The sequence below is a fragment of the Balaenoptera acutorostrata genome, chromosome 21 (assembly GCF_949987535.1).
Source record: "Balaenoptera acutorostrata chromosome 21, mBalAcu1.1, whole genome shotgun sequence".
NCBI lineage: Eukaryota > Metazoa > Chordata > Mammalia > Artiodactyla > Balaenopteridae > Balaenoptera > Balaenoptera acutorostrata.
Window position 1 is genome coordinate 8,709,364 of NC_080084.1, and position 72,089 is coordinate 8,781,452.

The 72,089-nt window shown below is 38.7% G+C and overlaps 2 long non-coding RNA genes across 4 annotated transcripts; one reads left to right on the top strand and one right to left on the bottom strand.

Moving 5' to 3' along the window:
* Positions 1–13,950: 13,950 nt before the first annotated feature.
* LOC103000650 (uncharacterized) lies at positions 13,951–23,218 on the bottom strand. Of its 2 annotated transcripts, XR_450651.2 has the most exons (5): positions 23,054–23,218; positions 20,833–20,949; positions 18,743–18,806; positions 17,820–17,991; positions 13,951–16,348 (listed from the first exon to the last, which is right to left on the bottom strand). It is a non-coding gene; the product is annotated as an uncharacterized LOC103000650 (long non-coding RNA). The 2 variants fall into 2 exon arrangements; XR_450652.2 differs by lacking the exon at positions 17,820–17,991.
* LOC103000452 (uncharacterized) lies at positions 20,962–31,450 on the top strand. Of its 2 annotated transcripts, none has more exons than XR_450650.1 (3): positions 20,962–21,139; positions 22,096–22,233; positions 31,214–31,450. It is a non-coding gene; the product is annotated as an uncharacterized LOC103000452 (long non-coding RNA). The 2 variants fall into 2 exon arrangements; XR_003622931.2 differs by lacking the exon at positions 31,214–31,450 and adding an exon at positions 29,209–29,516.
* The last annotated feature ends 40,639 nt before the right edge of the window (positions 31,451–72,089 follow it).

Consider the following 72,089-nt stretch of genomic DNA (forward strand, 5'->3'; position numbering starts at 1 on the left):
ACCTGGGAATCTTGTTAAAATGCAGGAGGCCTGAGATTCTGATTTACCTAAAGCTTCCGGATGACACCAGTGCTGCTGGTCTGTGGACCCCACTCAGAGTAGCAAGATTTCCGTGGCCTCCCTGAAAACATTTTCCCCCACTTATTCAAATCCTCTGTGTTTTTACAGGCTAAGTCAAATGTCTGCCCTATGCAGGTAGCTCCTAAAATCTAGGGCTGTGCGTCAGTGTTTTTTTTTTTTTTTTCTTTTCTACACTCCCTGGCAGGTATTTCTTGCCAAGTCTTTCCCCCCCCAATTTACCCGCAGTTGTTAGCTCCTTAAGGGAAGGACTTGGTCTAATTTATCCAGACTTGATCTAATGCACCCAAACTCCACGATGGTATATGTTACAGAATTGGGCCTTCATAAATATTTGTTCAGTTGAATTTGAATTGAACTTAAATTTTATGTTGTGTATGAAGTAAATGTGTGTGTATGTTTGTGTGTATACCCTACTCAATGTAGGTAGACCAGATTGGAATACATACAGGAACCAGGTCATTTTAGTACTGTGTCACCATGAGTAAAACGTGGATTATAGTTATCAGGGTGGGAGCAGTCACCCAGCATATAAGCTTAATGAAGGCAAGACACTTTTTTAAAAATTGAAGTATAGTTAATTTACAATTTGTATTAGTTTAAAGTGTACAGCAAAGCGATTCAGTTATACACACATACACACATATGTATATGCTTTTGCAGATTCTTTTCCATTATAGGTTATTACAAGATATTGAGTAGAGTTCCCTGTGCTATACAATAGGTCCTTGTTGTTTATCTATTTTATATATAGTAGTGTGTATATGTTCATCCCACACTCTTAATCTATCTTCCCCTCCTTCACGCTATCCCCTTTGATAACCATAACTTGATTTTCTATGTCTACGAGTCTATTCCTGTCTTGTAAATAAGTTCATTTGTATCATTTTTTTAGATTCCACATATAAGTGATATATAATATTTGTCTTTCTCTGTCTGACTTACTTCACTTAGTATGGTTATCTCTAGATCCATCCATGTTGCTGCAAATGACATTATTTCCTTCTTTTTTATGGCTGAGTTATATTCCATTGTGCATATATACCACATCTCCTTTATCATTTCATCTGTTGTTGGATATTTATGCTGATTCCATGTCTTGGCTATTGTAAATAATGCTGCAATGAACCCTGGGTTGCATGTATCTTTTCGAATTATAGTTTTCTCCGGATATATGCCTAGGAGTGGGATTGCAGGATCAAATGGAGACTCTATTGTTAGTTTTTTAAGGACCCTCCGTACTGTTCTCCATAGTGGCTGCACCAATTTACATTCCCCTCAACAGTGCAAGAGGGTTCCCTTTTCTCCACACCCTCTCCAGCATTTATTGTTTGTAGCCTTTTTAATGATGGCCATTCTGACCAGTGTGAGGTGATGCTTCATTGTAGTTTTGGCTCACATTTCTCTAGTAATTAGTGATGTTGAACACCTTTTCATATATGAAAGATGGTCATCTGTATGTCTTCTAAGACACTTTTTTTCTTGTAGGTCACTGGGTCCTCAGAGTCTAGGCCTGGGCCTAGCACGTAGTAAATAATCAATAAATATCTGTTGAATGCTCAATGAATGAAAAGGCAAGGTATTAGTTTAAGGGGTATTTTGATAGTCAGAATGTGAAATTAACTTGGGTGTGAGGTTATGAAGGGTCATGGAGTGAGTTATACATTTGCATTGTCATACACAGAACAGAGATGCATATTGTCCTCTCTTCCATACATTCCTTAGATTATGTACTGCTGTTTGAGGGAATGGTTAAGAAGAGGCTCTGAAAATATGGAACAAATTGGGAAGAAAAATTCCCTATTTAAAAAATTAATTTCTAAAATGAAAACATTGCCTTTACTGTTTTTCTTCAAATCATTGTAATGCTTTTCTTTTTACATCTTTCAGTTTTAGCATTCCTAAACAATAAAGTGGTCAAGTGATGTCTTAAAAAAAAAAAAGAAAAGACAAGATATTAAATTTCAATTTCATGAATAATCACAATGTCAATCCCTAGGAAATGAAATAAGTAAAGCTCCGTTAAGATCTTCATGTTTCTGAAATAGAGTAAAAACAAACAAATAAACAATATTCAGGGCATTTCCACTCAAGAAAAGAAGGGCCAAAAATAATCTGAAAATCTTCCTCTATAGTGAATACACATTAAGTAATACATTTTTTTCACTAAGTGTGTCTTCATACATAGCAGCAAAACAAAATCTAAGACATTTTTCCATGTGAATTATCTTTTCCCTAAAATACAAAATTGTTTTAGATCAACAAAAGGCTTTGTTTTTTTACTATTAAATATCAAGGGACCCACTTAATTGCAAACATAAATGCTTTTTCCTTGTCTCTCCTTCAGTTTTGCTGATGAGGAAGATTTTGCAGCCTTACTTGGTACCAAAATAGCTCTGTTTTGCTGACCATTATCATCTTCACAGGGCAGAGCAATGGTAATGAACTTAGGACACAGGAAGTTTACCATCTCGCAGTATAAAAATAGAACTTCTTATTACAAAGATACCTCTCCCACAAAGGAAAGCAACTAGAATTTTTTTCTTTTTTTTAAATTGAAGGATAGTTGATTTCCAATATTATATTAGTTTCAGGTGTACAGCATAGTGATTCAGTATTTTTACAGATTATATTAAAGGTTTTCATTAAAGATTATTATAAGATAAATGCTATAATTTCCTGTGCTATACAATATATCCTTGCAACTAGAATTTTTATTTTCTTTAACTTGTTCACATTATTATGCTGTATTTATATGTTAAGGTATTCACATAATTGATACTTGGGAAATATTGCTTCCATGCATATTTTAATTCAAATAATTATTTTTTTAAGAATTCAAAATTTTCCATTGACTATTAAGTATTTTGTCACTATGGCTTAGCTGAAGCCAATGTTACAAACAATAAACATTTTAGGACTCCATGCTTTCTACTAAAAAATTAGGTGGTAACTATTATTTTTATATGGTAATCTTTTTTTATTGTCATATTTTGCTTTCACACTTTCTAACATTTTAATTTTATTGGAGTATAGTTGATTTACAATGTTGTGTTAGCTTCAGGTGTACAACAAAGTGATGCAGTTATACATATACATATATTCATTCTTTCTTAGATTCTTTTCTCATATAAGTTATCACAGAATATTGGGTAGAGTTCCCTGTGCTATACAGTGGGTCCTTGTTGGTTATCTGTCTTATATATAGTAGTGTGCGTGTGTTCATCCCAAGCTCCTGATTTATCCCTCCATCACAATCCCACTCCTGGGCATATATCTGGAGAAAACTATAATCTGAAAGGATACATGCACCCCAATGTTCATAGTAGCACTATTTACAATAGCCAAGACATGGAAGCAACCTAAATGTCCATCAACAGAGGAATGGTTGAAGAAGATATGGTACATATATATAATGGAATATTACTCAGCCATAAAAAAGAATGAAATAATGCTTTCACTTTTTAAACGGTAATTTAAGAGTAGGGGTATGAGTCTGGAATAACATTTGCTGAGTACCTAGCGTAAGAGTGGCCCATTCCATCCTCATAGCTGGCCGTACAGGTATCTACTGCCATTCCTGTTTCACAAATGAGAAGACTCAGGACCAGAGTGGGTAAGTCACCTGCCCAAGGTCTCATATAGTGACCCCGGTGGGAAAATCTGACTTATCTTCCTGACTCCAAAGCCCTCCTACGTTCCTCTGCACCAAGATGCCTTTAGAAATCTACCCTCTATTTTATTAAAATGCTATATCTTTGTATAAAAAGTGTAACATGCTGGGATATCTGTATCTTAGATAATATAACTTGACTCATTCTTTCAATAAACATTTACTGGGTTTCTGCTGTGTAATTGGCAATATGCTAAGTGCTAAAAATAGAGATGAAATACTGTGGTGTCAGGAGAGACAGACCATTCAAAGACAAATGCAATTTGAAATTGCCAACGTTCAGCTGCTTTTGAGTTATAAAAATGTCCATTTCAAATGACTTATACTAAAACCCATTATCCAATAAAGAGACTAGCACACTTTATTCTAATTATTCTAACTTAATATTTTAGAAAGGAAAACATTTCCACGTTATTTCTCAACATTTTGATTATATAGGATGAGTAAATAAGCTGTGTTTTTTTGTTTTAGTTTAGTTTTGTTTTTGGTTAAATGGAAACCTGGATTCCCCTGAGAACACTTAGAGTAGAAGAGGATCTGAAGGAGCCTTCTCTCTGTGTTTCCATCCTGATTCTGTCGCTCACTGGTCCTGTGACTTTGGACAAGTCATTTAACTTCTCAGCTTCATTTTCCTTATTCAAATAATTGAGAAAACTTCCCCTATTTCAGAGGTTCTTTCTTCAATTAATGAGCTGATGAATACTTGCCCAATAATTTGTATTCCTCCTTCTCCGAACCCCTTCATCCTAATTTAAATGTGAAGACACTGGAACAGAAGCAATCAACCTTTCAGCTTCCGAATACTTTAATTGTCATCTTTTATTATGATTCAACTCCTTCTGAATGAATTTGTCCTGTAATTTTGCCATGGCTTTATGGGGAAAAAAAGAGGCCGTTTATCCTTGTGCAAAATATTTTTCAGAGGACTTCTCTGTGGCCAGTGTTTTAGTCAGTCTGGAGATGACTCACCAATTCCAAATCCCAGGGCTTCCCTGAGAAACGCACTTGGATCACGGAGGTTCTCTCGGCAGTGCAGGACTGTCATCCCAGAGCCAAACCACCCTGAGAAAGACACAGGTCCTTCCCAAGCCAGTCTGGTTCTGCACTCAAGGCGTCTCCAAAGCTGACAGGAAATGATTCAAGACCAAGGTTGGCCAGAACGAGCGTGGTGGTTTCCTCTGTGCATGAGATGACAAAGAACTTGCATCACGGACCTTTCCTGAATAGACTACCAATTCAATGGGTTCCAAATATCGTGAGATAAGGCACATTTTTTGCGTGGTATACTTTTGTCATCTCTACCTGAGGACAAGTAGTACCTCGGAGTATAAATACACCACTTTCCTACTCCTCCCCCGCTACGTTTAAATGAGATTAATCAAATTCACTTTAACTGACATGTGTGTAGTTCCTACACAGTAATAATATGTATGCAGCTGTGTTAGGCGTGGGAAGAAAGTGACACAACATAGATTCCTGTCACCTTGAAGTTGAGTTTGCAAGAACAAATATGAGTCACAAAGGTAAATAAATGTATTGTTTCAGAATATCATAGTGGGCCTAAAGTACAGGGTGTCCTGTGGGAGATTGTCAGAGAACACCTGGTTTATACAGTAAGTCCCCTACATACGAACTTTCAAGTTGTGGACTTTCAAAGATGCGATCATGCGTTCCACCAATATCAGGCGTGAGTGAAATTGCAGCTTGCCCTCCATCTCCTATTGCTGACGATCCTTCAGCTCTACCATCTCCCACCTGCTCTCCCTCCTCCTGTCAATAACTCTTCTTGCCTGTTCACTTGATGCCAGCCCTTGTATGCCAGCTGTTGTACTGTACTACTGTACTTTTCAAGGTACTGGACTGTAAGATTAAAAATGTTTTCTTTATTTTTTGTGTTTGTTTTTTATGTATTATTTGTGTGAAAAGTATTATAAACCTATTATAGTACAGCACTATATAGCCGATTGTGTTAGTTGGGTACCTAGGCTAAATTCGTTGGACTTAGGAACGAATTGGACTTACGAATGCACCCTCGGAACAGAACTTGATCATATGTAGGGGACTTACTGTGTTGGTCCTTACTGAGAAAGGGACTTTCAAAGTGAGTTCTGAAGGATGCCTCAGCCAAGTGAGGAATGGGAGGAAAAGGCAGAAGGGCCGGATGGGCAAATGTTTTGAGACAAGACAGGTAGCTTGGTGGCTTGGAGGAAGAGAAGGCAGCCTGGTGTCTGGGGTGGAGCTCATGCTATTTGGACTTGATTCTTAGAGCAATGCAAAGTCAGTGAAGTGTTACAAAGAAAAGGATGGTGAAGTAGATCCATGGTTTTAGGAAATCAGCCTCGTTGCTGTGTGGAAAGTAGATAGGATAAGGGGCAAGAAAGGATGTCGAGCGTAAGGGAAATATGGTGGCCATGAGCGTTAAGGGGAGCCTTAATTAATAACACGGAGAAGATAAAAATCGTGGAAGTGGCCAGACATGCAGAAGGGGGAAAGAATCTGTCAGAGCGAGGTGCTGTGCATAGTCTTTGGGATACAGCAAAAAGGTCAGCAGGGCGTGAAGGCAGGGGGCCAGCCTCCTGTGTAATGACTTGGAGAAGTTGTAGGATAGGGCTGGAGGGAGGTGACTTGCTTACTGGTTGTTTGTGAGCCTCAGACTGTCTTTCAAGAAGATCTAGAACAAATCCTCTCATTCTCTTCCTTACTTCACTGCCTCCCCGATCCAGTAGAAGTAAGTCGGCTCACACAGCAGTGCTGACCCCAACCCTAAAAATCGCTGTCCGATTCCCTGTGGTCCTGACCCCAATCAGTTACCATGTACAACATGACCAAGCAGTAACAGTCTGATGCTCTGTGGCATCCAGGGGACCCCCCTTGGCAGTGGGGTCTTTGGGGGAGCAGCCATGTGTGAATAATAGGGACCCCCAGTGTTTCCACAGATGAATGAACATGGCCCCTCCGTCGCTGATGGAGATTGCTCTGTGACGGAGGAGTGCTTTGCCCTTTGCGTGTGATTAGTAAGACAGAGATGACTATTCTTTCAAAGTCCCCCAGTGACCAAATTTGGCCTCCAAGAACTGAGTAGAAACATTTCACATGAGTCACGCTTGTTTGCCTCATGTTCTGTCATTAGTTGTTATGGAAACCACATAGCACAACCTAAGGGTTCAGAATTCCTGCAGTTAGCCTCCAACTTACCCCTAGTTTATACAGCAAACAAGTTTGCTTACTTGGTTAATCTTTAGCTACTTCCTGCCCGGTCTGAGGCTCACAAATTGGAAGCTGAAGAACTCAATACAGCCTAGAGCCCAGGCTGCCCTTTTTCAGGTGAATCAAAATAAAAGACATGCCCTTGTGTTCTGCCCTGAGGATGGTATAGATATTTAGAAGAATTTCAGATTACTTCCTGGGTTATCTGGTTGTTAGATCAAAGCTGCTCCCTTGTTAACATGGACACTAGACACACATGAAAAGAATTCAGGAATTCCTCACATTGTCTTTTTTGGGTTCGTCCCAATCTCTTGGCAAAATCTCCAGTCAAATCTTAATAGCCACTGGGTTTACTTTGGGAAATATGCACTTTAGAGAGATGCTAGACAGATTTTTGCTCCTTGAACTTCTTTGATGATAATACAAATCTTTGAAGCTCAGACACAAGAAAAGTTCATGTTCATAGTGCCTCCTGATGATTCAAAGACTGATGGTATGCTTTGTGGCTTCTTCTGCAAGGAATTTGAATCAGAAAGACCCAGACTGGGGGTGGGGAAAAGATTGAGTGGGAGTTCGGGATTAGCAGATGCAAGTTGTTGTGTCCAGAATGGATAAACAACAGGGTCCTGCTGTATAGCACAGGGAACTATATTCAATATCCTGTGCTGAACCATAAGGGAAAAGAATATGAAAAAGAAGGCTTCTGCCTATAGACCTCTGTTCATAGAATTTAGTACCAGTCCACAGGGCCAGAATAGAGACTACTATTGTCTCAGATCCACCTGCTACGCCTCTCCCTCTCTTCAGCCCCAAATATTCATGAAAATAATCCCTTGACAGCCTTGCCCATCATTTAGTAAACACGTTCAGACAGGTCAGAGCATCAGCTTTAATTCAGGTTAGGACCTTGCGCTAAGGAAAAATAGAACTAATTAAAGTGAAAACGACACTTCACTTGAATAAAAATAAGAAAACATCATTATGAGCTGAAGAATACATGATTATTAAGGTCCTAAGAGAGAATAAGAAATAGGGCCAGATTAGCAAAGACATCAAGTCTTAGGCTGGCGAGTTTATACTGAATACTGACGGGTTATATAGTCACTGTAGATGAAAACAGAAATAGTTGAAACTCAAGTCAATTTCTGTATTCTATTTTTTTAAGTTTAATGACTTAGAATTAAATCCAAATCTACTGAGTGCTACTGTCCACTTTTGCGCAAACAATGTACACTGTCTAAGCATCAGTTTGTTCTTCTGCGATATAGGGGTAATTCTAACATTGTTAAGGATTGCTGTAAGAGTATATCTGATGATATGCATAAACGCAGTTGGTTCAGGGCCTAGGTCATGCTAGGTTCTCAATATATGTGCCCGTTTTCTCTCTCCTTAGAAGACGATGACGATGAAAGTATTTTCACCTTAAAAAAAAAATTAAAGCAACTTTAAAAAGTTGAGTTTAAGAATTATCTATATATTTTAATTATTCATCTCTTAATGATGTACACCATCAATGAAGATAACTGAGAACAATTTTACGGTCAGAACTTAAGAGTTAAAAGGGGAAAAGGATAAAATTAGTCGTCAGAACCTAAAGTGCTTTTTTTCTTTCATCCTCTGATAAACCATACCTAAGTCCAAATTAGATATATTACTGAAATGCAACAAATAAAAATAGTAACAACAATATCTTCTCTTTTAATGGATGTGTTATTATTAGGAAATGAATTTATCACATTTGCTTCCTCTGACCTGTTATTATATTTTTAACTCAAGGTGTTCTGACTTCTTCTGTAATTTATACACAAAATCAGAGGTTTAAAAGTAGAGCAGTGTTATTGAAATATAATTCACATACCATACAATTCACTGACTTAAGGTGTAAATTCAATGACTTTTAGTTTATTCACAGAGTTTGTGCAACCATCGCCACAATGAATTTTATAACATTTTCATCACCTCCCCAAAACCTCTCATATCTTTTATCAGGCACTCCGCTTCCCACCTCACCCACTCCCCTACCCTGAGCAACCATTAATCTACTTTCTGCCACTATAGATTTCCCTATTCTGGACTTTCCTATGGATGAAAATATATAATATGAGACATTCGTGTCTGGCTTCTTTCACTTAGCTTAATGTTTTCAAGGTTCATCCATGTTGTAGCAGTATTTTATCACCTTTATTGACAAACAATAGTCCATCGTAAGAATACACGCCATTTTATTCATCCATTCATGATTTAATGGATTTTTGGATTGTTTCCAATTTTTAATTATTGTGAAGAATGCTGCTATAGAATTGTAGAATTTTAAACCCAGAAAGTATCGCATGGCTTATTCAGCCCATTCGCTCTCAATTTACAGATATTCTACTGAAGTGTCAGAAAAGGTAGGTGAATGGGCCATGTCTTACTGCTTTTCAGATGCAAAACTTGAACTAGAACTCAGGTCTTCTAATTATTGTATGATTGCTATTTCTATCTCCATCAAGAGCTGGCAAAGCTTTAGGAAGAGGGCCTTGAGCTTACTGTTATATCAGATGCAATGGTGCGTAAGAGCCAGTCTCTGTAATCCCAGCAACATACAGTTGAATGAAACAGTGATTGTGTCTGATTTTGTTCATCTCTGAGACACTTCTCTGAGTGCAGCGCACATAATGAGTGTATAATAGGAAATTGCATAATTGGTACCTTGAAAGATCTGAACTCATGGGGTGTAAACACACAAGCAACTTTGTGTTTGATTTTTATTTTTCCTTTAAGCCTGTTCACTGCGGTAGTTTTTCCCATTCTCCTAGATAAAAACTTGGGTAGGCCCCAAGAAATGAAAAGACTAGAGTTTCTTTATGTCACAAAACCGTCTCAATTCAGTTCTGGGAGTTCCAAAGCTATGCACTGGTGAAAGTTTCCATCTTCACTGGAAGTAGTCTTCTCTCCCACCTAAGGCAACAGGCCAGCAATGTGCAGGGGGTGGGGAGAGGGTCCAAGGGGAGCTGGAACGTTCTGATGATGCTGTAAGGACACAGTCTGTGTTCTCTGGGGCCGGCAGAGGTCTTCACACCTCTTTCTTTCATAGCTGTCTTTGGAGGTTCTTTAGAGACCTTCTCTCCCGTGTCACAGGGTGACCACTGTTCTCTTGACATGGATGATTTGCACTTTTTTGTGCAAATCACTTTCTCCTTCCTTAGCCTCTGGGAACATAGCAATAGAAGCCAGATTGCCCCTCCTGATAGCCCTATTGGAAGTTTTATGGATGGACCACATCTAGGTCACTGGAAATACTCATGTATCAACTGCCCCCAAAATGTCAAACCCAACACAGCCTCTCTTCAGCTCTTCTATCAGCGGCAGGTGGCCAGTGCTTAGTTCACCCTTTGTATTTCTCAGAGAGTTGACTCTGTCCCTCTTCCCACGCTGCCACATGTATTTAGTGCTCTGGCCAGTTTCTTTCACGTTCCTCTCTTGACTTGAGGTGGTAGGAGAATGGTTCTCCCACCTGGGGTGTTTGTGTGTCTGAGGTAGTCAACAGAACTCTAATCACAGCTCTTTCCAAGGAAACATTCCTTCCTCAAGCTTTTTACTGTGAATGTGGGCAAGTGGTTTAAGAGTTATGGATCTGCTTAAAACAAAAACAAAAACAAAGCAAAAACAGAAAAGGAAAGAACATCCAATGAACTAAAATCTTTGAAATTTTGCATCTTGGTTTATTACCTTACTTTGGAATAGCATATTTATTATACCTTGGTGCCTTAAATGTAATTTCCAATGTAACATCTGGTTATGCTTTTAAATTGCCTGGAAGGCAGGGTGATATAATAAAAGGAACACTGGTCTAGGGCGGTACCAGCTGTCATGTATGGAACTCTACTTTATACCAAACACCGTACTAAATAATTTGTAAACATTATCTCAGTAACTTCTTGTAACAAGTCAATGATACACCTTTTGTGATCTTCATTTAATAAAGTGAGGAATTAAATCTCCAAAGTGTATCATTTGGAACAGTATGCTAAATATATCATTTAGTTGGATGCTTTCAATGAAAGAAACAGAACACTCCCCCCCCCCCCAATTGTCTTAAACAACAGAAACAAGTACTATTTACATAATCCAAAGGTAGGACAACTCCAGTGTCGGTTAACTTAATGGCTCAAAGATGTGCCCAGCATCTGGGTTCTTTTCTTAGTTCTGTTTCGCATCCCTGGTGTTTAAGCCTAAGCTCATTGTTTTCATGATCACAGGATAGTTGTCACATTTTAGAAATCACATCCAGATTAGACAACGCTTAGGAGAAGAAGAACTGTCTCTCCCCTTTAGGAAAAACTTTTCCCAAATCCCCACCCAGCAACTGAGCAAAATGGCATTCTGCAGCAAGAAAGAAAGTGGAAGACGTACTTTAGATGTGGGGTGGGCAACCTTAGCCACAGGCCTTACACAACTTGCCTTAAATCATTGGAGTGGGATTTGAATCTAGGTTTGTCTGGCTCCAAAGCATATGCTCTTGTGAATGCTTTACCATATGCTGCTGTAGCCTCTATATCCAGAGGGATAGGCAATTTGGGTTCTATTCCTTGTAGTTATGTAACTTTAATGGATTGTTAACTTCTCAGATCCTCAGTTCTCTCAACTGTAAAATCAGAGAGTTGTGTTCTGGTGACGGTCTATTTGTTTTATAATTACAGTGGGACTGATGGTACCTTGTACCATACTTTAAAAGAAAAATATATATAAGTGTGCATGACTTTAGGTCTTTAACTAGACTGGTCATTGTCCTGCAAGTTTAAAAAAACAAAACAAAACGTGTTTCAGTTATTATGATTTTCTGTGTACTTTCTGTGATGAATCAATACGTAATATTGCCAAATAGCTCAGAAGCTTTAGCCAAATAGCCAAATACTCAGAAGCTTGTCAAAACCCATAGAATGTGCAACACCAAGAATGAACCCTAATGTAAACCCTGGACTTTGGGTGATGATGTGTCAACGTAGGTTCATGGATTGTGACAAAGGTACCACACCAATGAAGGATGTTGATGGTGGCAGAGGCTGTGCATTTGTAGAGGGGAGAGGGTCTGCGGCAATGCCCTGTACCTTCCACTCAGCTTTGTTGTGAATGGAAAACTGCTCTAGAAATAATGTCTGTTAATTATACATCATAATTAAATGTTGCTGAGTCTTTTAATTTGTCATTGGTGGCCATCCTCACCACGTAAATCAGTTTGTGGAATGTACAGCTTTAGGATGGCTTGAGGAAGCATGGTATGGTCAAGCCTCAAGGTCAAATCATGGCCAGCACATATGTATATAGTTATACAGGCTGTACCTGCCCCACTACACGGGTAACTTTCTCATAGACTGTGATATGACTTGTCTCCTCTGGAATTTTGCAACCTGGCAACCTTTGTGCAAATCCATCCTCCTTTAGCTAACTGGCTCTATGACTTTGATCCATATAGTTAAGCTTTTCAAATCCTTGCTATTTCATTTCCTATAAAATTGGGATGCCATAGACTCCACAGAGCATATGAAGAGATGCCCCAAAGAGATCATTTCTATGTGGAGCAGAGATCTATTAAGATAAGTGATGTCCAGTCTAATGTCCATTTGCCAGAAATGTCATTGACCCATCAGGGTAAATCTTCTTTTTTCCCTTAAGCTGGAATTGGAAACTTCTTGGAAGAAGAGACTCAAATCTTCTGTTAAAAAACAAACAAACAAAAAAACACACAATAAACAAAAAACTAAGCTTGGTGAGTGAGTTGCATTACCAGGAATACAGGAATAAAGAATAAAGACAGAAAGTGATATTCCAAGAGGAATTCCAGCTACCAATTTGAAAGTATGAACTACAGACCAGGCACCAAGAATTCTAAGCTATGCCCTGATTTCTCCACATTTGTTACTTTTGATATTATCTGTTGCTTTTTCTTTCAGAGAGTAACAGTTAAAATCTTCACTGTGAAGTGTCTTGCTGCCTGCCTAGGAGAGGCTGAGCACATTACAGCCCGCTTTAAGAAGAGACCCACGAAGATTAGGTGATGGTAGCCTAGCAGGAGGGAAAGGGAAGCAGGCTAAGTATGAGTAGATGGTCTGCACCTGGAAAGAAAGATGTTCCTTGGTAGCCCTAGAGAGGAAAGTCACACATATGTGAAAATGTCCAGTACTTAGTGAGGTCTCAGTAAAGGTGATTTCCTCCCCTTGAAAGACAATACCATCGGTTTCTTAGAAAATGCTTTTTGATCTTCCTAATTGGACTATGCATTCTTAAATGTGAGATAAATCCCCTTGTCTTCGGTGATATTCCAGTTTTGTTTTTATATAAAATGTCTTCTCGTGATTTGCCAGAATAATAGAACAGAGTTGTTATATCTATAATCCAGTGGCAATTTTTTTTTTTAAACTAGTCCAAATGGAGGGTAGATTTAGTCACTATTTGGAACCTAATTCTTTTAAAATAATCAACTCATGCTGGAGAAAGAAGTAAATCAGCGGAACAAGAAAGATAGTGTCTTTCCTGTTTGACTCAAATGCTGAGAACCCTCCCTAATTACAAGCTAAGGAAGTATCAGTATTGAAAGGCAGTCTCTCTTCTCATCCCAGTCTGAAGAAACTTTATTTATTATGCACATATTTCTTTCCTAGGAGAAGCAACCATTTGTTTAAAGAGATACCCTGCTAGGATGAATTCTGCTTAGATTGACTGAGGAAGTAAAAATCAAATCTATACAATTTTATCAGGGACTTCAAGCAAATTTGACAAAAGTAATTTACCTACAGATAAACAAGAGGTAACTGTATTGGAAATACTACGTTGAAAAACCTCCAAATTATTGCAAAAATGATTGAATGATATTGGCAACTGGGCATGGGTGTCATTCAGTCCTTACCAATGGATGAAATCTCAACTTTTTTTTTTTTAATTAAAAAAAAGGAAAACCAACACTTAGAGAATTTAAGAATCAAATCCATCAAATCTTTATTGATTCTCGGGAACCTGGAAGCAGGCACGAATTTCAATATGAGCCAAACAATGACCCTCAATATTAATCCTGTACTTCTTCAATCCACACACACTCTTTGCCAATAAATACATTCTTAAGGATGTTGATGCAATTAACACATAGGTGCTGAGCTCTACTGTGTACCATTCACTGTGTTAGGCGCTGGGGATGGATACAGGTGTTGGTTAAGACAGACTCCGTCCCTTCTTGTGGAACACTTACCTTCCTTGGGAAGACAGACAAGAAGCAAGTAAACAGACCACAAATAATAACACAAATATAAATTATTTGTTAACAAACGAGGGGCTATGGTTACGAGTGAACATACAGGGAGGGTCTTTCTGATGATTTGGCCTTTCTTAGACCTAAATGATCCGAGGAAACTGAGATTCAGAGGATCTGCTTAGGTAAGGAAAAGGATAACTTTTTTTTTTTTTTCAAGGTAAATCTTTATTGGTGAACCTCGGGGCTTGAACATAGCTTAGCGATCACGTTGAATTCCTTCACATTAAAATGAAGAAATTCGATTCTGGAAACTGTTACTTCTACGAGGTCATTTTAGTCATTTTCATGTTTTAAACGATTTGCATCTCTGTTTCAGGCTTAATAAGAAGGTGAAATATGTCTCTGATGCTCTCTTTCCTTCTGTTCTTCATCCTCATTCTGAGTGACCAGAAGCCTCATGTATCCCTCATTTTCCATGGTGCTTCACCCAGGCTTTCTCTGCTCTCCCAAACCTCTCCAGGCAGAACACAATTCTTTTGTTCTACTATGGATAACGCATCTGACATTAGCAAAAGGATAACTTTTAAAGATAAATCATGAGTTTACTTTATGCAATTCTAAAAACCTCTCTTTAGAGTGTCCTGTAGGTTAGTAAGCCTTAAATGTTAGCACGTGTCTGAATCACCTCCTACAAGCCTCATTGAAACAGATCCCTGGGCTTCACCTTCAAAGGTTCTGATTTCGTAGGTCTTGGGTAGGTCTAGACATCTGCATTGTTAACAAATTCCCAGATGGCGGTGGTTGCTACTGGCTTTTGGACCACACTTTGAGTAGCTACAGGACAAATGCTTATCGTCAACAAATTGCAGAGAGGTACAGGTTAACAAAATTATGGTATGTCATGCTTGTGTTAATATTGCTTACAAAGCATTTGCACATAGGTTATCTCATTTGAGCTGTATAATTGCCATACGATGAAGAAAGGGCAAGTGATTTTGTCACTGTATTATTTGTTCATTTAGTCATTCATTCATTCAACCCGTTTTGGGATGCTATAAGATCATCAGCACTACACAAGAGGTGCTGGAAATATGGCGGTAAACAAAACAGACACAGAGCTCAGGGTTCAGAAGGACAGATAGACATAAAGCCAATTGTCCCATAATATTTCTGAAATACATATACAACACTCACATTACATAGATAAGTAGCATGAAGAAAATGTGCTTAGAGAAAGTAAACCAGAAGAAAACTGTTTTATATCATACAGTCCAGAAATGCCTCTCTGAACCTTCCTGGGTTATGCAGTTAGTAGGTGAGAAAGTCACGGCAAGCTCCAAATCCCAGTACGACTTCCCCTCGACCACTGCTGCCTCTCAAGATGCACAAGGTCAGGAAATCACAAAGTCAGGAAAAGGATAAGGCATTCAGATCAGGAAGTGCTACTGTCTGGGGCTGAATCTAAGGAAGACCCACACCCCTAGATGGGGATGGGACTCGCCATGTGCAAGAGACCTACCAAGAGCAAGTCATCAGGTCGAGTAGCCAGAGATACGTTATCAGTGAGTGTACGGGCTCTCACCTGATTATCCGGAAGCACACAACCCAAATGTCATCAAAAGAGAGAGGAAATGAAAAAAAAAATTGTTTTTAGACTCTCCCACATATGAGCATATTTTCTACCATATTGGTGCTTATCATTTCCCTTATACAGTTCTCAGGTTCACAGAGGTTAAATAACTTAGGCAAGTTCATACATTGTGGCAAAATGGGGTAAAAATCCATCTCCATCTGACAATAGAGTCAGCTCAGAGTCAAGTAGATTCAGAACTGTAAGGAAAAGTCAGCGACTCCCAGGGGACCTGGCTTTGAGCTAAACTCTTGTATCTGATACTAGAGTCAGATGGAGACCAGTCTGAGCATTTATTTCAGGGATTTTCAAGTACTTGTGGGCAGAACCACAGGTATGTGCTTGAAAGTGATGCTAGGACCAATGCCAAAAGAATCTGATCCAGCAAGTCTGGATTTGTCTCTGAAATATGTACAATAAACACACACTCACACACATACACATATATTTATATATACATTTTTACAAAACTAGTTTCCCAGATCATTCTTAAACCCAGTTAGGTTCTTTTCCACCAACTGAGCTGTTTTCAAGCCTGAGGGTAGAGCAGAAAAGTAGGTCAATATGGCTAGAACAAGTACAGAAATAGAAAATAGAGACATATTTTAACATTTTCATGAGTAAATAAAATTATTATCATTTCATGCCATACATGAAATGTTCAAAAATCCCATGCTTAGCAAACTTAGAGATAACATTTCTAAAAAGCTTGATACTGGGCAAGACTGCCTTAACATATCTCAATTCTCTTGTCGTCCTGACAGATCGGTCTCTATAAATTGATTTTTTAATGTATTTTTTTCTGGGACTTTATCTCTTACAACCATATTACCTTCAGTTTATATAGCTGAGAACTGCCCTTGGTACTGTGATCACCATGGTGTAAAGTATGGTGGATATATAGACATGATTAAACCTTTAACGAACTCCTCTTTGTTCACTCCTAAGGCCATGAAATAGAAGAGATTGCTAAGTATCAAGTGACTATCAGAGAACAGGTAAGAGTTCTCGAAAACAAAATACCTGATTGTAAAAGTGAGAGAATCTTATGGAAGAATTAGAACATAGAGTTGAGGAAATTTCTCAGGAAATAGGTTGAAAAATGCAGTAAAAAGTAGGAAAAAAATTAGAAAATCAAATCCAGAATGTCCCTTATCCAGCTAATAGGGGTTCCATAAAGAGAATAGACAAAATGGACAGGAGGAAATTTGTGAAAGGAATCATGCAAGAACATTTTCTAGAACTGAAGAACATGAGTTTCTAAATTTAAATCTCACCAAGTATCAAGCAAGGAATTAAAAAACAAATAGAAAGCTGCTACATTATCATGAAAAGTCACTGAGGATAGAGATCTTACAAGATTTCAGAACAATAAAAATTGTTTAAAAACGAATACCATTAATCAGAAGAGGAATGAACTCCTCAAAACCTAGAAAATACCATCCTAATCATTTTGAAGTAACGATATTGAACCTAGAATTCTACACAAGCTGTCAATCAAGCATGATGCTAGAAGAAAGGCAGTTGCATACAGGCAAGGTGTCAAAAAAGTATATTCTGTGAGCACTTTCTGTGGAAGTTACCGGAAAACATGTTCTTACAACAAGAAAAGAAAAAAGAAAGAGGAAGATATGGGATTCCCAAAACAGGGAACCCTGTATGGTCTTCCTGCAAAACTGGAATGTAACCAATGAAGAAAGAACACTTTGCCAAACTTTTTATTTTATTTTTATTTAATTTTATTTTATTGTTATGTAGAGAGTCATTGGCCGGGAAAAGCTCCCTTGGAAAAACAGTTTTACCATAGAGGCTTCTTTCAAGCGATAAGTATCATGAAAAGAGAAGAGATGAAAAATAAATGAAGGTATTATTAATTTCTGGAAAAAATTGGTTTCTGGAAAGAAACAAAAATCTGGTCAAGAAAAGAAGTGAAATTGGAGGAGTCCCATAGCTCAGTTCCTAGTAGTTTGGGATCATAATTACATATTCACTTACTATAGAATTACCTGTAAATGTGGGCTTGGGCAAAGGAGGAGGAGGTAGGAGAATGGCTTGCTTATTGAACACATACTGTGCGCTGGAGACCATTCTGGATGCTTTACACGTTCTCATCCATTTAACTCACAACCACCCATTGAGAAAGGTGCAGGTCTTATGTCCATTACACATACAAGGAACCTGAGGTACAGAGAGAAAGGAACCTCTTCCGGGTCACACAGCTGGGAAGTGCTGGCCCCAAGGTCTAAGCCCAAGCCACCCGGCTCCACTGGTATTGCTTCCAACTTCTACCCTGGATTGTCCCTCAAGTCAGTTAGCACATCAGCAAGCAATAGATTATTTCTATAAATGGAAAGCAGGAAATTATTAAAGAAGCATCTCATTTAGAATTATGAAGGTCAATCTCCAAAAGACAGCTCAGCTAAAGAGTTTGCCTCTGAGGATCACGGCTGGAAGGTTTGAGAGCGTTTGGTCAGGGAAAGCTGTTTTTCATTGAAAGCCTTTCCATACGTGTTTACTTATATGCTTGTATGACTTTGATTAAAGTGAAAATGAATTATTAAAAAAAAAGTTTTCAACTAGGATTTCAGAATCTTGTTTCCAAGACTCAATTCCACTTATAATCAGCTGTTACTAAAATTATCTGCATTTTAGTTTACCCACTTGATCTCTAAAGTGCTTTCAAGTCATGCTCATTTACAATTATGCTAAAAACTCATGACAGGATGAGGGCTGGGTGGGAACACGTGACGGTCATAGAAAATATGGGTAAGTTCCTCCCATGTAGTGATGTGTAAAATGGGGAAACACCATCTAAGTACACCCTGTGTACAGTCTGGAAACATCATGAACATGACAGTGGACAGTAATGATGGTTGTTGTCAAGACCACCACCTTCCCATCCCCCATCAATGCCATATCTCCCTCCTACCTTGATACCATGTCAGAAGCAGTATTTTGGGCAGCATGAATCCTGCAATTCTTTTGTCCTTGACCTAAACAGGAAAACTCAAATTAGACTCTGATTTAAAGTTATGCGCTAGAGAACTCTTTTGGGTGAAGAAATCCAGTTGAGAGAATTATTCATGTTTGAAACATGAACAGTAGAGTTAATAATCTGCTGATCACTTGGGGAAAAAATAGCTGAGGTTGATAGCCAATTGAATGTCTTAAAAAACCGCAGAAAAAAAGGAATATCTCATATTCTTACAGCTGAATTATTTGTGCCTCTTACATGGAGTGCTTCAAGCCTATTTATAAGCATGAAAAATAAGCAACAAAGTAGAAAACATATGTTTCGATGGAGTAGGCTTGTTGGACAAATCCTAAGAGAGGATCTGAAGGAATAATAATGATTCATAGACAGACAATTCAGAACGATTTAAATGTCTAGGTCTAGAATAGAGCTGAAACTGAATAAGAATATTGGTCATAAGACACCAATTTTCTTTTAACTAAGGGAAAAGGGACAATATACCAGATAATAAAAACTTTCTAAGACAAATCCAAGAGCATCCATTTTTTTTTTAAATCAAAGAGAATTGAGCAATAGCTTATAGAGATTAGGCACTTAAAGGGACAGCCTACATTCTAACTGTTTAAGGAAATGAGACACAGAGAAATGAACTCGCTTGCTCATGGTCACGCAGATAGTGAGTGGCAAAGCCAGAATTCAAGCCAGCTCTTCAGATGCTCATTGATCAATGAACAGAGACATCATGCTGGACATATTTGTGCAGAGTTGAAGATATAGAGAAGCTAATTAGAGGTTCAAAGCCCATGGGTTGCACCAGTCCCTGCAGGTGCTGGGAATTGCTGAGCTGTAGCGTTGCCGTGGGAGAGGGCCAGAGAGAACGCAACCAGGAAGATGCTTTATGCAAGCATTTCTGGAAACTTGACTACATATGTATTAGAAGAAAGGGACTTGAATTTGCAAGCCTCCAATAATGTGTTTATTGAGATATATTTTCATGCCATAAATAAATATGTAATTTCATACCAAATTTTTTTTAAGAAATCATCTTTAAAATCCAATTCAGGCCCCACAGAACCCAGATCTGCTTCTGCATATGGACCTTCACTGAATGTCATTATTATCTTTATTACCTATTACTTCAATTTACCTGAAACATTAAAAATTAAAATGCTTATTTACATTACAAAATGCCATTTTGCTCTTTTGTAAAGGGCCAAATAATAAATATTTTAGGCTTTGTGGCATCACACAATCTCTGTCACAACTACTCAACTGTATCTTTGCAGCTTGAAAGCCCCGTGGACCATACATGAATGAATGAGTGCAGCTGTGTTCTAATAAAACTTTATTTACAAAAGCAGGCAGAGGGCTAGATTTAGCTCACAGGCCGCAGTGTGCCATCCCTCGATCTAAAGTGACTTTAAATCAGATTTCTCCACGTCAGCGCTAAGGACAAGGGACGTTCTGGCCAGATAATTCTTTGTTGTAAGTGGCTGTCCTGAGCATGTGGTTAGCAATGTCCCTGACCTCCATCCACTAAATAGCAGTAGTAGCCCCACCTCCTCCCCGCGGTTGTGACAACCCAAAATGTCTCCAGACATTGTTTAGTGTGCCCTGGGAGACAACATCACCCCCCATTGAGAATCACTGCTTTGAATTAATGGAGTTTCAAAATGTGTGTGTTGGGGGCTGGAGGGGTGGAGGAGAGGCGTTCATGTCTGAATAACCTGTGGGACTTGCTCTCAGGACATCCTGTAATGCACCTCCCCCGCTAAAGATTCTGGAATACCTGAGGGTGATCTCCTGGGCTGCCATGGGCAAGTCCTGCTGGTGATTCAGAAACACAATTGTGCCTTCATCTGTGGATTATGACTTTGGTTTATTTCAAAAATATTAGATGCCCAGCAACTCATAAAACTGAGGCTCCCCTGTTTGTAACTAAGACATTTGACTGCTTGGTTTGATATTTTACATAACCCATCACCTCTAAAAATCTACGGGGTATCTGAGGAAACTTTACTCTTGAATATTTTACACGGTCTTACTTTTTCATTCAAGATGGCGTAGTAATCACATCTGTGGTAGGGCACATGGGGAATGCCTCAGATTCTGTAAGTTGATCCCTTGCGAAATCCAGTTCAATGTTCTTGGTAATTCTGTACCTTCAGGAGAAAGCAAACACAGAGCTGACAGGATCGTCCACTGTATCAGGAGATTGTAAAACAGGGACGGGGAGAAAGCAGTCTCTTGGGTAGTTTCTGTGCTCCTTTAACATGGGAAGAGAAGAAGGGCAAACAAACGCTGGGGTAGTCTCTGCCCAGCTTGGTTTGCTTTCTGCTTCTGAGGGAAAAGGTACTCGTGTTTGCCTTCCATCTTTTTTTTTAATATATATATATATAAATTTATTTTATTTATTTTTGGCTGCGTTGGGTCTTCGTTGCTGCGCAGGGGCTTTCTCTAGTTGCAGCGTGCGGGGTCTACTCTTCCTTGCGGTGCGTGGGTTTCTCATTGTGGTGGCTTCTTTTGTTGTAGCACGCGGGCTTCAGTAGTTGTAGCACGTGGGCTTCAGTAGTTGTGGCATGCGGGCTCAGTAGTTGTGGCGCACGGGCTTAGTTGCTCCGCGGCATGTGGGATCTTCCCGGACCAGGGCTCGAGCCTGTGTCCCCTGCATTGGCAGGTGGATTCTTAACCACTGCGCCACCAGGGAAGTCCCGCCTTTCATCTTTGACAAACTGCGAGGGAACCATGGGCAGTAGGGGCTGAGGGTGTTTTGGGCGCCGTGGGCAGGGTGCCTGGCACCAACGGGTCACTGGACCGCCACTTTCTAAATCAGGTTTAGCCTTAACAACCCCGCTGTTCAGAGGCATTCCTCCCACAGAAAAATGAAAAGCTTTTATCCTCCTGCTCTTAAAAATGTCCTTTCATCATCAATCTTTACACATTTGATTGCAGGGCTCTCAATTCCCTAAGTAAATTAATTAGGGATAATTCAATATTTGGTGATAAGATCTGCCGTTCTGCTCCTTACAGTTTCTTAGGCAAATGCTCCATAATTGAGCTTAAATGAACAGCTCCATTAATTCTGATCCGGTGTCAAATGGGCCCAAACAGCATGGGGTACTCAAGCAGACACAGGAGAACAGGAGCCAGAGAAAGAACAATCCCTCTTAAATATTTAGTCCCGCTGCTTCCCAGTTGTGCCTCCCCTACATATTTCCATCCTTAGAGGAATCACGCCTTCTAGAATTTGAAAGACTCTTCATGGAGAAATGTGGTCCTTAAGGAAATTTATTCTCTCTGTGTAACAGGAGTGCTGGCTGGACTATTGCAAACCAGCAGGAGAGAAGCACGTGGATGGCATTATAGCTCTTATTCAAGGATTCTCATTTGAAAGGCACCTACAGAAGAACTCTATTTCCCAGGGACCAGATGCCTCTGAACTTAAGGTACAGTTTTTCCTAACTCATGTACATAGCAAACCAAGAAGAAAGTTTGACCGTGTGCAACCAAATTCATCTGTATCAGAAAGCACACAACTTATACGCAACTTGGTATATATGTATCTATATATATACACATACACACACATATATTTACACACATGTATGTGTGTTTGGCAACTGAATTTTTCACCCAGTAAAGTGCACGCCATTGATTATCGTCTGATTTTTTTAGCAAGCATACTGACTGCATTAGGGGCACTGCTCCATCTCTATATAATGTCTTTCTTTAGCAACTTAGGAGAGAGTCTTCCTGTGATTGAAGAAGAAGGAAGGAAGGAAGGAAGGAAGGGAGGGAGGGGAAGAAAGAAAGAAAGAAAGAAAGAAAGAAAGAAAGAAAGAAAGAAAGAAAGAAAGAAAGAAAGAAAGAAAGAAAGGAAGGAAGGAAGGAAGAGAGAGAGAGAGAAAGAAAGAAAGAAAGAAAGAAAGAAAGAAAGAAAGAAAGAGAAAGAAAGAAAGAAAGAAAGAAAAGAAAGGAAGGAAGGAAGGAAGGAAAGAAGGAAAGAAAAGAAAAAGGGACAAATGAAGGCCTAGGAGTGCAAGTTCTAATCTCCACTTCACTGCAGACGCTTTACCTACATGTAAAATGAAGTTAATGATAACATTTTCCATATCAGAGAAGAGGATAAGATGAAGTGAGAAGAGCGACTTTTAAAATTACAAAACACTTGCAAACTCAAAGCCTAAGTATAGACCACTGTGAAGAGTGGTGTACCTGTATACAACCAAAGCCAGAAAAGGTAGATGAGGTGAAGCTTGCGCTTACATAAACCTTATTCTCAATCCATCCTTGTCAACGCTTGCGTGGAGCCTTCATCTTCATACCCCCAATGCTTCTTTCAGACCTTGAGCAACCATTTCTCTAAAATGTTCATCTTACCATCCTTTCCCCCACATAACCCGCATTGCTGTCAGCATACACTGGCAAGAGTTTTTCACATGACTCACAAGGCTTCTGACTGTTTGAGCCGTACCTGATTCAGTGGTTTCACCCCCCCTGCACCCGCTCCCTTGAACTTTAGTCTCTAGCAATTCCAACAGCTTTTCGTTCCCTGAACACACTGTGCCATTGTTACTATGCCCGTGCTGTTGTGAAACTTCTCCTTTTGCTTGCAATGCCCTTCTGCTCTAAACCTGCCTGGGAGACTAGTAACCATCCTGCACTTCACCACCGGCTCTTACTCTGTGAAGCTTCTGCGCTCTAGACAAGCTGAATCATCACCCTTCCCTTGTGCCGCCACTCTCTTTTGTATACGTTTATTTTTTCCATTCTGATTTGTTTACCTGTTTACTTTCCTGTCTAGACACCAATAGTCTTGAAACCATAGAGCAGGGGTCCCCAACCCCAGGACTGGTATCTGTCTGCGGCCTGTTAGGAACCGGGCTGCACAGCAGGAGGTGACCAACAGGCAAGCGAGAGAAGCTTCATCTGCCTCTCCCCATCACTGCCCATCGCTCGCCTTACTTCCGGAACCATCGCTGGCATTACCGCCTGAACACCCACCCCTACCCCCGCCTCTGTCCGTGGAAAAATTGTCTTCCATGAAACTGGTCCCTGGTGTCAAAAAGGTCGGGGACTGCTGCCACAGAACCATCTAATTCAACCTTGATGCCAAGTGCCTGCCCAGTGTCTGACACGTAGAAGATGCTCAATGTTTGTTGAGAGAATGAATGAAGGAAGGGAGGAAGGGAGTTCATGGCTAAGCTTTAGGTTATCTGTCTGCTCCCAATGTCTTTCATGTTATGGTTACATAGTTTACATTCTTTTCCATGTGCATCTTCACCCCTTTGTCCCCCAAACCACTAAACCTCTGCCTTTTGTCAATTTCCCCCAGAAAATAACGTCTTGAGTCTTCATTCTTCCATATTCTTTTACAGTCTTCAGTTTCCCCCCCAGGGTTAGTCAGGACATTTTACTTACCAAAGATTCCTAGGGCTTGTTGGAGGAATGCAGGATTCCCAGAACCCAAGAAAGAAAGAGGACAGGATGAGGAAGGTGGTAGGAGAAAAAAGAACATCCCACACAAAAAGGGGTGAAGAATGAATAGCAAGAGCTAGCATGATTACTACATCCATGGGCTGAGGACGGGATAGACGTAGTTTAACTCTCGACATTATAGTCATAATGTTGTCTACCCCCTAATTACAATAGTTATTATGTAAGTCCTTTAAACAGCATCTTCAATCTAGTGAAGTTGTATTTACTCATCCAAACACAGACATTTATAAATACTGCTTAAGAAACGAAAACCAAAAAGAACAAAACTAGCCATCATAACCTCCAGTCCCCGCAAATAAAACCTTTTCCTTGGATCAGTTAAACCAACACACTAATCACAAAGATCAAGTAATGTCTTCATGTATTTATAGAACTAACCTAGTCACCAAAACTGAGTCACTTCAAGACCATATGAATAACACTCTTGTGTAGAAAATTCACAAAAACATTTTGACCGCAAAGTTCTAAGTACATGCACCCCCTTCTGGTTTCTAAAACATTGCGTCTTTGACATAGTCAATTTCTACCTATTCAATTTCTACTGATCTCGCTCTTTTAATAAGAAACCTCTAAGTTAGATATTACGGCTTATATTCATTTGATATCCATACCCAAATATTGATCAAAGACTTAAGAGAAACATCATAATTCATACACCCGGTAAAATATTTAACCTGGAAAGGACCTTAGAAATCATCTGATCCAACCCTCTGATTCTACAGACTGAAAAATGGAAAAGAGAGCGTTTCGTTATCTTATTTAAAGTCATGCATTGGGAGAAATGGGGTGAAATTCAGATCTCCTGAAGCTGAGGTCAGGATATTTTCCCTTAAATCACAGGGCATAGAATGAAACACATGAAATACTGAAAACATGCAGAGTTTACACATATACATAGATGGAAAGACGAATATTTACTGCTAAATAATTAATTCAGCTGTTGCTTCTAGCATAAAAATAAAAGACTTTAACTTTAGTAGAATATTTTTATTAGATACAATCTCAACATACTTCTTGATAACTCAGTATATTTCATCATGTATATTATTTTATATATATACACATATGAAACAATAATATATAATAAAATATATAAATATATTTCATATATATATATATATTGCATTTTAGGGAATTTTAAAAGGGCAAAAAGTGAATACAAGTGTTAGTGAAGCTTCATCAGTGCGGTCAGCATCCCTAGAGCCAATGACGTGTCTCTTTCCTGTGACTGAGTTGGAAAGGGCGCCCTCTTGTGTTCCTTCAGTGTCATAGATTCTTTTGCCTTACAAACAACCTCCCCTTCTTTAAGAATTCCCTCTGTCCCTCCCCAGAGAGGAAATGGGCATTTGAAACATAAAATAGCCCTCCTGTCACTCACATCTGCGTGCTACATGTACCAAGGATAAATCAAACCATACATGTGAATAGCTAGTCTTCATATTTATTCCTGACTTTGTTGGCTGTATTCACCATCGTAATTCCTTTCCACCCAGTCTGGAATACACAGTACAACTGTAATTTAAGAAAAAAAGAAGAGAAAACAGAAGACTACTTTCTTTTATGCACAAATGTATTGCTACTGGAAGATGTTATTTCATTGGTTTTCCAGGAGTGGTATCAGGCCAAGCTTACTCTATTCCTTAGTGGACCATTAGCAATCAATTTGTTAACTTAGTTAATGCATTAATCCAGTCAATAAATCCTTTTGAAGCCTCTAAGTTTCCCAAAGCAACATGTTAGTAGTGTGCAGAATATAAAAAAGAAGAAACTACACCTGTCCTCAAGGAACTTACCATAAATTAGAAGATAAAAGTTCTGATCACAAGTGAAATAAGACAACTTTCCTAAAGTGACCCACAGATGCTGTAAGAGTTCAGAGGAAGAAAATCCCTGCTTAGCTCTGGAGATCAGGGAAGGCTTTATGCAGAATCTGGCTTGTCACTAGGCTTTCAGAAGTTAGATGTGGGCTTTGGCAAAGAATCCCATGGACAAAAAAAAAAAAAAAAAAGGAAAAGGTGGAGCTGAAAATGGAATCAATTCTGGACTTGTTGGAATAAGAACATGTACAGAGAAGCCACTGTTGGGCCAGGAGGTGGCCTCGAGTCTTTGCAAGGAGGCTGTGACAACACAAAAGAAGACCTCACCAATCCCAGCATCCTGAGTGCACAGGAACCAAACACATGACCTTGGTTCTATTTGCAGCATCATATTCTTTCAATCATCTGCACGAACAGAACGAGGAGGGCGATTCACAGACACGTGTACTGTAGTGCTGCACGGTGACATTTTGAATAGCAGGCCTGATGGCTTATCTGCCCCTAGCTCTGCTTGGATGTCACATTTTTGCAAGCGACATCTTCAAGCTACATTCCAATGTCAGTTATCTGCACTAAGGAAACAGAACGGTGCAACAGATCATCCAGTGGTCCTTCCTCTTAGCCTTTGGAATGCATTACAATGGGAATTTGAAGAAGAGAATTCTTTCTTCCCAATTCATTTTTTTCAGACCCATATGAAAATGAACATGCCCTCCCTTCTAAATACATCAGACTGTCTGGTACTAAAGATTTTCATGAACAGTCTGCAGAGGGAATGATCCACTATCACTAATGGACATCACTTAACTACTGTCACATTTATCTAATTACATTATCTCACATTAACAAAATGTAACATTTTTATGTAAGCACCAGGATGTCACCTCCTAATCTCTGGCCTGGATCCATCTGAACCCCACTGGGATGAAACTCTAGTTTAACATCTGAGCTCACCGCATCCTTGAGACGGTGTCCTTGGACAATCTCTTCAACATGTTTATTTCCTCATTCTACTGTGATTGTATTTTAGTTTCCTGGGTATCAACATTTAATGTGTTTTTTCACATTTGGCAAACACTTCTATTCTCCTTCACTTTCCATTAGATGCCTCCTCCACACCTCTTCCCCGCCAGTAGCAGGGCACCTTTGAGTGTGGTCCATATACATTAAAGCTGAGGGGTGGTCTTGGGTTAATATCACTGATAAACAAAGGGGGGCCACTTTCAAGAGATGAACCCAAACTGACTCTTTGTTTACCTTAAAGGAATAGGCTAAGTTCCTCTACATAATACCCCACAGTCATCTTCTCCTGATCCCCAGCCAGCGTCACAAGCAACCTGTTTCCTCCCTGAGAAATTGCGGCAGAAATTGCGGCATGAAAAGGATTCCAGGTGCCTGGCAAAGACAGACACAACACATTCTGCAACACGGCTGCCCTCTAATGGCTGACCCAGCGAAGTGCCCTATGGTGGAGGATTCACGCGTCCTGATGGGAAGCTGCAGTTAAGAAGCAAAAAGACTCAGCCTTTGAGAAACAATTTAGGTTCAATTCAAATGGAGATGAGAAGAAGAGAAGTGGTACCAGTTCCCTGATATTCATCTCAGAATCACCATCCCCATCACCATGACCACAAAAATCAGTTATCACATCTGAGAGGTGGTGTATATTCTGGGGTAGCATGGAATCATTGGTCAGTCCAGGCAAACAGACAGACATACACATACATACATATCTACATACAAAGAGGAATTTATTTCAGATGTTCTTGGGAAAAAGTAAACCTTGCAAGTAGGACAACGAATGTTTATTTTATATTTGGAAAGATTTGGGATATAATTGCATTCTATACTAATTCTTAGAATAAACAAAATTTGGATTTTTTTAAAAGCCTGATTTTTCAAACTGATCATAGGATAGCAAGATGCAATGCTGATCACCCCAGGTTTAACTAGAACACAGCAATCATAGAAGATCAGTTTGTAAAACATTGAATAGATACCTCAGTTTTCCCAAGGGCCTCGCTCATGCTTTGATGTTCAAATCATTCCCTTTTGAATAATCCATCAGGTCCAGATCCCCTTCCCTTTTCTCCAGTCTTCAAGTGGAGTATCTCTCCCAGACCCACATTCATCGGCGCCAATGTGTTTGTGATTCCAGCAGTTTCTGAGAGCCACACTCATTAACTACATGTAATCTGCCTTTTTGAAATATGGGTAGTTTTACTGTGCAATTTTATTAGACAGGGAGAGTTGAGTACATTTTAATTTTATAAGTGATCAGTTTCTAAATGAATATTTTAATGTAGAACAGCTTTTCCTTCCCCCAGGAAATGAATTCCAGATAATTACTTCACAGAAATAGAGGACTCTCAATGTTCTCTAGATGGCTGATTTGACATTAGCTGGATATGGAGACCTGGACTCGGAAGGCTTTCTTCATTGCATTGCCTTCCCCTATGTCAGCAGAGACATTCCCAGCGCAATCGACACTGGGAATTTGGGGATAACTTCCTGGTCATTATGGTGAAGTAACAAATGGCTTCATAGCTCAGGAAACATGGTGTAAAGATTGGATGGAGTTCAGAATTGGTCTCATTATCATTCGCCGAGGATTGTTTACTGGCATAATGACAGTCACACATTTATGCCCAAAAATGAATAAACAGAGCAGCTTCCTATAGTCACCATGATCATCATTTCAACTGCCCAAGAGGGGCAGTGGAGGAAGCAGAGGGCCATCTCTGTGAAGACAGTGCAAGCCTTAAGCGCCGAGGATATTATCAGGAATCAAGATTTAATGAAGGCTAGTTGTTTCCGTTTTCCTTCGGGGATGAGGAGGTTTACATTTTTATCGTAACCAAAGTTGGCTCCAGTTGTGAGCTAAACAAAGTTTTCGTCTTCTGGGATACCTTTTCATTACCTTGTTAAAAAGAACCAAAACGCTTATACCACTTTGGTCCTGTGTGGCTTAGTCTCAGAGCTATGAAACAGTCAATAAAACACAAAAAGAGCTCACATCTTTTCCTTGCTTTTCTTAAAAAGCCTAAAGAGGATCCAAACACACAGTTCAAGGCAACCTCATAAAACTCCCGTATTCCTTCCTAGGCCTTCCATCATATTCGGCAGCTAAGACGCTCTTCTCTTAAAAGCCCCCAAACAGGGCTTCCCTGGTGGCGCAGTGGTTAAGAATCAGCCTACCAATGCAGGGGACACGGGTTCGAGCCCTGGTCCAGGAAGATCTCACATGCCATGGAGCAACTAAGCCCGTGCACCACAACTACTGAGCCTGTGCTCTAGAGTTTGCGAGCCACAACTACTGAGTCTGCGTGCCACAACTACTGAAGCTCACGTGCCTAGAGCCCATGCTCTGCAACAGGAGAAGCTACGGCAATGAGAAGCCCGTGCAGCGCAACGAAGACCCAATGCAGCTAAAAATTAAATAGATTAAATAAATTAAAGAAAAAATAAATAAAGTCCCCAAACAAAATAATTCTTTGCTCCAGCTCTTATAACTTGGGTCTCCTCTGCCTTTCATTTCTGTGTTATTTACTTCAATTGATACCTTCCAAGTCCTCCTCCTTTTCCTCTAGTGTCTTGAATTCTCTTTTAACTAGGTTCCCAATTTTTGCATTATAAAAACTCAGGTCTGGTAGAGACCGAAGAAGAGGGCAGAAGCCCTCTGAGGATGGGAAAGAAGGTGAGGAGGCAAAAATCAAACTCTCTTTGGAAGAGATTGGGGGTGACTGTAAGGCTGGGAACACTGCAAAGTTAACCGCGGTCGTCTCATCTAAACGTACATCAGATGTACAGGAGTAACGGTAATTAGTGGCTGAGTACGCTGGTGGGGCCCCGCTGCCTTCACTCCCGGTACAGGTGAAAGAGAAGCCAGCACAGAGTCTGCCTGGCAACAGAGAGCAGCAAATACGAATGTCCAGACAACCTCCTCTGCTTGACTCAGCTCTGTGTCCCTGTGGATGAAAAACTGGAGCCCTTAACACCCTGCACCGTGATTGCTCAAACTGTGGAAGTGTGTGTGTGTGTGTGTGTGTGTGTAAAAAGACACACTAAATCACGAATTAGACAACGTCAGGCTTGGAAAGACCCTGCTAGAGATTATTTCACTTACACCCATCCTCACCCGTTGTTTTAAAGGTAAGAAGTCAGAGGCCCAGAAAGATTGTGATTTGCTCGTGGAAAATCAGAATCTCCTGAATTCAGATTCCTTAGCTCCTAGGACACAAAGCTGAGTTGCAGGTCTGTCCCCACTGGGACCACTGGAGGATGGTATCAATGAAAGGGGTAGCAGGGGCACCGATAGGCCGTGTTTGCAGAGACATCCTGTTTGCACATCTCTGGGCCTCCAGCCCCTCTGCTTAGACGTCCAGGAAGGTGCTGAGCCTGGTGCTGGAGAATCAGCATAACCCTCCCAGTAACCCCTACCTCCAAGCGGACGGTGGGAAGCAAAGGGGTCGCCCTTATGCAAAGGCTCCAAGATCTCTGGTAGAGCCCAGTGACTGTCTTTCCTTTAACGCAGAAAAGGGTGGACTTCCCTGGTGGTCCAGCGGTTAAGAGTCTGTGCTCCCAATGCAGGGGTCACGGGTTTGATCCCTGGTCAGGGAACTAAGATCCCACGTGTTGTGTGGCACGGACAAAAACAAACAAAAACCAGAAAACAGAAACTTGAAACTCAAAACCTAGGTTTTATAAAAATTTGCCACTCTCCTATAAATGAGTCTGCTGCCCGCAGAAACCTGCAAAGCATTTTCCTTCATCCCTAGAGCAGCTCAGAACATCTCTCGGTATCCTTTAATTTCATGCCACATTCCTTAACCGAATATTAGATTTCCCCCTTGAAGAGACAGGAATAAATCACCGAGGAGAGAACTGGCAGTTCTTATGAAAAAAACCGGAGGTACAAATTAGAAGTGGACACCTTTCTCGTCTTGTCATTCCAGCCCTGGGCACAGCTATGCGACCTCAGCTGCCCCACGGAGGCTGCCCTGTGCCCTTGACTCTGAGGCCCTCCAGAGTTCTGGTGCCATTGCTACTGCTGCCGGTGTTGGGCTGTTTATTTGTTTATTTTTGTGTTCTTGCTGTTTTGCTCTCACAGGAACAGGTGTGGGCGTTTCAGTTTGCTTGTTCGCCTCAGAGTCATTTTGATTGAAGTTCATGATGACAGCAAACAGATCTACTGTGACAGCAACCGAGCTTTGATGTTTGCTTTGATGCTATTGTTCTAGCAAGACTTTTTTTTTTTAATTTTTCAAAATAACCCTATTACATCCCATGTAGATTTATTGTTATGCTGCACAATTGTATAATATATACTCCTCAGTTTCCAAAACTCCTGCTATTTTGTAAATAAGAAAACAATACAGTATCCAGCTGCCTGCCAAACCGTTGACTTCATAACACATGTCAAATGCTTTTTGCATATACAATTGGGAACTATGTTTACAATCAATCCCTTGTTGCCATTCTGAAGACAAAGGAGAGAATTTGCTTTCTATTTAAGGACAAGACGCATGTGTGTCTTAAGGGGACACTGCAAAAAAGCGAGGAGAATTTCTCCTTAGCTTCCTTTTAGCATCGCATGGAGAGAACTGGATTAAGCTGACATTCTGGGGATAAACAGAAAACATTCAGGTGAGTGAAGTGGAACTTGAAAAACATCAGAATGAGGAGATTAATTTGCTTGGTTCACACTCTGTTTCATAAGCGCTCCTTTTCAGCAGCTCAAACTCTTAAGGGAGTTTTTGTCACTGGGATGAGGGCTTCATCTCAACAGGTCAGCTGTTGCATCACAGGTAGAGTGTTACCTGGGGTAGCAAAGAATCAGTCACTCCTGATGTTTTAGGGATCCTGAGCCTTGACTGAGATAACTACCCACACCCATGACAAAAGCTGAGGAAATCAAAACATGTGCCTGGAATTCTGTGAAGCAGCAATGGCTAGACTTTACTGGATGCCCACCGTGAGTTACCTACGTCTGTGATCCTTCACTGGATGAACTGGCCCCGTAGGGAGGCAAGGTGAGCAACTATCTGTGGAATTTATTAGAGACTGACAGATACTCACTGAAAAGAAAACCAAATTTTTAAAAAGTGCCAGCTATGCAAATAACTTAAGAGACATTGACAATGATGAAGTAGATGGTTATTGACATGAAAAGACGACCCCAAGAGGAAATTGGTCTGAGGTGGGACCTGGGTGTGGGTCATTTTCTGAAGCTCCCTAGGCGATGATCTTGGTCTTCAGGGTTGACAACCTCAGCTACAGAACTTTTAGCTTCGTGATGGGAACAGAATCCAAAGCTCCACCTATAGACCAGATATTGGCTGAGGGAAACAGCACTTTACCAAGCCCAAATGTTCCCCCAGCATCTCTGTAGACAGAAGAGAATATAATAAAATAAAACAGTCTAAGCAGAATGTAAGGGATTTGGAGTAGATAGAAGGAGAAGCCTTCAGAAGGAAGGAGGTTAGATATTAAAATGTATTACCTCAGGGAAATTGTGCCACATCGTTTTCCGGAGAGTTTCACAACGAGGATGAATTCCCATCTGTCTTGAACATGTTTCTACTGGAATGCCTACATTGTACTGGAGAGGAGAGCTCATTCTTTCAGACAGGGCTGAATTCTGCACTCATTCATTCAAAACAAATCAAGCGTTTCCCACGTGCCTTATAATGTCCTAAAGGAGACCACTCGGTTTGATGAATTATTTGGGTGTGTGAGTTGTGTCAGGTCCTGTTTGTAAAACCAGTACAGTATAGAGAGACAGTACAGTATTTGGGCTAAGGATGTTTCCTCTGGAGCCAAACTGCTTGGTTTCAGTTTTTCCACCTATTAGCAGATAGGCATGTCCCCTACTGTCTCTATCAGTTTACCTGTAATGATGATGATGATGGTGGTGGTTATGATGATAGTACTGTCCACAGAGAGTTATTCTAAGAGTTCAGTGAGCTAACGTATGTAAAGCACTTAGACCATGCCTGAAACACAGTAGACACTTATATAAAGATTAGATTTTTTAATTAAAATTCATTTTAGGTTGCTTAACTCATAGAAGACACATTATATTTTTAACTGCAAAATTAAATATATGCTCTTTTTTGTGTTTTTTAAGCTAGTATAAAGTACAACTCATCCTTGGATTAGCAGAATCTTAAGAGTTTGAAGGAAATAGAGAAACTGTGTAAAGGAATTGCTCGCAAACACAGCTGCGCGTTGGAATCACAGGGGGAAATTTTAAACATACTGATACTCAGACCCAATCACAGACAGTGCAATCAAATACGTGCTCTTTTTTTTTAAAGCTCTACTTGTCATTCCAAAGTCTAACAAAGGTTGCAAGCTACTGGGTGGGAAACATCCTCCTTGAAATTCAGACATTTCTTCAACAACCTCTTTTTAATATTTCCGTTGACAGCGAACTCACTACTTCACATAAAATTGAATGTCCCCTTAAGTTTAGGTACCACTAAGCAGATAGTTCAGACTGAAAAAATTCAGAGTTTTCTTTTCGAATCCCTCATCTCCTCAGATTGTTGGCAGAAGGTTTGCTCAATCAAGTGATAAAGGCCAAATATAATGAAATATTTCTGTAAAATCTCTAACCTTTTACTACTGTCACAGTTAAATGGAACAAAATACTTTTCAAAGCAAATCGAATTCATTTGCAATATATAACACAACTATTATGAGTTTAAATGAAATTCGTAAGATGGCATTCCTGTTTTGAGAGTTATTTGAGAATTGGCCTCCACATGAACAATTTTACACATTTCTTTTAAAATGATATTATTCTTTTATTACTAGTTGTTTAATAAACTATAGTCAAGAACCAGCGTCAGACACTGGCTACAAACATTAATAAATACAAGACCAAAAGCTGGGTTGAGACTTTGAATTTTCTCAATATTCCACAGCTTTTTCTCTGTCCTGAATTACTGATTGTATTGAAAATTCTATTAACAATTAAGCTGATGTACAATTGACCTCATTTTTAAATAGACTTAATATATAAGAATCTTGAGCTGTAATTCAGGTCAGTTAAGGAGTTAAGGGATGGGGTGAGGGTGAGCGGTTCATTATGGAATTTTTTTGAAAAAGTGAGTTTTTCTAGCTTATTTAAGATGTGACTTACTTTACCAGAATTGTCCATATACAATTTCTGAAGACACTGACTGAGTAAACCAAGACCTGCCAACAGCTGAGAATTCCTGTGCAGTGATCACTCTTGAAATATCAGTGAGTAATGCATTTAGGCTGGCTTCGAGGGCAGAAATGAGAGGAGACCAGGGCCATCAAAGGTTGGATTCCATTAATTAAATGAGAATAGTCCATCCGTGTCAGTGTGGTTCAGAGGAGGGGCAGGTGCCCACGGTTCTCATGAAGGACACCTACAAGGGCAACCTCAAGGACATTGCAGCTCACAGGAATCCTGCTGGTGAGGTCTGTGAGAGGTGATTGTTGCAATATCCTCAGCAAAAGTACTACTGAATTTTTATTTTTCATGGCAAAATATCAGTGGGCCAAGGGTTATGAGCACCAATGATACAAGTAATGACAACCCTTGTTAATGTGTGTCTATAAACACAGTTTTTTCTCCAGAACCTTTAAAGCACAGCTTTCGGGTCTGGTCTTATCTTTTCTAGTTATTATCATTAAAGTATATCTTGGAACAATTTTTGGATTCTAGCTCATTGCATTTCCAGCTAAAGTGGCAGAGAGCAAAGGAGCTGGAATTAATACAATGAAATAGAATGAATGCAAGTGAGAAGGCACGTATAATAATGTTGAGTGGAAAGAAGTTGATTGTGGTTTTAAACATTTCAATGGGCTTTTTTTTTTTTTTTCCTAAATGCTAAAATAAATCCTTACAGGATACCCATTTTGGTTTTTTGGGTTTTTTTTGTAAATTCAATTTCTCAGGTTCTTTTCAGTCCAATGTAAAAAAATTCAAGCTTTATGATTTTTCCCCAAAAATACACAGGCAAACATTAGTTATGCTCATTTAGATTTATAGAATGCCATTCTCTGACATAACACACTCTCAGTTTATCCTCACAGCACTAAAAAAAAAAAAAAAAAAAAAGGATTTTAAAGCAAAACGACTCTGGTCCTCTTCTTGATTTTCTTTTAATTGATCTGAACTTCGGAAAGACTTCTAAGCTTTGCCCTATGTTTCTTTATCCAGGTTATATATTAAGTTTCTTCCAGCTGTAACATTTTATAAATCTCTACTTTGGAGGGCATTAACATGGTGGTGAAGGCTTTCAGTAACTTGCTGAGGGTCACATATTTAGACAGAGGTAAAGAAGGACTCAGGTCCCCTGAATCAAATTCCAAAGTGTCCTCCCTCGGCTTGATTGCTTATTATTGGGAATGTGAAAAACAGATCTTGGTTAACTTCATTATTATTTTCTTTTACTTTTGGACTAAAGAAATCTGTTTAAAGTCACACTTGAATATTTGACTGTGACATTTGACTGGCAACGATGTGTTTCAAGTAAACAACGAACACCAGAGTTTTGCATTTAGTTGTGAGAATTAGGGGAGAAAGATTTCTACTCTGACCCAAAGCCACCAACTGCCACCATAGTCTGCTATCTCTTGGGTTGGCACTGTTTCCTAAAAACAGTGATTCCATTCCTGCTAAAGGAGTAGGACCTGATGAATCCTAATTCTCCAAGGCCAAAGAGAAAAGCTCACCTAGATGATTGAAGGTTTCTCGGAGTTTTACTGTTTGTCTATTTGTATTTTTTAGCTCTAATTTATTTTATATTATTGTGTATGTTCACAACCTAGTGTATTTGATTTCAATGACATGAATGTTTTCTTCAGTATCACTTTTTAAAAAATTGTTTTTTGTTTTTGTTTTTAATTAATTAATTTATTTATTTTTGACTATGTTGGGTGTTCGTTTCTGTGAGGGCTTTCTCTAGTTGCGGCAAGCGGGGGCCACTCTTCATCGCGGTGCACGGGCCTCTCACTATCGTGGCCTCTCTTGTTGCGGAGCACAGGCTCCAGATGTGCAGGCTCAGTAGTTGTGGCTCACGGGCCTAGTTGCTCCGTGGCATGTGGGATCTTCCCAGACCAGGGCTCGAACCCATGTCCCCTGCATTAGCAGGCAGATGCTCAACCATTGCGCCAGTAGGGAAGCCCCCCAAAAATTGTTTTTTATTGGAGTACAGTTGATTTACAATGTTGTGTTAGTTTCAGGTTAGAGTAACCCAAACTTCATGGATTTCTTAAATGGTGTGAAGCTTAAAAGCTAACCTTTGAAGAAGAACTAATAATAAGTATTGCCTTCTACTCCCCAAGAAGGAGCTGCATGGGAAGGAGCACATCTTATTCTTCTCTTTATCCCATTACTCAGTTTTCCCCATAGAGCAGAATGGTGAAATATTGGCTTCCAGTGGCCAATGTTAAGTAGGAACTGAGGCCATCACATTGAAATAGCAAAGGGTCCAGTTGCTGGGTCCTTTGTGGATGGCTTACACTCTCCTCTGTCCCTTGTCTCCATGCAAATAACTCCCCAGGGAAGGCTTGCTCTCTTCGGGCGTTCTCTACCTTTTTTCCAGCTTCACTGCAGGAGTTCAGTTGGAGTGAGATAGCAAGGTCCAATCCTTTCTCCAATTCAACATTGCTAGAAAACCCTATACTTTGAGAGCTATTGGGAAGCCATTGATAAATTGATACCATAGTTGGCTCTTGTTTGCCTCCTCGACTATTTCTCTATGTACTTACATTCAAAAGAGAAGACGGAGGATGTCATTAGCACTCCAAATCAACAGAAGTGCGCAGAGCAATCAATAATCAAATTCTACAGCTGATGACTACAGAGGGCAACAGCATTTGCTGTTAGAGTTGGCTAGAAGTTGATGTAATAATTCCAGATTAAGAAGGCCATGCAGGAACTCCAATTGCAGTGCATTTCTCATCTAGTCTAATTAGATTTTAATGTCTTCACACCTTGTCAGTTGGTTGGAGAAAATTACACTGGGAAGCATCACATGCTTCTGTCGCTAATAATTATCCTAATTTGTCTTGCTCACTTTGTGTCATAACGTAGCACAAGGTGGAAACGGGGGCCCAGCAGGTCAGTGTGTATGACTTCACTACTCGGTACACATTTGTAGATCATAAACATGGTTCATTAGTTCCTCAAAGACAAGAGAGTTTTCTTGCAGCAGACATTTCTGAAAGCAATAAAAATTATATAATCATTCTTGAAGAACACAGAACGTTTACCGTCGGAATAAATTTTCCATGCACACATGCATGTATAACAAATGGTGTAGAGATTGAACATTAAAAGGAACTCTTTAACTACAGAAAGCCACATGTCAACCCTTTCTTTAATTGTGATGAATTCTCTGCTCTTACCTGAGAAGGTGACATTTCACGGCAAGTAAGTCTGGGAGATCACCTGGGACATGAAAAGATTTCCTGTTTTGTAAGCTGTTTCCTATAATGGCCAGGAAGTTGTGAACCAAAAGCTAACTGACAGTACAGTTGTTCTGAGCTTTGTTAAGCAGGTCAGAAAACCTGTACTTTTGTTTGAAAAGCAAGTGGAGAACTCTGGTTCTCCTGGGCATGAAGCTAGCCCAGTGAATTGTGAAGTCCGAGTGAGCATCAACATTGCTCAGAGCCTCAAGTCCCCAGGATTGCTGTGTAACACAGAGAGGCAGATGGGCAGAGGACAAGCACATGATGCTGACCCTTGGTACCCATAAGCTGCTCTCTCATCTTCTTCGTGGCCAAGCTGCCGCCAGTATTATCACCTCCACTCACGCAGACACCCCCAAGTCAGCAAAGTCATATGGATGGAGCTGGAACTGATACCAAGCAGGGCCCTGTGGGGCTCCTTGGCACAAAAGCCTTTCTGAGTCCCCCATTTCTTCAATTACAGGAAATAGGCTTCATTCAGCCTCCATGACCTTCACTGAGTTCCAACTGGCAGATCCAAGCAGTTGATAATTAAGGAAGGAAGAGGATGCAGAGACCAGGGAGAAACAAACAGTGAAGAGAAACAATAGTGCAGCCTTGGGGCAAGGTCCTGGTTCCGCATCAGGAGATATACACAACAATAGCTGTTTTGCAGATACTGAAACCCCCCCCTAAGTGGAAGAAGTTAATGGTTAATGACGGTATGCTGCCCACAAGCACGTAGACCCCCAACCAGTTGGAACATGAAGGTTGACAGATGCTTACTCCTACTTATCTCACCACCAAACAGTCAGAAGAATATCCATGAGCTCATCACGTCCTCTTTGAACCATTACTTCTCAGCCCCCTCTCCAAGTTGGGGTACACAGTCTTGAGGGCATTAGCCTGCTGTGGGCCCCTTTGCCTGGCAAAGCAATAAAGCTATTCTTTTCTACTTCACCCAAAACTCTGGCTCCAAGATTTAATTTGCTGTCAGGGTACAGAGGCCGGATTCTGCTTCAGAACTAACTGCTTTGCAATAGGGTCTCACCTCTTCCACCATCCCCCTTCAGGACCTGCTATCCTCTGCTGTCACCTTCTCGGTCGGTTGTCCCCTTGAGACTATTCTTGATGTATATCTACCTGAATAAGACACCACAAAGATACAGACAATAGAAGGAAGAGGCCCCGACAGTATCATTTATCTCAGGCAGTTCAACAGAGACAGTGAAGTGAAACTCTCCAAATGTTAAAAGATAGCTTTCAAACCTGGGGAAAAGAGCACCGCTTCCAAACTCGGCATCATCCATTGCACTCAGATTTAGGGGAGTGTTCCAATATCGGTCCCGGCAGAGATGAGCAGGAACCTTCACAGTCCCAGGTGGCCAGGTGAGGCCAGCTCTGGGAGCATATGAATGATAAGTTTGTGGCTTAAAAAAAAAAGAAAAGAAACAAAGGAAAAGAAACAAAAAAAGACATTCTGTTTTCTTTCTGTCTGTTGGATGTTCAGAGAGAACTGTAAATACATAGATCTCTTCACTGGGCCCAAGATTCTATCTATAAAATTGTGAACTGAATGGACCCCCAAATGGGCAGTTGGAATCCAGACCACTTGCAACACAAACACACACATGCACAATAAAACAAAATAAACAGATTCTGGATTGAAGGAGGGAAGATGCTTGTATTCTTCACCGAGTATGCCAACTAAGCCTCCACACTTGGAATCTATGATGAGATGTAGTGGAATAAATACTGCGCTAGGAACTGGAAATTAGTTCTGGTCCTACTATTTGCCATGTAACCTGGATGAGTCCCTTAATATCCCCACCCTCCCTCTTTATAGCATGGTGAAATAATACCTACTTTACTTCCCTCAAAGAGTTGTTGTCAGATTAAGCAACAGATTAAAAAGTGTAGCGCATTGAACACGTAGAATGCTACCATTTATTGTTTTCTTAAGTAATTCTGCTTTGAATAGTTTTACTTTCTTTATCCACAATATTTTTATTTGCTTCTCCTAGCCCCAGGAGATGGAATAGGGAATATATTTATCAGTATATCCCTTACCCCTGAAATTTAGAAGACTAGTTGGTAACTGTACTTAGTTAAATCATACTTAAGGGAAAAATTAACCTCTACTTGGACCACATTGCCTGCTCCTCCCCCCCCCCCACCAAAAAACCCTTAATGTATACTCATTTTTTATTCATTAAATTGGTCCAAAAAATTTCAAACCAGGCTTGTAGCTGAATTTTAAATTTGGATATGACTCAGTCTAGAGTAGGCATACAAATAAGTATAGTTACGTAATAAAAGAATGCCAAAATATTGCAGGGCAGGGGGAAAAAATTAACTTTCTCTGAGAGTAGAAAGTGAGAGTCTTTACAGGAAGATATCACAAAGATATCTTTGTGAAAGATATTTGAAAGATAAGTAGGCTTTTTCTATGTAAACAACAGTATTTTCATGTATATTCATCAGTAAAATCTTCCTTTTTAGTAGGAAACTAAAGAGTGAAATTATATGAGTAAATATGGTAATCACCTTTCACAGGAGGGTAGGTTCTTTTTTTTTTTTTAATAAGTTGATCACTTCAGTTTTTTTTTAATTAATTAACTTATTTATTTTTATTTTTGGCTGTGTTGAGTCTTTGTTGCTGTGCGCGGGCTTTCTCTAGCTGCAGCGAGTGGGGGCTACTCTTTGCTGCAGTGCACAGGCTTCTCATTGTCGTGGCTCCTCTTGTTGCAGAGCATGGGCTCTAGGCGTGCAGGCTTCAGTAGTTGTGGCACATGGGCTCAGTAGTTGTGGCTTGCGGGCTCTAGAGCACAGGCTCAGTAGTTATGGCGCATGGACTTAGTTGCTCCGCAGCATGTGGAATCTTCTGGGACCAGGGCTCAAACCCGTGTCTGCTGCATTGGCAGGCAGATTCTTAACCACTGTGCCACCAGGGAAGCCCAGGGTAGGTTCTTTTGAAAGCAAATTAAACACTGTCCCTGCTCAAGCAATTGAGTACCACAGCGAGCACCGTACGCAAGGCTTGCTAAATGGTCTGTTTGGATGGAAATTGTCCCACTGGAATTAAGTCCAAACACAGTCCAGTGGAAAAAATGCCTAGGATACAGCTTTTCCAAAGGAGCTTAGGGAAGAGGGAAGGAAGGAGAGGGAGAAGGATGGAGAGTAAAGGAGAGTGGGAGAGGGGAGTTCAGAGAGTGCGAAGCTAAATTCTGACTTTCTGACTCCATTCTACTCAATGTCTTTAGCCTCTACACGACTTCTCCACTCTGTACCACCACCTCCTTCAAAGATGGGTCTACAAAATAGGACAAGCTAATAATTAATCAGGGTCAGGAATTTAAATGTTCTTATATCATGAGTTATTAATAAAATGTTTGAAATTAAAGCATGTGGTAAATTGAAATAATATGGCTTAGTGAGCTCTGGTGCTGATGAACCTGAATCTTGTCCTGATGCTGTTATTTGTTTATGGAGTGACACTGACGTGTTCTGGAAGATGGGAAGAACTCTTTTCTGTGCTACCTTCTGAAAGAGCTCAAAGGGTGCATGGGGAGTGGGCTTCCTTTCTCCATTTGAACTTGCCAATGTTCTGCAGTGCTGACCTCAGCAGTGAGGTGTCAAACTTGCTTGAAGCTCGAGAATCTTCCCCAGGAAACTTGGGGATTTCTTTTAGAGAAATGGTTTCATTCTAGCTGAAATAACCCAACACGTAAAAAGGATTCTTGGGAAAAGACATTTCCCACACCTGATACAAAACAGAAACCTGGAAGCCGTGGGGATGGTTATGTGTTGAATCGCAGGCGGGTAGGGGGACATCCTCAAACAGAGACTCAATCAGCCTCCAATTTCTCTCTCCAATTCTCACTTCTAATGGCCTGTGTCCAATTCACTTTAGGCCTTTGAAGACCTTGAGAACATCTCAGACTTGGGGAAAAAGAATTCCTTACTCTTTTCTATTCCTGAGTTCACAATAATAGTGATTCTCAATCAGGCTTATGAATTTATAAGAAATGCAGTCCTTGGACTCTGCAGAGAAAAATTAAAACAGTATCTGAGCTTAGGACCAAGTGTCCATGTTTGGAATCTTTTGCGGGTGATTCTGAGGTTTTTCCGATCAATAATAATTTTATTTATTAACAATAATAATAAAAGTCAATCTACCCCTAAACTCTGCTTGTATATATCTAGAACCTCTGAAAGGAAAGGGACCTAGAGATAATTGAAAAGATCATTAAGATGACTTCAAACCTTAGCTACATTATAGGGTTGGAGCTATTCAAGATACAGCCACACTTAACTTAGCCAGGCAAAGTTTAAACATATTAAATTTGCCAAGGAAGAATATTTTATCATACCTAATGTGCCTTGAATGCTACAAACTTAACTCTAGTTATTTGACGGAGACTGCTGATAACCATAATTAGAAAGAGTAATTAGCCACAGAGGGCATCTCTTGGTCCACAGTTTAATTATTGTTTGCTTTAAAATTTGTATAGCATCCCACTTTCAATGTGTTTGTATTGTTCTTTCAAACTTGCAATCTTTTAATTTTGAATGTCCGTGTTCTTATGCAAAGTGAGAACATTAGAGACTGTCGTGTGCCAAAGAGACATCCTTTCCAAAGACTTAAATCAAATTAACTTAATCATATTTTATTTTACACATGAGAAATGCAGCACTTATTGTGCTTTCTAAATTTTCTTTCTTTTTCAGAGATAGCTGGTTGTCACTAACATCCAGTCTCCTGATTTTCCTTAGCCATTATGGCTGCTCAGCTAGACTAAATTTTCCAGACTCCCTTGCCTTTGGACCTGACAATGTGACATGATCTTGCCATTGGAATAGGAGTGATGCCTACCACTTTCCAGCCTGGATCTTTGGTCAGTGACCACCCACATCATCTTCCTTGTGGCAGTGACCCAGCTTCTACTGTTTAGACAGCAGCAATGTCATAGTGACACGGAAAAGCAATGACTTGGAACATGGGTCCGTGATAAACTGTAAGGAACCCAGTTCCCCACTGACCTGGGCGGGTCTCACTGAGACTTGTACCTGAAAGAAATAAAAAGTTGTAATTTTTCTTTTAAGCCATTCAGTTATGGGTTCTCTAGTTTTAGTGTGTTAGTACCATTATACCAACTACTTTAAACCCTTTAAACCTTTCATCTCCTGCAACCATGTGTTCAACTTCTTAGGAAATGCCTAACTGATCTCTGTAAATATGATTTAGAAAAAGACCTGGCACACAATACAAAAAATATATAAATATTGAAATAATATGTGCAAAAATGATGGAAAAGTAATTTGCTTAAGGGCACATAGTCAATTACACAGAGCTAAACTGAGAAACACATCAGAACCACCTATGAAAAATCCAAACTTACGCTCTTAATTATTTTAAGATATCCTCAACTGAAACCTCTCTTTCTTATCCAGAGAACTAAAAACATGGAGTTTTAGCCTTGTTCATACAATTTTGTCCTCCTATAGACTACTAAGAAATTTTGCTTGGAATATCCTTTTTGTTGTTATTAATTAGTATCAACTAGCTAGTACTATCAGAGAATTGTCCTAGTGATGTTTTCATAGCAGATACGACATCTTGGTTGGTCAAATGTATTACAATTTCAGGGAGAAAAAAATAAGCTACCCCAATTATGCTTTGCCATTTGTCTGACACTTTTATTATTCCTGATGCAATTCCTGTCACAGGTTGTCTTGTTGTAAAAGCCATTTCTGTCAAATTAACTTAGGGAAGAGTGGTGGGAAAGAAATAACTCCTTGTCTACTTCTAAAACCTAGAGAATCAGCAGAGAAATATAATTTTGTCATCTTTCAAATTAAATCAGATTCTGGGCTTGCTGTTTCTGAAAAAAAAAAAAAAATCAGTATAAAATGGAAGTCTTGCATCCATCCATGACCATTTAGGCACATGCTCAGTTTATGGTAAATCAATTCCACCTCACAGCTATGTGGCTTTTTTTCTGATGCCCCATTAAGATTTCTCTAATTTTTGTAAATCTAGTGGCGTATTCATTTGGGTGCTCTCAGAAAGAAGACATCTTCAGTTCAATAAAATCTTTATCTGGGAAAGTGATCTGGGGCTCTGGTCACAGTTCTTACACATATTAGGAAATCCATCTTTCCCACCTAGTACACAGCAAAAGGAAGAGGGCGGGACAAAAAGCTTCAAAATCTTTTTTAAAAAGATATCTTTTGCAAATTCTGAGACACTTCTGTCACCATGTCTTTTCATTTTGATTCTCTTCATTTGTCTGTCAATTTCATGTATAGGAAAAATATGCCAGACTTGATAAACAATTGAATATACAATTGGATTTTTATGTATTTCCATGGTTATACATGATTTTTTCAAGGAAAACATACACTATAATTTACTAATCAGTTACAGAATTCCAATGATCTGAGTCAGGTCTGGTTAATCTTTTTCATGTAGTTTTTTTTTATAGCTCTATTGAGATATATTTCAGATATAATAAAATTTACCTATTGGAAATGTTAGTGTATTTAGTATATTCACAGAGTTGTGCAACCATCACCACAAGCTAGGTTTAAAACATCTGAACAGGCCAAAAATAAACCCCATATACATACAATTCCTCCTTATCTCCCTTCCACCCACTTCCCACCAGCCCTAAGCAACCACTAAACTACTCTCTGTCACTATGGATTTGCCTATTCTAGATGTGTGGCCTTTTGTGACTGGCTTTTATCATTTAGTCTAATGTTTTCAAAATTCATCCATATTGTAGCAGGTATCAATACTTTATTAATGTTTTTAAATTTCTGAATAACATTCCTCTGTTGGGATATACATTTTGTTGATCCACTCATCTCTTGATGAACATTTGGGTTTTTTCCACTTTGGGGGCATTATAAATAATTCTGCTAGAAATATTTGTGTACAAGCTTTGCATAGACATAGGTTTTCACTTATCTTTGGTCTCTAAATAAGAGTATAATTTCTGGGTCACACAGTAATTTTTTTTTTTTAATTTCTTTTTATTTTTTAATTAATTAATTTATGGCTGTGTTGGGACTTTGTTGCTGCGCACGGGCTTTCTCTAGTTGCAGCGAGCGGGGGCTACTCTTCATTGCGGTATGCAGGCTTCTCATTGCAGTGGCTTCTCTTGTTGCGGAGCACGGGCTCTAGGCTCGCAGGCTTCAGTAGTTGTGGCACGTGGGCTCAGTAGTTGTGGCTCGCGGGCTCTAGAGCACAGGCTCAGCAGTTGTGGCGCTGGGGCTCCGTTGCTCTGCGGCATGTGGGATCTTCCCAGACCAGGGATCGAACCTGTGTCCCCTGCATTGGCAGGCAGGTTCTTAACCACTGAGCCATCAGGGAAGTCCCACACATGGCAATTCTATGTTTAACATTTTGAGAAACTCCTATTTTCTATTTTGATTTGCATTTCCCTGAAGACTAATGATGTTGAACATTTTGTCATGTGTTTATTGGACACATAAAGATTCCTTGGAAAAATGCTTATTCAAATCCTTTGTCCATTTAAACATTAGCTTGTCTTTTTATTGTTGAGTTGTAAGAGTTCTTCATATGTTCTGGATACAAGTGCCTTGTCTCTTATATGACTTACAAATATTTTTTTTCCCCATTCTATGAAGTAAAAGTTTGGTCACTTGTGCTTTTGGTGTCATATCTAATAAACAATTTCCTAACTCTAAGGTCACAAAATTTATTCCTAAATTTTCTCCCAGGAGTTTTATAGTTTCAGCTCTTATATTTAAGTCTATGATTCATTTCGAGTTATGTTTTGTGTGTAGTGTGAGGTAAAGGTACTCTTTATTCTTTTCTATATGGATATGCAGTTGCCCCAGTACGTTTGTTGAAAATAAGTTTTCTTCTGCCTTGAATTGTCTTGGCACCTTTGTAAAAATCAAATTGGCTATAAATAATAGGGTTTATTTCTAGACTCTCAATTTTATTTCATTGATCTAGATCAGTGTCAATTTGTCGATTTTTATGACTGTACCACACTATCTCATGATAATTGTAGATTTGTAGTAGGTTTGGAAATGTAAACTGTGAATTCTCCAACTTTGATCTGCTTTTTCAAGATTGTTTTGGCTATTTTGGGTACATTATGTTTACATATGAATTTTAGAGTTAGCTTATCAATTTCCATAAAAAAAATAACAACTGGGATTTTGATAGGGACCGCACTGAATTTGTAGATCAATTTGGAGAATATTGTCATCTTTTTTTTTTTTTTTAATTTTTATTTATTTATATTTTATTTTTGGCTGTGTTGGGTCTTCGTTTCTGTGTGAGGGCTTTCTCTAGTTGCGGCAAGCGGGGGCCACTCTTCATCGCGGCACGTGGGCCTCTCACTATCGCGGCTTCTCTTGTTGCGGAGCACAGGCTCCAGACGCGCAGGCTCAGTAGTTGTGGCTCACGGGCCCAGCCGCTCCGCGGCATGTGGGATCTTCCCAGGCCAGGGCTCGAACCCGGGTCCCCTGCATTGGCAGGCAGATTCTCAACCGCTGCACCACCAGGGAAGCCCGAATATTGTCATCTTAATGTCATTAAGTTTTCCAGTCCATGATCATGATGTCCTTTCATTTATTTAGATTTTCTTTAATTTCTTTCAACACTCATTTGTAGTTTTCAGTGTATAAGTTTTGAAATTTTTTTGTTAAATTTATTCCTAGATTTTTTTTTACTATTATAAATGGGATTCTTTTGTTAATTTCATTTACAGATTATTCATTGCTAAAATATTGAAATGTAATTGATATTTGTATGTTGATTTTGTATGCTGCCACATTTATGAACTCATTCATTAGTCCTTATAGCATTTTAGTTGATTCCTTAGGATTTTCTGTATACAATATCTTGTCAACTGCAAATAGCAATAATTTATTTCTTCCTTTCCAATATGAACGTCCATTATTTCTTTATTTTGCCAGTTTTCCTGGCTAGAACCACTAGTAAAATATCGGAAAGAAGTGGCAAGAGCAGATATTCTAACTTTCTCCCTTACTTTATAGGGAAAGCATTCAGACTTTCTCCACCACATATCATGTTAACTGTGGGCTTTTCATAGATAGCCTGTGTGAGGTTGAAGAAGTTCCTTCTATTCCTAGTTTGTTGAGTGTTTTTATCATGAAAGGCCATTGAATTATGTCAAATGACTTTTTTGCATCTATTGAGGTGATCGTGTGGTTTTAATCCTTTATTCTGTTAATATAAGGTAATAAGTTTATTGTTCTGCAGTGGTTAAACAACCTTGCATTACTGGGATAAATCTTAATTGGTCATAATGTATAATCCTTTTTATATGTTGCTGCATTGGGTTTGCTATTATTTTCTGAGGAGTTTTATGTCTTTGTTCATAAAGGATGTGTGTCTGTGGTTTTCTGGTTTTTGTTGTCTTTGTCTGGTTTTGGCACCAGGAAAATAATGGTCTCATAAAAAGAGTTAGGAAGTATTACTTCCTTTTGTAATTTTTTGGGAAGTGTTTGTAAAGGACTGGTAGCAATTGTCTTTAAGTATTTGATATAATTCACCAGTGAAGCCCTCTGGGCTTGGCTTTTCTTTGTTGGAAGTTTTAAAATTATGAATTCAATTTCATTGCCTGCTATAGGTCTTTTCTGATTATCTATTCTTCTTGAGTTACTTTTGTTTGTTTTTGTCTTTCTGGAAATTTTCCCATTTCACTGAAGTTATCTAATATATTGGCATATGAGCATTCATAGTATTTTATCATTATCCCTTTATTACTGTACAATCAGTAGTGATGCCTCCCTTTCATCCCTAATTTTAGTTATTTGAGTCTTCTCTCTGTTTTTCTTGGTGAGTCTAGCTAAAGGTATATTAGTTTTGTTGATCTTTTCAGAAAACCAACTTTTGGTCTCATAGCTTTTCATCTGTTGTTGTTTTCTGGGGGGGGGGGAATTTTATTTCATTTATTTTTTATACAGCAGGTTCTTATTAGTTATATATTTTATACATATTAGTGTGTATATGTCAATCCTAATCTCCCAATTCATCACACCACCACCACCACACCCTGCCGCTTTCCCCCCTTGGTGTCCATACATTTGTTCTCTACATCTGTGTCTCTATTTCTGCCCTGTGTTTTTCTATTCTTTGTTTTTTTAATTCCATTCCATTATTTCTTTCCTTCTGCTTGCTTTGAGCTTAGTTCTTTCTTTATTTTGTAGATCTTTAGTTGGGAAATTATGTTATTAATTTAAGATTTCTTCTTTTTTTACATATGTATTTATAGCAATAAATTTCCCTCTATGCATTGTATTTCCTGCTTCCTGTAAGTTTTGATATGTTGCATTTTCATTTTTATTCCTCTCAAAGTATTTTGTAATTTTCCCTATGTTTTCTTATTCGACTCATTGGTTATTTCTAAGAATTTCAAAATTTCCGCATAGTTGTTAATTTCCAAGATTTTCCTTCATTGTTGATGTCTAATTTAATTCTTTTGTGGTTGGAAAACATATTTTTTACAATTTCAGTCCTTTTAAATGTATTCAGGCTTGTTTTATGGCCTAATGTATGGTCTTACCTTGATAAGAATATGTATTCTGCTACTGTTGGGTAGAGTCTTCTAGAGATGTCTGTTACATCCAGTTGGTTTACAGTGTTATTCAAGTGTTCTTTTTTCTTGTTTATCTTCTGACTAGTTGCTCTTTCCATTATTGCATGTGCGTGTTGAAGTCTCTATTATATTTTAATTCCTTGTTTGTTTCTTCAATTCTGTCAGTTTTTCTTCATGTATTTTAGATCTCTGTGCTCAAATCCATATATGTTTAATATGATTATAGCTTCTTCTTCATGTATTGATCGTCTTAGTAATATAAAATATCCTTCTTTGTCTCTAGTAACTTTTTTTTAAATCTTAAAGTCTATTTTCTTATATTAGTATCACTACTCCAGTTCTTTTTGGTTACTGTTTGCATAGATTATCTTTTTTCATCCTTTTACTTTCAATTTATTTATGTCTTTTAATCTAAAGTGTATCCCTTGTAGATAGCCTTTACTTGTGTAAATTTTTACCCATTCTGCTGATCTCAGACTTTTGATTGATTAACATAATTTTATTTAACGTAACTACTGATAAAATAGGATTTATGTCTGCCATTTGCTGTATGTTTCCTATATGTCTTATGTCTTTTTTATTTTCTATTCCTCAATTCCTGTTTTCTTTTTTTGTTAAGTGGATATTTTCTAGTGTATGTTTTTAATTATCTTGTTTCTCTTTTACTGCATTTTTAAAGTTATTTTCCTAGTGAATGATTGTTCTGGTGATTATATTTACCACCCTAATTTAAAACAATCTACTTAGGATTAATATGTACTTAATTTTAGTAGTATACAAAGTTTTGCTCCAAAATGTTTCAGCTCCTCTCCACTCCTTTGTACAATTATTGTCATACAAATTACATTTTTTAAATATTATGAAGCTATAAGAACAGTTATCTAATTATCGCTTCATGCAGTTGCCTTTTAAAATAGATTGGATAATGAATAAGCATTTTCAGAACTCTAATGGAAAACTGATGAGTTCATAAAAGTGCTAACAAAAGATCAAGATAAAAAAATTAATTACATGGGACTGAGTGAACTGATGAGGATGATTATAATTTTTGTTACTTTCTGTTTGTATTAAAAAAATAGATTGGATAAAAAGTGTCACAAACAAAAATATGTTTATACTGCCTTTCATAATACCTTTATAGTCACTTCTATTGGTGCTCTTTGTATTTTTGTGTGAATTCGAGTTACCATCTAATGTGTCTTTGTTTCAGCTTGAAGGACTTCCTTTACTATTTTTTGTAGCTGTAAATTCTCTGTTTTTACTTTTCTGAAAATGGCACAACTGCTCCATCAGTTTTGAAAAGTGGAGCTAGATATATATTGGTTTACAGTGTTTTTCTTTCAATACTTTGAAGATGTCATCCAGTAGGGTCTTCTGGTCTCCATGGTTTCCAATGAGATATCAGTCTAATCTTTGTGAAGATCCCTTGTCTGTGATGTCATTTTTCTCTTGATCTTTTCAAGATTTCCTCTTTTTCTTTGATTTCATCAGTGTCTATGATATGTCTATGTGTGGTTCTCTCTGAGTTTATTCTACTTGGAGTTTGTTGAGCTTCTTGAATGTGTTGATTAATATTTTTATCAGATTTGAGAAGGTTTGATCATTATTTCTTTTAATATTTTTCTGCCTCTTTCTAGGTTCTTTTTCTGGGGCTCTCATTATGCATATGTTAATACATTTGATGGTTTCCAACAAATCTCTAAGGTTTTGTTTATTTTTCTTCATTCTTTTCTTTTTCTTCCTGCTCCTAAGTCTGGATAGTATCTATTGACTTATCTTCAAGTTCACTGATTTTTTTCTTCTATGAGCTCAAATTTGTTGTTGAGCCCCTCTAGTGAATATTTATTTCACTTATTATACTTTTCAATTCCAGAGTTTCTATTTTTAAAAAATAACTTTGTCCTTATATTGATGTTCTGTATTTGGTCAGACATCATTGTCATTCTTTTCTTTAGACATAGTTTCCCTTAGTTCTTTAAACACATTTTATTTTTAATTGCTGATTGAAAGTCTTTGTCTACTAAGTCTACAACCTGGGTACTCCAGGATGTTTTCTGTTGGCTCTTTTTTTTTATTGTGTATGTGGCATATTTCCATTTTCTTGCATTTCTCATAATTTTTTGCTGAAAACTGGACATTTAAGTAATATATTGTTTCAATTCTGGTATCAGATTCCTCTGTCTCCAAGGTTTATTGTTGCTGGTTTGTGGTTGTTTTATTTTTTGTTTGTTTGCTTGTTTTTGTTTTTATTGGTGCTTATTTATTTAATAACTTCCCTGAAGTAATCCTGTACATTCTGTTTTTTTCTGCAGTGTGTGGCCTCTGGGTTGAGCCTTCTGCTGTTTATTTTTAAGTTCTTGTTCGTATTTTTAAATCTAGCTACCTATGGCTCACACCTGGGGTCAGTATAATTTGGTAGTCAGCCAATAATTGGTCAGATTTTCTTAAATGTCTTGCCTTTATATCTGTACCCTTTGCCACACGTAGAACTGTACTAGAGAACAAGCCGTCAAACTTCAGGCCATTTACAAGACAGACTTAGCTTTCACTTTCTGCTTATACAAGACCTCAAAGTCATCCAGAGGGAGTGACAGGTGACTTCTCCTTTCCCAGTTATTTTCTGGGCTTTCTCACAGCCTTGTAGACCCCCAAAATATGTGGGGACTTTTCAAAGATCCTTATGGTTGTCTACTCCTGTTGGATTTTCTTTTAGATTCCCAGTCAGCATCTTGTTGGCCTCAACTGAAATCACAGCCTTAAACAGCTGAGACGCTGCTAGACTTTGTTATTATATTGGTAATAACCTGGGGGTAGGCTTCCTTCTCTTCTCCACTTCCAGTGAGCTGAGCTCTTGATAAATCAGATAGCCATCATGCTCTGAGAATAGAACTTTCTTAGGGAGCTGCAAGTTTGGATAAGACTTTGGCTGTATTCTGGAGACTGTGCTTTTAAAGAAGCTCTAAAAAGCTCAGATCTGTCCGTTGCAGTGCTGCTGCCTTTTGGCTACCACACTACTGAGTTGAGGAGTGAGGAAGGCATGTGAATAGCCCCCAAGTTAAAGCTTTGCAGACTCACCTCCCACCATCTAACTGAGGTTCAGTAGTTTCTCTTGGCTAGGTAATTTTCAGGTTGTTCTGTGGTTTTGGTTCATTGATAAGAGTTTTTAAATTGTTAGCTTTAGTTGTTTCTCCTGTATTTTTGTTGTTTTAGAGGGAGACTAAGGTCACCAAGTTTCACTCTGCTATTCTAGCAGTTGATCTCCCCTCATACAATTTATCAATTTTATTTAGCATCTCATTTAATTAATCTATGATATGTTTTGAATTTGCAGCAGACATATGAGATCTACCACAAATAATCAGCTGCATGCAGGGCTAGAATCTCAAGTCATGACAGATCATATTAGGCTAGAAAACTGACACTTCCAGTGATGAGTGTCTAAACATTTAACCTCAAAATCTGATATATTCACTCTTACAAGGAATCTTTCATGATAATATAAAGACAGAGAGAAAGTAAAAGGTGAGTTTCATGAGCACTTTGGGGTGACTGGATCACTTATCCTCAACTTTCCACTTAACTATTGTTGTGTAACAAACTATAGCCAACGTAGTGACATGAAGCACCATATTAATGTTACAACTTTTGGACCAGAAATTCAGGCAGGGATCAGCTGGGCCGTACCTCTATGCCACATGGGGTAACTCAGTGTTACTCAGCTGGTGGCTGTTCCTGTATGAAGGGGCCACAATGGCATTGTTCAACACCTGCCGCTTTTGTCTAATGGCTAGAAGGCTAGGCTCTGCTTTATCATGCTGTTTTTCTATCCAAGAACTCTCAAGGTTTCTCCGGGGGTGGGGGGGTCTCTCCTGGAGGGTAGTCAGGATTCCTACTTCATGGATCAGGGGTTCCCAGAAGGCAAGCCTAATCCTCTTCAAAGTTAGGTCCAGAATTGGTATAGCGTCATTTCCACTGACTCTACTGGTCAAAGCAGTCACAAGCCAAGCCATCTCAGGATAAAGGGGAAGTGAAAGAGAACCCACCTCTTGAAGGGAAGAATGTCAATGCATTTAATGCCATCTTTAGTCTGCCACACAGCCCATCTCTGTTTGAAAAATAAAATACAAAGAAGTTAGCAATTCTCTGGGCTTGAGAGTGAGCACATCCCTGTGAATGTCTCATCACAAAGGGCCTCTGAGACGTCGTTAAGAAACCTGAGAATTTGGTTTCTCTAGTCATACATTTTCCTGATTCATTGAGCGTGACGGTGGCATCACCTTTGGAGAATTACTAAAGCATCAGCGACAGAGGGATGAAGCCTGCATTTTTCAAAGGTATAAGGGGAAGTATCCACCGAGCATTTCCAAAGATGATGTTCTTCTAACTCCCTTTTTAGAGTCAGGTGCCATCACTGCTGACACATAGTACTGACATGAATGCTATTTCTCCTTCCCTGATGGACCACCTAGCAGCACAGTTTCCCTAGCTCAGCTCCTAAGATAACAAAGCCTTTAGAGGGAGGGTGGCTTCACTTGCTTAGTGCTACTTTGCTGGATTTTCTTAATGTTCATGTTTTTGTTTACGCACCTATCTGCTGCTGCCCCTGGAACATTTTGTCTCGATTAGCTCACAAGTTCATCACAGAACCCTCAACTGGCTCTCCTTTTCTAATCCTGGGGAATCTTACCATGAACATATTCACATGTTTCTAATCCTCAAAACGTAAGGAGCTCTAATACTCCTCTTTCACTTAGTATCTCCAATGCGGCACAGACTCTGAGACAAAAATAGAGGCCTATTTATTGATTGTCTTGTTGGAGGAGCAATTGTATACCGGAAAGCCTCCATTTTTTGATTCTTAATACAAAAGACTGACTAGAACCCCCTTCTTGGACAGTAGAGCTAATTTCCTAAAGGGTAGTTTTGTGTGTGATGGGAGGGAGGTATATCTTTGAAACACAGGAAGCAAATTCAGGAATTTCCCTGGTGGTCTAGAGGTTAGGATTCGGTGCTTTCACTGCCATGGCCAGGGTTCAATCCCTGGTTGGAGAATTGAGATCCCGCAAGCCACAAGACGCAGCCAAGGTTAAAAAAAAAAACAAAACAAAACAAGGAAGCAAGCAAATTCATTCCCCACCTACCACTGAACCTTTAATGCCTCAACACTGGCTGATCCTCTCAAGGGTAGGATACTGGTAGCACTTGTACTTGACTGAAAGTAAAAATATCAAAAGTATAATATTAAATAGCAGATTTTTTTAATATTGAACTTCTGCTATGTTGAAGGCATTGTACTCTAAGCTGGGCATATAATGGAAAACAAAATAAATATGCTTCCTAAAACTGGAGTTGACATTTAATAGTAATAAGAAAAAAAACCGGATAATTCAAATAATGTGTATATTGTTACACAATGTTTTGAAGTAAAGGAAACTGAATCTAGAAGAGTGTATCCAAGGAACCTGATCCAGATCCGAGGTTGAAATCGCTTCTTGGGGGAAGTGACAGGTGAGATGAAATCTGAAGAAACAGTAGGACATAATCCTACTAAGAGTAGGATAGTAATCCTCGAAAGAGTAGGAGGAAGTAGAAGAGCACTGCATACAGAGGAGATAACACGTACAAAGGATGTGATCCAGAAAAAATAATGGCACATTTGGGACACGGAAAGGAGGCCTGTGTGGCTGAGATACAGAGAGCAAAAGAAAAAGTGCATCAAGACCAGGTTGAAGAGACAAGTTTGTGCCGAATCATACAGCCATAGGCCAGAGTCAATATTTTGTATTTATCATAAATAAAATGAGCATCCGCTTAAGGGACTTACTCTTAAGGATGGTATAATTATAACTACATTTGGGGAAAAAGAATCATTAAAGCTGAAATGTGGAAGATGGATTTGATTAGTAAGAGAGTGGCTCTTGAGAAGACCAAGTAGAGATAACACGTTTTCCCAAAGATATGTATGAGTTAAGATCAATAGAAGTTGATGATTGTTTGAATATATGGGATATGGTAAGGAGACAGAGATGTTAAAAATTGCTACGAGAAATTTAATGGTGACCCAATTCACTTAAAATTAGTTTGATGTGGGATTGAATATTGCAGTGGTATGGAGAAAAGGAGAGAAAGAGTTAAGTGACTGTAAGATTCTAACTTGAACAAGAAAATAAACGGTGACCCCATTCTCTGACACAGAGAGCACTGGACAAGAATTAGGCTTGAAAGGAAAGATCTCTCTTGGGTCTGTTGTCTTTGCTACATTTGAATAGAAATGTTAGTAAGTAGTTGAACATATGTATGTGGAAATAAAAAGAGCGGTTTTGATGGGAGATGTAAATTTAAGAGTCATTAGACTGTAAGTGGTTCATTTAGCCATAGAACGATTAGGAGGGCCTGAAAATGTGTAGAGTGTAAGAGTGAACACAAACAAAAACCCCTCATTGCTAAGTGTTTTAGTTTGAGCTTGCAAAAGAACAGAGAAGAATGACAAGTAGAAAAGCATTCGCTCTCAGAGGGGAACAACCATGAAGGTACAAAAGCCAAAAACTAAACCAAAACAGAACACTCTTTGAGTCTCTACAGGCGCATTTTAAGATACTTGAAATAACTCTATATGACTATAGACCTAACAAAAGTGTTCCACGGGCACTTTTTAAAGAGTTACTTCTGTAGTATTCAAAATATTAACATAATCTTTATGTATCTATTAAATCAACATTAGAAGGAATATAATTTTTATCAGTTATATCATTATTTACTGTATTTTGTTTATGGTATTTCACCTATACAGTCAAAATGAACAGAAACTTTAAACTTTGCCCTGAATAATGCATTTCTTACTATATCTTCATACGTTTCTGATTCATTTAATTTATGTTAGTAGGCACATAAATATTTTTGACATTTATACTACTATTGCTGATTATTTCCATTATTTATTTAATGTTTTTATCATTTAGTGCTTTTTACTCCAAAATTTACTATGTTGATGTTAACCTTGTGACCCCATTTGTTCTATTTATTTTTCCCATCTTTTTGGTTTTAATCTTTATTTGTCTCCTTTTTAACTTTATGTGTTGATTAGATAATACAAGCTCATGGTACAAAATTCAAAGGGAACGGAACGATACACAGTGAAAAGTAAACCTCCTCCACCTCGGCCCCAGCCGTGCACACCCTTCCCAGGAGGCAGGCACTTTAACAGTTTCTAGTGAATCCTTCCAGAAATTCTCTAAATATATAAGAAAATGTATTATACATATAATTTTCACAGAAATGTTATCAAAACACACACATTGTTCTTTACATTGCCCATCACATACTGTGATGTTTCTTCCATATGAAGTCTATGTCTTTGTTGTTAATAGCTACATCTACGTCCCATAATTTTTTAACCAAGCCTCTGTTATGAATATGTATGCTTTGCAGCTAGCACATAGTTAGAGTTTGATTTTTGACTGTAAAGAGAAAACCAGGCTTATAGTTTGAGTTCTGTTCTAGGCTCAAAGTAACAGAAATCTCTGGCTTTCAGGATATAAAAATGTAGTATCTCACCTATTTGGAAACCTAGGTGGTGTAATCAGTGGCTCAATTATGTCACCAAGGACCCACGACCTTGCCATCTCCCCATGATAGCAGCTCAGCAGTGACTTCATCCTAAATCTTGTTCTCCTAATAGTTTCAAGATGGCCTATAGCATAGACTGTAATTTCTTCCCTTCAGTGGGACAGGGCCAACCTAGACCTTGTGCCCATATGTGGACTAACAGTCTGGAGGGCAATTCTGCACACTGATTAGCTTAAATTATTCAGGATTATCTTCAGAAGTGGGGGGAATAATGTGGATATCTTAAAAATATCTGGGTTCTGTTAGGAAAGGTATGATGAATGAATATTAGGAATGCAGCTAAATGCCCAGTATATTTTCTCAATTTAAAAGACTTAGGCTTTAAATAGAAAAGTATATTAGGTCATATTAATTCTCTCTTATTGTCAAAATGAATGCATTTTGTTCCAATCTCACTTTGTTGTTTTTCTGCATCTTATTCTTTTTTTTTTTTTTTTTTTTTTTTATAAATTTATTTATTTATTTATTTATTTATTTGGCTGTGTTGGGTCTTCGTTTCTGTGCGAGGGCTTTCTCTAGTTGTGGCAAGCAGGGGCCACTCTTCATTGCGGTGCGCGGGCCTCTCACTGTCATGGCCTCTCCCGTTGCGGGGCACATGCTCCAGACGCGCAGGCTCAGTAGTTGTGGCTCACGGGCCCAGTTGCTGCGCGGCATGTGGGATCTTCCCGGACCGGGGCAGGAACCCGTGTCCCCTGCATTGGCAGGCGGATTCCTAACCACTGCGCCACCAGGGAAGCCCCTGCATCTTATTCTTATTGTTCTATCTTTTACTTGATGAACTATATTATATTCAATATTTTCTCTATAAATTTGAAAGATATATATCTTGTTACTATTTTATTACTAGTTTTTTAAAATAAAAAATTAATCTATATGTCTCTAGTTATCATAGCAATAATTAAACCGATGGTTCATTATATAAATGTTATATAAAAATCTATATTATATGAAGAAATGATCATACTTTTACTTTCACTTCAGCAACTTTCCAATTTTTTCCCATAAATTGGGGCTTTAGTTACTATTATTATTGATTATTTATATTTGATTATTTATATTGATTATTAATATTTTATATTATTTATATTTAAATACAATATAAATACAATTTATATTGTATTTGTTATATGTGAAGAATTATTCTTATGTTTGCCTTCCATATTGCTGCACAATTTAAATATATATATATATATATTTACATTTAAAGCTATGTCTAACTAGTTGTGACTCTCACCACCGGTCTTTTATGCCATGGATTTCTTATTCACGAGATTTTGTTTAATTGATGACATGTTCAATAAGAGTATATCTGAAATTGTGTTTCTCTAGAATGATGGCTGTTTCAGCAAAACAACAGAACGTCTATTTGGTTAGATTTTTTCTCCCCCTGGCATAGACTTAGACAATGAGGTGTACTTGCCTGGGCTCTTGAATCATTAACCAAAGATGCAAAGAAGTCAGGACTGTGATAAATACTTTGGGGTAGTTAAGAAAATAGCAAATCACTCCTTTCAAGAAGGCTCAGAAGGAACAGAACTGACCTTGGCCTTGGGTGCCCACAGCTGTTGGTACCCATGCTACAAACTGCCACGTCCAGCTTTACAATCTGTTTCCTGACTGTTTTATAATCCCAGCATTCCAGTGATTCTCTGAGAGACCTAATATCCTAATTTTACATTTTGCATAAATCATTCGGAGTTGGTTTCTGATGTTTAAAACCAAAGCTTCCCAGGCTACTCCCTGCACAGACAGGGTTAAACTTCCAATATTTGGCTGTTTTGTTTGCTTTAGCCTCGCAGTGAAGCACAGTTTTCACGTGCTGCTCCTCAGCACGAAGAAATAAATACCTAGCAAACACTTTCCCCAATGCTCTGAGAGCCAGAACTCACCCCTGCCCTGAGGCTCCTTAAATCAAAAGGTTTAAGGGGGATTTTCTCAAGAACTGCTCTATATGTTTCCTACTGACAGTTATTTTTAATCAGAGAGGTTGCTGGAAGTCAACCTTTCTTGAGCAACCTCAATTTCCTCCCGTCAGCACTCTATCTAGAAATTTCTCAAAGATGCTGACGTATCAGGGGAATCCTTCACCGGTTACCAACACTAATGTCAGGGTTTGTTTCTCTCTATGCTTTCTATTCCGTTGACTGTGATGGGTGACCCACAGTGGGCAGTGCATCTTACTATGACATCAGATGTTACTACTTAACCATGTAGGTGTGCTACATAAAGTAATGAGTAAAATAATGTATGTTTTAATTGTAACAATACCAGGCCAATAGAGCTTGTAAATTGCTTTAGATCGTGGATGACTTTCTGACCTCCAACTCACCCTGCCTTTGTACCGGTTGATGAAAAAAACGTCTAGAAGAGAGATGTACATATTGAAATGGATCCTGGATCCTGGTTTTAATCCTTAAATTTCAAGGCGGTATAGATGATAATCCCTGAGAGTCTGAATGACCATCTCCTGTAGTTCGACAACTATAACCGATGAATATCTTGTGATTAGCACAATATTTTCTTCTTCGCTCAGAATTTTGCCTTCACTCTGACCTCAAGAAATCAATCAATCCAAAGATTTACCCTGCTCCTCATACCCCACCCTAAGAACTTGTTAGCCTGCCCAATAAGCAATGAAAACCAGGAACAAAATGCCCTTTTAGAATTGTCTGTGTGCTCTTCTGCTTGTTGCAACCTCATATGACTCTATTTATTTATATCATAACAGGTTGTTTTTCTTATAGATAAAGCTTTCCATATGCCCCACACATGTACACAATATTTGGGGGATAGAAATGAGTCTCTCACATTACCTCAGCTCATTTTCATTAATTCAGGATTTAAATTCTCATTTTCATATAAGTTCAGTGCCTCCTTTTTCTATTCATTTTCTCAATTTGCTTTGACTGACTCATAAACAGACATGAGCTCTTGGAATTATCCTCTTTGATTCCTTACTGACCTTCTTTCTGTCACGAGTTAAAATCTCATTACTAATAAACACGAAGCTCTCTATTTTTATGGCAAAAAGAAAAATTAATAAATTCCAAGAGCTTTGTTTGTATATCAGCCTAAGAGAGAACGGAAGCAAAGGCAAGCAGGATAAAAATAAAGGAGGAAAATCAAAAGTCAGTATTTCTGCAATCCTAGATGCAAAGGCTTTCTTAAATTTTGACAGATTGGTTTCATAGCTTGGTAATTCAGGTAACATATGTATGAAAATGCCAAGAAGTTTCCTCTCGAAGATTTTTTTCCACAAATCCTGTCAATTTTTAAAAAATACTTATAAATGATTCAGTTCTGCATTTTTTTTAAAAAAATAATGATGTTCTTAGCCAATGCTTTTCTTATCTTCCTTAGCCCATGGTGCATGTTTCCCCCAAGCAATTTACATAATTCCTCAGAATGTGATTTAGGGAATTTGTTATTGCCTAGTCTCTTATTTATGACAACAGATAATTTGTAAGATAATCTTACAATATTATAATGATTAAATAAATCACCTTAAATTGGTGGCTTCTATAAATTCTCTTGCTTGAGACTCCCTTTGAAGCCATCTCGATCCCAGGACAGGGTTATGTTATCACTACTAATGGATCCTCTGGTCTTTGTTTGATAGTTGGGAGAAAGCAGACAGGAACACGTAGAAATCATTTCTATTTCCCAAGAGAGATTCTCAATGATGAAAACCAATATGGAAAGCTACCGTCATCAGGAAGTGGTGGCAGCAGTGTCACACCAGGTCCTCCAGGGTCCCGAGGCCTCCCCTTGACCCCATCTCTACTCAGACCCCCTCCCCCTCTAGGGCTCTGATCAGGGAGCCTATTCTTCCTTTGCCTGAGTATCAATCATTCGACATCAGCAATGCTGAATTTTACCTGTTCTCCTGGAAAACAGTAAAGATTCAGACACCCCCTCACCCTTTATCATGTGCCTGAGACGGCTTATTGCTAAGAACCATCATTCCCCACATAACTTGTTGACGACTCCTGGATGCCCCCTGTTTACCTATGACAAGGTCAGACTCAGACCCTCCAAAGTCTGATTCTCATAAGTGATGAGCTGAATTGCTGCTCCCACTGATCAATAAGAACAAAATATTTATAAACCAAATGCTGATTAAGATTCTCTCCTTCCCTCAGCCCCCTGAAACTTGGCTCACCTCAGCCGAGAGAGCACACAGCGCTTCTTTAAGACCCTTCCCAGGAAATAGGCTGGCCTCAGGGTGAAACCTTCTCTCATCTACTATTCCATCACGCCACCCTTTCATCCCATTCTTTCTAACTTTGTTTACTCCTCTCTCTAAAAGAAAGCCCTTTTTGCCTAGTCCTTGAGATGCTTGTTTATCTGATGTCACAACTCTCTTCCTATTGCTGTGATCTCTCTCTCTCTACTGCATTCTTCTTTCCCTTTCTTTTCCCCCTGCGATAATCTTTCTGAATAAAGTCTCTCCTTACCAAGTTTGTATTTTTTAAAAACTTGTCAACCTATATTGTAAAACTCCTCTATAATAAGAACTAAAATTTAATGGTACCTCCTTTGTCCCTCTGGCCTCTATTCTTCAACCCAGGTGTCCAGGATGGAGATGTTGGGCCAGTTAGGGAAAAGGTGAAAACCCCAGCTTAGAAGCCAGGAGGTAGATGTTGAGTCTGAACACTCCGAGTTTTCTCCCCTTCCACTTGTCATGGAAGCAGCCAATGAAGTGTGTATCAGCTGACCTGGAGATCCCTCAAATCCCTGTTATGAGTCTGGAAATTGATCTCCAGTCAGTCCTAAGACCCAGAATTGGCTCTGGTGATTTTTAAAATGGAGCAGCTACAGCCACCGGGTGGCACCAAACACTACTTGGTCAGGGACAGACTGACGAGGGATGGACCACCTGCTACTGCAGCATTTTAGCTGAACCGGCTCACGCATTCATCTCATTAACTTTTCGGTGATACTAACCTGCGTTTTAATTCTTGGACTCCACTATCACATTATGGTCCTAATAAAGTTTATTTATTAAGCACCTTTTTATGGGAAATTCAAATCAACATTGGGTATCTATTCTCAAGGAGTTTATTTTAATTGGGGATCAAGCTATAAATCCATGAAAAGATGTGTGAAAAAAGAACAAGGTAAAGTAATGTATTTAGTGCCCTCTGATTGAAATTCAGCTAAGACATTTTTGCAAGTGTTGATAGGCAGAAGCTGGAGGAGAAAAAAAAGGCATTTAAAGTAGGATGCAATGTTTTTTCTCCAGAAGTAGAGACTAGTACTCCTTTGGGAGTCCCTTTCTTTTGGAAAATCATTTGGGTACTTTTAGTAATGCAAATGTGATGCAAAGTGGCTGCAGAAATGGATGCTTGAGAAACCAGAGCTCAAGGAAGCTAAATTTCTGTAAAGAATAACAGTCTGAAGGGTCCCCCTTTGTTGCAGCTAAAGTTACATATTTAGATGAGTTGTTTCATGAAATCAACGTTTCTCAAACTTTTTAACAGACCCTCTCTGAGAAATATATTTCACATTTTACACGTGGCCGAGTACACAAACATGTGCCTGTTTCACAAAACAATTTCACTTATCAAACCCAAGGCCTTGATCATTTCTATTTCTATTTTTTAAATGCCTACCGTGATCCATTATATTGACTTCAAGAATTCCACTGGGTTGTGAAGGATATCAGAATACTCCACACTACAATCTGCGGCTTGCCAAAGGGTTCTTTTGGCAAAGAATTAATTGCATAAGGATTATTATGAGGTGAAGGCAGTTAAGTAACAGCAAACACAGGAGGAGCTCCCAGTCTTAAGCTTTCTGCCTAAAAGCAGGGCAAAAGTTTCCCTTTTGTAAAGGAAAGTTGGAAATTTCCATTTGTAAAGGTGTCCTCCTGTCCTCTTTGTCACCAGAGACAATTCTTATCAACTGAGAGTGCACAGCAAAACTTACTAAACAACTCTTATTTACCTTATTTATCTTACATTTCCTAGTCCCTTGCCCACAATTTACCCAACCCCCCTTTTCCTTTGTCTAGACTCTTGTCCACATTTTACCACCCTTTGTTAAAATTATATATATATATATCCCCAGGTTTAACTGCCTCTTTAGGGTTTTCATTTCTTTTCTGTGAGGAACCCTGTATGCATAGGAAATAAATCATTTCTCCCATTAATATATCTCTAGTCAGTTTAATTCACAGGTCCCAAAACAAAACCTAACAGGGTAGAGGAAAGATTATTTTTCTTCCCCTATGGTTGCAATCTATAATTTAAAAAAAAAAAAAAAAAGCTGCCTTAGGAAAAAACGTTTTATTTCCAAGTATAGATTTAGAGTACAACTTATTTCTCATCCTTGTGGAGATATGCAGGGTTTTTGGGAGACCTAGAAATGATTCAGAGACTGCAGCAAGGACAGGCAGGTAAAGTCTTCACCTCATACTGCTTGACATACCGTAAAGTACCTATAAAATGAATACCTACCTAGATTCTTGATATTCAGTTTGGAATGTGCTGCTGATGTTATTAGAAATTTTTGTGATTAATGTGTCCCTCTGCGGTGAGTAGGAAATCCTGCAAACGTGGGAGTCATGGTGAAGGCATAGATCCCAGAACAGAAACAATGACCGGGAGGGAGGCGCTGACTTGAAGCATGTAGAAGAGCCATGGGGGCTTTATAGAAAGTTGTAAACTGACCACCTACACAGAGAGACACAGGTACAATGTCGGAGTCCTTGAGAATGAGTCTGAATCTGTGGTCTCAGAGAGTAGCCGTTCCCAGAAGTATTTTTAATTTTTCTTTGTTACACTTTCCTTCTTATATACCGTAAGTCCCTGACATAACGAATGAGTTCTGTTCCGAGAGCGTGTTCATAAGGCCAATTTGTTCATAAGTCCAACAAAGTAAGCCTAGGTACCCAACAAACACAATCGGCTATATGGTGGTGTATTGTAATGGGTTCATAATACTTTTCACACAAATAATACATAAAAAACAAGCAAAAAGTAAAGAAAACATGTTTAATCTCACAGTACAGTACCTTGAAAAGCCAGTAGTCCAGTACAACAGCTGGCACACAGGGGCTGGCATCGAGTGAACAGGCAAGAAGAGTTACTGACTGGAGGAGGGAGAGGAGGTGGGAGATGGTAGAGCTGAAGGATCGTCAGCAATAGGAGACGGACGGCAAGCTGCCATTTCACTCATGCCTGCCGTTGATGGAACGGAACGCACGATCGCATCTTTGAAAGCTCACAACTTGAAGGTTCGTATGTTGGGGACTTACTGTACCTGAAATTTCCATAATGTCTTGTCAGAACTTCCAGCCTGATCTTAGTTATGCAATGAGAAATTCTTGTCAGGGTCTCTTGTGTGCCTGGGACGCAGCAGGAGAGCCTAGAACAGTACTTGTCACGCGAGGCCAGAGAGACTGTAGCAGTAGTGGATTCAAGCAAAGGCTGGGGGTACCTGGTGAGGCAGGCATCCAGTGTGGGCCAGGTCACTGCCTGTGAGGCATGTCCCGGCGGCTTGATGAGAAGCCAGAAAGAGGACACGGGCCCTCCTCAGCACAAAGGGAGCAGTGAGATATAATAGGGCAGTGGGTTTTTCTGTACTGAGAGGCAGCTCACTTGAATCACTGTAACTTATGCAGATAAAACATTAATGTTCCTGTATTTTTCCCTATAAGCTAGTGGAAAAGCCTGGGCTCTTGTCTCTTTTCTCTGTAAGTAGTGCAGCCAGTTACTCTTGGGCTTAGAGGGACAGGGGTGGAAAATTTTTCCTTCTTCCCTTCTACTTTCTAGATTCTTTGCCGGTCTAATAATCAAATTGACATAAGACAGATGAACAGGAGAAAAACAAATTTAATTTTGCACATATGGAGTCCCAACAAAATGTAAGACCCAAGGGCAAGTCTGGCAATTTGAGGCTTATCTGCCACCGTTATCACCCATCCCGTGGAATGGGACGAAGACTGGTCCTCAAAAGGCAGGAGGGCGCTTCACAGGAAGATGAGAAGAACTTAGCCATGCAGCTAAGTCTTTTAGATTAAAAGAAAACCGAATAAAACAAAAAACAAACAAAAAAACCCCCAAAACCAAACAAACCCCAAAAAGGCAGTTGCAACAAAAAAATATTATCTCTGATAACAGCTCTTTTCCTGGTACAGGCCCCCTACCTAAATTCTTATAGGTATTAAGGGATAGGTAAAAGTTTTTCCTGAGATTGCTGGGTCTTAATTGCCTTGAGCTCAAAATAATCCACATGTTAAAGTGGGACCTTTTGGGGTGGCCTATTGTGTACCCCTCAGAGGAAAATGACAGCTCCATCTCAGAATTTGGAGTCAGACCACAGCAGGTGTCCTTTCTTGGGAACTCAGACCAGAACTGCCTCTCCAGTGGACTTGTGTTGCATACAGTATAAGAAGCAGGGTCATGTGATGACACATGTGACTGCAGCAGTTTACCAATGTCTTCAGAACATTGCCTACTCTCACCATTATCGTTAGCTCCAGTTCAGTGCTGCAGGTCGGAAATAACAACACAAATAATATAGACTCTCCCTGTGTTTTAGTTTCAGGTACGGAGCTTTGAAAGTAGGACCAAATCCCTAATAGATAACTTTCCAATTTAAGCATTTGCAGGCTCAATTCACAATAGATTACTAATTGAGCACCAGGGAAAAATTTCAAGGCTCATGTCTACTAAACCTCCTAAATACAAAGTAGGGGGGAAAATACCAAGAGATCTACCAAAGATTTTTCAAACTCTCCCTTCTATTAATGTGGTCTAGATCGTTTGGACTAACTTTCCCACTAAGAAATAACTAAATGATGGATTAAAAACATTTTTTAAGTCTTAAAATTATTGACGATGTGGCAGGTAGAAAGGAATGTCAGGGTATAATCAAAGGGAAAGAAGGAATCTGGAGAAGCAAGAAAAGACAGAAGCCATTTTTGCTGTGGAAGCATTTGTCTACACAAGCACGTTTGAACTTTTGGCTAGATCGTCTCACAACCCCTGGGAAGAAAACCAAAGCCCAGGAGGTCTAGTTAGGGAGTCTAAGAGGTGACCTTCACGTATTCTGCTGGGACCACAGAGAACCACACTCTCAAGTTAAGGATAAGCTAAAAAAAAAACCCACCTTCACCATCAAATTCCATGGCATTTTTAGGAAAGTTGCCTTTATTCCAAGTAAGAGATGGATAATACTGTCCCTGAAGCCATAAACAGAAGCTGACCCTTCTGTAGATTTGAGGTCAAATTCATGTCACCTGAGTAGCCAAAACAAAATAAAACAAAACAAACAAACACACAAACAAAAAAGACCAAAAACATACACACAAAACCTTTGGCTCATGAGTTTAATTTAAAATGATTGAGAATGGTTCCCTGAGGCACCCTTTGTAGAAATGGACATTTATCCTTTATCTTAGGCTTCAAAGAACACTCATAAATAAATTTTCAAAGACAATACAACTAAGCACATAAGGAAAAAAGAAGCCATGCACAAGAAGCATTAAAAGCAAATATGTAAACAGATCTACAAACACTTCTAATAGAATTATCAGACATAACTTATAAAACATTGATTATAGAAATAGATTATACTATGAAAAAAACGAACTTGCAGTACCTACAAAAAAGGAAACTACACAAAGTAATCCAGCATTTTAGAAAAAGTGCCAAATAGAAATTCTAAAAATGGAGATTAGATTACAATTTTGAAATATAATAACTTAGTAGATGGATTTAAGAGCAAATAGAACGTAATGAAGAACGAATAAGTGACTTGGAAAATAAGTCAGAAGAAACTGTATGGAAATCATAGTAGAGAAATGAAAAGATGAGCACACAAAAGACGAGATATGAAAGATAAAATGAGAAAACATAATATGTATTTAATTGGAGTTCATGAAGGAAGGGACAGAGAAGGTCAGAGGCAAAGATGTGAAGATGATGACTGAGAAATTTCCAGACACGATAAAAGACACTCAAGAATTCCAATGAATCTCCAGAAACAACTATTTTTTTTAATGTTCACATCTAAAGACATTACAATAAAAGTTCAAAACTTTAAAGACAAAGAGAAAATCTTAATCACAGCCAAAGAAGTGAAAGATCATCTTCAAAAGAGAAGAGTGAGGTTTATCACCGCCTTCTCAACAGCAATAATGGAAGTCAGGAGATAATGAAGTGATAATTTCAATTTGCTGAAAGAAAACTACTGCTAATCTGGAAAATCTATGCCCAGAGAATCAACCAAGTTAAAGTTAATTTTATTTTAAATACTATTAATATTAACTTTTTTTGAGATTGATCATGGAAAATAGAAACGAGGTCTGAGGCATAGAAGATGCTATAGATCAGATATAAGAAAACTATGGCCTGCATGCTTGCTGCTTATTTTTGCAAATAAAGATTTATTAGAGCACATCCATGTCCATTCATTTATATATTGTCTATACTGTTTTCACAATACAGTGGCAGAATTAAGAGAACTGTGACAGACACCACATTACCCTCAAGTCCTATATTTACCCTATATTTAATCTCGTTTCCTTTAAGGAAAATGAACAAACTGAATGCATTACAGTGAATCTCACAAATAAAATGTTGCACAAAAAAAGCAAGACCCAAAACAATACATATGAGCCGAACTCCACTATGCAAATTTCAAAGTAGACCAAACTATACGTATATTGTATAAAGCTGCATATATAGGTGGTAAAAGTATAATGAAAATAACTATCACAAAAGTCATAAGAGTGCTTACCTCTGATGTGAGGAAGAAAATTATGATCAAGGAATGACTCATGGGCTATGTGTGTGAAAAAAGTGTGTTTTGGTGATACTGATGTTCTATTTCTTGACCTGGGTGGTGGTTATAGATATCTTTGCTTTATGATTATTTATTAAACTGCACGTATATATTTTCTGCCTAATTATGGACTGAATTTTGTGGTCCCCAAGTTCATACGTTCAAGCCCTAACACCCCATGTGACTGTATTTAGAGATAGGGCCTTTAAAGAGGTAGTTAAGTTTAAATGAGGTCATAAGGGTAGGACCTTAATTCACAAGGACTGGTGTCCTTCCTTATAAGAAGAGGACAAGACCACAGGGATTCACGCTCACAGAGAAAAGGCCATGTGAGGGCACAGCAAGAAGGTTGTCATCTGCAAGCCAAGGAGAGAGGCCTCAGCTGGCTCCTTGATCTTGGACTTCCAGCCTCCAGAGCTGTGAGAAAAGAAATTTCTGCTGTTTAAGCAACTTAATCTATAATATTTTGTTACAGAAGCCCTAGGGGACTAACACATGCACTTTCCTGTTTACAAGTTAAATTTCACAATTTAAAAATGGAGATTTTTTTAAAAAAATAAATTTCCTAAAAGGAGAATGCTCTATAGAGTTTTTTTTTCTAAATAGTGTTTTTTTTCTAAATAGATGAATTTTTAACCATTAAGCTTCAGGAATCCTTGCTTGTCTAGCTTTGGGAGGTGTCTTAACAATTTGTTTACATAGTTATATGCTTTTGTAAAATGTGCAAACCTAACGTAACTGTAATCTATTGAGACTGATCCACTTCTCACCTTCCCTGGTGTCTGTTGGGTTGCACTGAAGTGGCATTTTGAGGATCTGGCTTGTCACAGTTGAATTGAGAATACGTTTAGTTTGGGTTTAGTGGGACATACCTTTTTGGTTCCTAGTCACTTATGGGTATAGTTATCATTGGTCATCTGTGGTCATAGTTTGTATCATGACATGAATGTTGGTATCAAACTCCGAAAGTGTCCACCATGGGAAACATGGAGATAGTAAAAGAGAAGGACGTGTGAAATGTAAGAAATACAAGCTATCCTGTGGGAATTTTTGTTTCTAATCATGTCCTGTATAAAATTACAAGCAGAGAATTCTATTTCACAACGTCTAGTGAAAAGAGTTGTCTCATGTCAATAATATATTCATAAGCAGCATATACAATTATAAAAGTATCATGAATTTTTTTTTCTTTTTGATGGAATTTGTGCAGGACAGAATTTATCCAAATTCTCATTTGTAAGGCTTAAATCTGTAGCAGTATTGCAAACAGCAACTACATTTGTAATGGTTCACATATGAAAGAGACTTGGGGGAAGGATTCCCAAATTTGTCAACCATCCTAATAATTCATATGACATGACCAACACTGAGTTAATAAGCAGAAAAACTTCTCTAAACAATTGATAGCAAAAATATTTTGACCAATGGCGCTAGAGGAAAAACCAATTATCTTTCTATTCTGTTTATAGAGAATGATGTTATAAGAAAATCTTTGTCATATGAAAAGGCAATCAAATAATACACAGCAAAAAAAAAAAGAAAATTCAAGAGATGTGTCAGGCTATTATTAGCTGTTATTTTTTCTGGATTTTGTAATATTTGTACCATTATATACATTTGTTATTTGTTGTGATTTCTTCTCTTATTCTAAATAAATATTCACTTTTGTACCAAATTGTTCATTCACGGTGTTGTTTTTTAAACAGTGTCCCCCAAATTAATATTAGGCCCTACAAAACCTGGGTCTACCTTAATCTAAACCTAATCAGATATTAGCTGATTTTTCCTTTCTTCTCTGATGGCTCTGTCTTCTCTGTGCTAAGATATAATTTTTCTGTAGCTCTATCTCGTTATATCTTTTACACAGTAATTCTATTTGTGAAATTACTGTTATACATTGACTGGCCTCACATCAGTTGGTGTTACCCTTTCTGTGGGAAGAACTATTTTCCACACATTTAATCTCAAGGATATGACCTTCAGTTATATCTCCCATAGCAAAGCAGCTCTAAGCTCTTAGTAATTTCACCTGCTAAGTCTTTGACTTCGAACTATTGTGTTTTAATGGCTTTGGTGTCTTACTGTTCCATAGCAAAAGAATTGCCAAGGTCTCATATATTTTTACTGATATTTTACTTCATTTGCTATCTCAATCTAATCATCTAAACTGAATACTCCTTCAATTTTTATTCCTGTCTCTTTTTATCATCTTCTTCACAAACATTTTACTTTCTCAATAACTAAGTTACTTAATGTCACTAATCCCAAGATGCCAGTTAAAAGCTTAGAGGTGAAAGCAGGTAAAAAAATTAGTGTCAATTTAGACCTGTCAGTCAAACACAATTTAATCTATTTTCCTCTGCATGCTTGAAATAATTTCATGGAAGAGAAAGGCATTCTTCCAGCTACCAGGTTTTTTTACTTGAAAATAACAGGAAATTTCCAGGATCACTGAGTAATGAAGTTCATATACCATATACAGACACTTAAACTGTCACAAACTTAATGGTTTCCTAATACTTTATGGTTTCCTAATACTCTGTGCCCAGAGCTGTGTTAGGGGACATGGTAGCTATTGAAGAGGTGATAACATGATCTTTATATTTTCAGGAGGTTATGGTCTAATTAGGAGAAGGGGTATGTACACATGAAGCAACTAAAACTGGTACAAGCTAGTAGCAGCGTAAACAGGAAGGAGACAAAGCTACCTATGAACTGGGGCCTTATGATAAATAATTTCAGGATAACAAACAAGATTGGAAAGGATTTAAAAAATGAACTTGAGCAAGTAAAATAATAATACAATATGTTTGGATATCAAATTTAAGAGTAGTATTGACAACTTATTCATCCTTCCAGATATAGTTCAAAAAGCACCTATGCCCCGGGGGTTTGGGAGAGGGGGAGTTGGATGAAGGTGGTCAAAAGGTGGTACAAACTTCCTGTTTTAAGATAAATAAGTACTAGGGATGTAATATACAACATGATCACTATAATGAACACTGCTGTATGTTATACATGAAAGTAGTAAAGAGAGAAAATCCCAAGAGTTCTCATCACAAGAAAATTCTTTTTCTATTTCTTTAATTTTGTATCTATATGAGGTGATGGATGTTTACTAAGCTTAGTGCGAGAATCATTTCATCATGTATGTAAGTCAAATCATTATGCTTTACAACTGAAACTTACACAATGCTGTATGTCAATTACATCTCAATAAAACTGGGGGAAAAAAAGTGAATTGCCACCATAAATAGGACATTGAAATTCTATCTCCAATGCTTGGTTAGCTTCCAGGTAAGGAGTCATTCATTGTGTTTCATTTATGATCATTGATGGTGTTCAAAAACGTATTTACAGTGACTCAAAGGCAGTCTCTAAAATATCTTAATATTTGAGATATTTTAACATCTCAAATATATAGCGAAATATATTTCGAACACACAGTGATAAATACTGAAATATATAGCGAACACACAGTATTTATCACATGCCAGACACTGTACAGATACAGATATAGATATGATTGTAGATATAGACACACGCACTCATTTAACCTGAGGCACAGAGAAGTAAAGTAATTTGCCCAAAGTCACAGAGCTGGTGCCTAGTGGAACTGGAATTGGAACCCCAGTTGGCTGATCCCAGAATCCGTGTTCTTAACCATGATGCTATCCTGTCTCTCATGCAGGGGAACAAATCTTATTATGTTTCACTCAGTTGTGAAGGAGAAGTGGATGCTGACAAACATTTTCAGTCCCTGTGAAAACTACCTTGAAGTGTGCCTTCTTAAAAAAAAAACTATTCCATTGTATATATGTGCCACATCTTCTTAACAAGTTATTTGTAGTGAGGTGGATGGACCTAGAATCTGTCATATGGAGTGAAGTAAGTCAGAAAGAGAAAAACAAATACTGTATGCTAACACATATGTATGGAATCTGAGAAAAAGAAAATGGTTCCGAAGAACCTAGGGGCAGGGGCAGGAATAAAGACGCAGACGTAGAGAACGGACTTAAGGACATGGGGAGAGGGAAAGGTAAGCTGTGACAAAGTGAGAGAGTGGCATGGACATATATACACTACCAAATGTAAAATTGATAGCTAGTGGGAAGCAGCCGCGTAGCACAGGGAGATCAGCTCGGTGCTTTGTGACCACCTAGAGGGGTGGGATAGGGAGGGTGGGAGGGAGACACAAGAGGGAGGGGATATGGGGATACATGTATATGTATAGCTGATTCACTTTGTTATGCAGCAGCAACTAACACAACAATGTAAAGCAATTATACTCCAATAAAGATGTTAAAAAATTAATTAATTAATTAATTAAAGTAATAAATAATAAAATGGGGGGAAACAGCACCTATGCCCACAAGCCTTCCCATCCTACCTGGTCAAAATGAATCACTCCATTCTCTGCAGTTTGTTAGCCCTCTTTACTTCTCTTGAAGCACTTGCCAAATATAAACTTTTATATCTTACCTTAACATAGGGCAATCTTCTTCCAAATTGACCATGAACTCCAAATGACACTGATTCATCTTCATCTCTGGACTCTGTACATGGTTTTTCAGTAACAAACCAAACCTCGGGTACATTGATATTGTGTAATAAGCAGACTCTTTTAGTTGCAAGTGACTGAAACCCAACATAAAAAGTTGAATCTAAAATGAATGTATTGGCTCATGTAACTGAGAAGACCAAGAGTAGGTCTGGCTCTATTTATGTCTTGATCAACAAGCTCAAACAACATTAATTTGTTCTGTTTTGTCTTCTCTCTTTGGATACACCCAGAAGTGTGCAATCTTCCTTGAAAGAAATATGGCCTGTTGTTTCCCAGGTCAGATTCCTGTAGGAGACAGCTTCTCCCTCACAGGTCTGTAATCCATCTTGCGGAGGGATTCTGATTGGTTCAGCTCGGTCAGGTGACCATTCTTGATCCAGTCATAGTTTTGCAGGAAAGGGTGTGATACCACAATTGATTAAGGCTGGGTCCTTGTTCCCACTTGTGGCAAGGGATAGGATGGAGAGAACAGTTACTAGGACTGAAAAAACCTACACAGGTTAGGGTAAGGGCAGCTGGGCAGACCAAAATCAAAGGTGTTTATTATAGAAAGGTAGAGTAGGTGCATTGATTTCAGTTACAAATGAAGAGTTGAGATTTGTACAGTAGATGACAAATATGCAATAGTCTCTTATCGTGAAGTACCTGTTGGAAATAAAACGATGTAACAACTACAATGATTATAAAGTGCACTGGGGGTTAGAATGGGGGAGACAGTGAGGACAGAGATATCGGAATGATAATCCAAGTATGAGAGGAAGATCTGAGATGTCCATTTAGAAAGTGTGAAGGAAAGATGAGTAAGGTTAAGTGACTAAGTATTTAGGTGATGAGAAGGGAACTAAGTTACGCTGATTTAAAAATTTTGCCTTTAACAGATATTTGGAAAGAGAGAAGGGGCACATGTTTAGTTTCAAATAAAATAATCTTATTTAATTAGATGGATGGCCAGGTAT